This window comes from Argiope bruennichi, chromosome X2, assembly GCF_947563725.1.
Source record: "Argiope bruennichi chromosome X2, qqArgBrue1.1, whole genome shotgun sequence".
Taxonomy (NCBI): domain Eukaryota; kingdom Metazoa; phylum Arthropoda; class Arachnida; order Araneae; family Araneidae; genus Argiope; species Argiope bruennichi.
The window spans coordinates 45,735,260-45,807,348 of record NC_079163.1 but is presented as its reverse complement, the minus strand read 5'-3'; the positions used below and the strand labels follow the sequence as shown (position 1 = coordinate 45,807,348).

The 72,089-nt window shown below is 28.3% G+C and overlaps 1 protein-coding gene across 1 annotated transcript; it reads left to right on the top strand.

The window, feature by feature from the left end:
- Positions 1–11,654: 11,654 nt before the first annotated feature.
- On the top strand, positions 11,655–60,980 carry LOC129960841 (uncharacterized). Its single transcript, XM_056074516.1, has 4 exons — positions 11,655–11,753; positions 28,357–28,499; positions 52,798–52,939; positions 60,554–60,980. The coding sequence occupies exons 1-4, from the start codon at positions 11,686–11,688 to the stop codon at positions 60,810–60,812; spliced, it is 612 nt and encodes a 203-aa protein (XP_055930491.1). The 5' UTR covers positions 11,655–11,685; the 3' UTR covers positions 60,813–60,980.
- The last annotated feature ends 11,109 nt before the right edge of the window (positions 60,981–72,089 follow it).

Below are 72,089 nucleotides of genomic sequence, written 5' to 3'. Positions count from 1 at the left end.
AATAGAAATTGCTTAACTAAAAATGCTGGTATGAAGAGTAAAAACATTATTCACGTTTAAACATTCTTTTCTCCACATTAATTATAAATTTAAAACCGTTTTGGTAAAGAATTGCCTTGAGATCAGAGTAAAGAAAAAAAAACCGTTACAAATTTTCAGAAATTAATCTTAGTTATGAATGATGAATGAGGAAAATTGTTTCAGAAATTTACTCCAAAAAAAGGAGAAAATTCTCGCTTCAATTTGGTTATTCTCAAAGATTAAAACTCAATTTAATAAAAAGTATTAGTTCATTTTTAGAAATAGTTTTTACTGGCGCAAAAAGTTATTATTTTTTTTTTACAAATATTGTATACGCCTATCCAATTATTTATTTCGTTCCATTTATCTAAAAAAATGAAACTGTAGATGAAGAACACATTTATTCATATTAAAGAAACAAATAATGCTTCATGTATCAAGTAGAAATAACACGGCTTTTTAATGCAATGGTGAAACTTATGTATTAAAATTTTACTATGTTTTTGAAATTTTCGTAAAATGGAACACATTCCTATTTGTTTTGAAAGTATATTTAATCTTGCAACGAAAAAAAATTAATGCGAGATTCAAAAAGCAATTAACTACAATTACAACAAAAAATTAGCGCAATTAAACCTCAAAAATCTAACCCTAAACAGAATAGTTGAAGCATGAGGAAATTCATAAAAGAGCCGTTATCTGTCAATAAACCTTTAGAATTAAAAAATTAATCAGACGACTGGAGAAAAAAAAAAATTCGTTCAAGAGCAGCTGCAAATGACACTAATGATCTTGCAGTGATAAACATATCCCAGCTGTATATTAAAACAAAGGAGTACAAGTGTATTGTTTTCATTGTGCATTTGATTTCGTCAACAAAGTTATTAAATGGAAAGCAACTTATAAAAAGAAAAATTTCCTTATGAGGCAAAAAATCAATTAAAAAATTATGAAATTATTATTAAATGTGTAGATTATTAATAGTGAATTTTCTGCATAGAAGTTTTTCCCTAAATAGATTCCAATAAGGAGATATGCGAATCATTCTATGCATTCCATGTTATTATTAATAAGAAGTTATAAAAATCAAATTTTAAATTTTCATGTCAGAAATGAATAATGTCCTCATAATAATTCGATTCTAAATCTTACAAATCGAAAGGTATATAATTATGGAGAAAAAGGGAAAGATGTCAATATCTGAGGTATACAGCCTTACAATTCACTTTACCAGTGGTTGCAGACCAGTAAAAAAACTACTCGTGGATCGACGATCAATTCCCATCATTCTGTAAGGGAAAATGTTCATTTTGAGCTAATTTTAATTGATAAGTAAGCATCTAATATGTTCGGTTCTCGTATTCAAAGTATGAATTAATAAATTTGAGGCAGCTGTTAGAATTATATAGAAATTATGTGAAGGCGAAAAAAGCATCGCAAATCAAAAAATACTGCGAGTTTTTATGATAATATAAAGAAATCTCTTAAATTTATCTGTCGTTAAGTGTAATTACATCTATGCATATATATTTTGTTATAATTGACCAGACATCCCAGGTTAGGATTTTAATGGCGCAAAAGCCAGACATGGCTATGCTGTACCAAGCGTATGGTGAATACAGATATCCTAGAATAGTTCAGGATTACGAAAATATCGGAGATTTTTCTCGATTATATAAAATGTCGATTTTCACATTTTTTTAATCACATGAGTTAATAGTAATTTTTGAAATCATCAATTTTATCTCATTCAAAAATTAAATATATACAATTAAATCAACCGGTAGAGCATTATTTCTACTTTAAATTACGATCTTAGATTTTTTCTTTACGGAATTTCTCCAAACGTAATTAAATACTGTATGAAGGGACATTGTAAATTAGTCTCGACTTCACAGTCCCCCTGTTAAAGTCGAATCCTTTGAAAATCTGAATCGATTGATCAGAAATTGTAAATACTGTGCTATAATTTTACACTTGCTTCCCGGTTTTGCGAAAAAATTTATGATGTAGCGTTTTTCAAATTATCTTGCCTTGTATATTCAAATGCAAAATCTTTTGCACCCTATTCTATATTCAAACGAGAGTCTTCAAAAGTGTTTAAACTCTTAATAAGCTACAAACAGATAACTAGTTGACATAACGATAACAATTAAGAATGAGAAAAGTAAAATAAAGAATGAAATGAAAAAATAAAGCGGACAATACATATGGGTGAAAGCATATATATGAATCAGAATTATTAAATAAGTCAAGCAGGAATGAAAAATTAAATAACACACGAATTAAAGTAAAAATAAACTATCGAAATGTAGCAAAAATAAGAAAAGTTGATTTAAGTTGTTGATTGAAAGCGAATATTCATCCTTTCTAAGTATGAGCTTGTAAGATCGATGGTAATTTTTCCAAATAAGCGATTTTTCTCTTTTACATCTTTTAATTTTATATTTCGGTGAAGTAATTACTTTGGAGGAAAATTCAATTCAAAAACTAACATAGACTTGAGATAGTGGCAAGACGAATAAAACTGCGAACTGCAATAATTCACCTAACTTTCCGAAACCGCGACAGCCTATTGGCAAAATCCCAGCCTCGGGTTCGGAGGTTTCCATGTTCGAAACCCAAATCCAACAAATAACCGCTGTGTAGGCGGGCTTGGAGCACTGCAGATTTGGAATCGTAAGCCAAACGCCCTCCCGATGATAGGACGTGGAAATATGGAGAAGGAGTGCCAGCTCCGACGCCGTCCACGCCATCTGATCGGATTCTAAAATTACGAGGGTTGCCTCAAAATAGCCCTAGTATTGCTTTCAAATGGACGTTTATATTACTAAACTAAATTACTCTCAGAAAGTGTTCATCAGAATTAAAAGCAGAATTTTAGAATTGAAGTTATTACCATGTCTTGATAAAAATATTTGATATTCTTCAGACATTGCTTCATAAACAACTATGTTATATGTTAAGATTTCCCATTAAAACAGCATTTGCCTCAAATATACATTTAACCATGTATCGGATTCATCGTATAAGTTTGCCTTTTGGTTTAATATCTGCGTTTAATTTGCATATTACATATGCACTGTTACGTCAGTTAAGAAACGTGAATCTTGGTTTAATATAATTCCCTTACAAGACTAATATTACATCTTAATCCCAGATATTGGTTAAATCATGAAACTCAAGATGGTAATATATATACTGGGACAAAACAAGACCGATATTCTTAAAATATTAATCATATATCGATTGAGTAAGTGCTGACGGAAGTGGAATAGTCGCTGAAAGCATCCGGCAGAAAATTTGGATTTAATTTACAAATGGCTTATGTAGGTTTAAACGTTATTAGTTTCATTTTTACGAAAGCACGTTCATGTTACTGAATTCAGGCTAGCTCTAAAGGTATGCTTGAATTTGATACTTAGCAAATTGTTACCCACGATAATTTAAGTTTTGTACAGTGTTACCAGCGATTGGTTTTGTTACCATTTGTACACCGAGTAAGAATTATTTCTTTAAAGTTAAAGTATTTTTTGTCACGCACTACAAGAATGATATCAAAGGTTCTCTAATATTTATATACATAATTAGCCGATGTACTCGGCTTGGCTAAGGATTTAAATCTTCTCATGTACAATATTTTTAATAAAGAATCTCCTTTTGTAAAAAATATTACAATATAAAAATCCATTTTTAAGACTATATATTGAAATAGAGAAATTTATGAAGTAATGGTAGAGTAATTCAAAGTCTTAAGATTACCTACCTATAAATTTCCTTATTTCAGAATTATCTGCGTTAAATTTTCTAAGGAATTCATAAAAACGGAAAGAAAAATTACAGAAAAATGAAATAGATATTGTTCAAAAGTTACAGCTTGAATTTTATGACAATGTAAATTTTTCGGATTAATTTCCTCCGAAATTTTCTTGGCAAAATAAACCACAATATTGATTAATTTTTCACCGCCCAAAGTGACTACTATCGTCCTGCATCATTTTCATTTACTTGCAAGATGCTTACCTTTCTTACCTTTATTTCGGCAATTAAATTATGCTTACTTTAAGCATTGTTAAATTAACACATTTAAACAAGCAAAAAGTTAACGAAAAAAATATGAATTAAAATAAAACAAATCAAAAAATAATGGTAGAGTATTTCAAAATTAACATTGATTCAATAACAAATGAAAAAAATATTTAGATAAAACGGAGATATCGCTGAAATAGTAAAATTGTGAATTTTAAGAAGACAAAATTATTTCTTGTAAGACTATTTGTTCCGAAATTACTGCAGAAAAATGACAAAATTTCGATTAATTTCTAATTAGCTGCACTTTGAAAAATTGACAATATTTTTTTTATTTTGTCTTAATGAATAAGTGCGCAATGTTTGCATTAAATGTGCACACTTGTTTAGGAGGAGATGTGGAACATAAATACATATATAGCTACAATGTCTTATTTATATTAAGAATACTTGAAGAAGACCAAAGAATCATTATCATGATCTGGTGTGTATTTTCCTTTAAGAGTCACTTCTATGCTTGGAATTAATTTCCATCAATGAAATTTACATTTTAATTCTTAGATATCTTTAAAATCTTAAACTACAAGCCATAAAATTAAATCAATATTTATAAAAACTATTTTGTAAAAACTAACTAAAGTAAATATTTCTCGAGTCAAAAATTTTTTAATGGAGGATTCCTTCTATTTAGAGCGCTACATCTAATACGCAAATGAAATTAACCCTTCGCGCTCGGATGGTGTCTCGAGCCATTCAAGACGGAGCGTCATTTTGACGCTTTATTTATTTTTTCAATTTTGATTGTTAATAGCGCCTACAGAATGCTAAAAAGATGTAGATTAATCTTTCAAAGAAATTCGACTTAAAACAATTCTGTATGCTTATTTTTCAGAGCAATAAACAAATCTTTGTATTAAGTGAATAATTATGCATCGAATTACGTTTCCGAGTGCAAAGTGTTAACCAAATTATAAATATGAAGTTTAAATTGCAAAAAAGAGAATAAAAGAATTAAGAAATGAAGGAAAGGATGAATCCGGACTGTAGATTTGATCAAGTGTCACCGCCAAGCAGAGCTTCAAACTAGGGATTTTTTTTCTGTGAGGGTTAAGACTTTCGTCCAAATATTGACCCCTCGTGACCCAAAAATCTCAAGAAATTGAGGTTTTTTGAAGACCAGAATTAATATAAACAAAGAAATGACATTAAAATTAGACAAAAAACAAAATTATTAATTTATTAAACTATTTATTTCGAAATTCAAATCCAAGTGAAACCACGGGAAAATCAAATCAAAACACTATAAGATAATTAACAAACTATAAAACTAATAAATATCAAGCAGACTGAAATCGATTATAAAAGCAAAGGAAAACATACCAGTTGAATGTAAATATTCTCCATGATTTGGGAGGATAAAATTTTAACTTATTCCTACAGACCTTTGTAGCAATGCAATTTAACTTTCCCGCGCTTAAAGCTGAAAACGCCTACAACGCTCTGTTAATCTGCCACAACATCATATGAAATAAATTGAACGATCTCAGCGCCATCTATTAAATTGAAATAAAAACCAAAGAGAATAAGCTAGAAAGTATATCTTCAGCAGTGAAAATATTAAAATATAGATTAAAATATAGATATATTGTTAAATGCAACTGTTATATCGAAAAATAAATAAAAGTGTTTGAATTTTTTTTTATATTGAGAGTAAATATTAATGATATCAATAGAACTTGATGATATTCTTTGCAATGCAAAGTTTTTAAAAATATATTACATTGTATAAAAAAATCGGACCGCGCTTCTCTAATGCTGCCATCACAAGATATCAAACATAAACCATATAACTCTAATTTTTTTTTTCACTTTAAAGTCTGTTTAGTTTAGTTATATTAACGTCCCGTTGTAAAGCAACACTGGGGTTATCTGGGGACGGACCTTGTGATTTTGAACCGCGGTCAGGTGACGACGACGACGACGACACCGGAGCTGGCACCTCTCTCATCACACCGCACCACACCAGCAGGAGGATGTTTGGCATTGATGGATTTAGAGTGCAACAGACCCACTTACACTACGGTTTTTCGGTGGAATCGGGTCTCGAACCTAAAACCCTACGGCTCACGAACCATGACCTTACCACCAGGCCACCGCGGCCTTATTTTCGTTTTAAAGATAAAATTAATATAAAAATTGATTTAATTTCTTCTAAAGAAGAATATAAATTTTAAATAACAGAACATGTAATAATTATCAAATGATGAAGAAACTGCAAGTTTCTATTTACAGTGTAATGAAATTTCTGGAAAAATCCCGGACGAAAAATTTAGTGTTCACAAATGAATTGCGGATACTTCAATATGCAATAAATCATCTTTTATTTTTATTCAAATGTTATCTGTTTTTCCTAAAAACTTTTAGTAATTTGGAGAACGCCAAATAATTACGTCAAAGTATTGAGCCAAAATATATCGTACCTTATGTATAAAAATTGATTTAATTTCTTCTAAAGAAGAATATAAATTTTAAATAACAGAACATGTAATAAGTATCAAATGATGAAGAAACTGCAAGTTTCTATTTACAGTGTAATGAAATTTCTGGAAAAATCCCGGACGAAAAATTTAGTGTTCACAAATGAATTGCGGATACTTCAATATGCAATAAATCATCTTTTATTTTTATTCAAATGTTATCTGTTTTTCCTAAAAACTTTTAGTAATTTGGAGAACGCCAAATAATTACGTCAAAGTATTGAGCCAAAATATATCGTACCTTATGTATAAAAATTGATTTAATTTCTTCTAAAGAAGAATATAAATTTTAAATAACAGAACATGTAATAAGTATCAAATGATGAAGAAACTGCAAGTTTCTATTTTACAGTGTAATGAAATTTCTGGAAAAATCCCGGACGAAAAATTTAGTGTTCACAAATGAATTGCGGATACTTCAATATGCAATAAATCATCTTTTATTTTTATTCAAATGTTATCTGTTTTTCCTAAAAACTTTTAGTAATTTGGAGAACGCCAAATAATTACGTCAAAGTATTGAGCCAAAATATATCGTACCTTATGTATAAAAATTGATTTAATTTCTTCTAAAGAAGAATATAAATTTTAAATAACAGAACATGTAATAAGTATCAAATGATGAAGAAACTGCAAGTTTCTATTTACAGTGTAATGAAATTTCTGGAAAAATCCCAGACGAAAAATTTAGTGTTCACAAATGAATTGCGGATACTTCAATATGCAATAAATCATCTTTTATTTTTATTCAAATGTTATCTGTTTTTCCTAAAAACTTTTAGTAATTTGGAGAACGCTACATAATTACATCAAAGTATTGAGCCAAAATATATCGTATCTTATGTATAAAAAATTTATTCACAAATATTCTGGAAAAATCAAGGACGAAAAATTTAGTGTTCACAAATGAATTGCGGATACTTCAATATGCAATAAATCATCTTTTATTTTTATTCAAATGTTATCTGTTTTTCCTAAAAACTTTTAGTAATTTGGAGAACGCTACATAATTACATCAAAGTATTGAGCCAAAATATATCGTATCTTATGTATAAAAAATTTATTCACAAATATTCTGGAAAAATCCCGGACGAAAAATTTTGTGTTCACAAATGAATTGCGGATACTTCAATATGCAATAAATCATCTTTTATTTTTATTAAAATGTTATCTGTTTTTCCTAAAACCTTTTAGTAATTTGGACAACGCTACATAATTACATCAAAGTATTGAGCCAAAATATATAGTATCTTATGTATAAAAAATTTATTCACAAAATTTAGAGAGACAATTTCTTTATTCAGCATAAAAAGAAACCCAAAAAGAAAGCAAACTGAAGATTCAGAAATACTTGTTTTTCTTTTGTTTTAACGCTTGATGATCTACATTCAGCTTCGCCAGATTCTATTGATTCTTTTTTATTGTCGGGAACTAATTTGTTCTGGAATTGTGTGTGCTCTTCAATAGGAAAGTCGAACGATTTGGTATAGCACGTTTTTTCTTCTTTGTGTATTCTTGTGCCTACTTTCCTTCTGATTTATTGAAGACTCAATTATGTTTTATTCTTGTTTATAGCTGACTGTATTTGCTTTAAGAACAACTATCTTCTTAACCAATCTTCCACCTGGGGCTACTTCACAAGACATGGTTTATTGACTTTTTTTCCTTGTACTTGGAATCGTTTTAGCAATCATTCTATCTTGATTTCAATCCTTCTTTCCTCATTTCTTTTGCTTCTTTCAAAAAAAAATCCTCTAAAAATAGAGTGTTTACGTCATTTTTAAATAATATATAACTGTTTTATTATTATTATTATTATTGAAACAACATCTGTTTTGAACTTTTTACGTCTTACATAATCTTTTGTTTAAAATGTTTATTTCATATGATTATCTGAGCAATTGTTAAATTTGTTTTAAAGTAATGAGTGGTTAAACAATTATGTGTTATCTTTAAAGAAATTTCTTCAAATTATTTAATAATTTAAATAAAAATTTCTCGCATTTTGGCATTTTTGAACAGAGAAAGAATTTTCTACCAACAGTGTTTGCAAAACTTTGCTTTCATGGAAGACGATTTTAGTTTAGAACAATTATAATTTGCGTTATTTACTGTTTCGTAGATTCTTTTTAACTGAAATTTATACTAGATATCCATTACAGATATCACGCATCTAAAATACTGATGGGTTCTCATTTATTACTTTACAGCAAATTATTACATCAACACTATTAAAAATAAACTTATACACTTATTATAGACGTTATGCCCCCATTCATAACATCCAACTACGTAATCGATAGATAAGAGTCTAAATTTTTGTTTGAATTATGCTTCTGTGATCTTGACTTGATAAATGAGTTTTGACTTTTGACTGAATGTGATGCATTTAATGCATATTGCTGTTGCGGAAACTTGCTCATGCGTAGTTAAATTGGAATGATTGTTTAATTATCTTTCTTAAATCATGTAATTTCATGCATAATTTAGTATTTTGTTATAGAAATGTTAATATGCATTAAATATTATCATTGATCATTTTTATGCTCAATGATAATATTGATATTGCAAGCCTCGTCATAAAAGTATGCTACTGTAAATACGCTTATTCATTACCATCAACATCTTTCCAGGCCTGTCTAGCTGTGGAGATCATTAATAGCATGATTAATACGACTCGGAATCCATCTAAGATGGATTAGTGAATAATGATTCATTATCCTCAGGTGCATATCAATCAGCTGAGACACATGCAGAACCCGCTTGGAACAAGATTATTTCGGAAATAACTTTAATTATCTTTAATATGGATATTTCAGAAAAAACTTCATATCCCTGGCTGTGCCAGGACATTAAGTCATTTGTAGTTCGATCTATTAAGAATTCTATCAAATTTTGTAAAGAAATTAATGACGAAATTCGAACTGGGTAGATAACGAATAGAACAGAGAAAAGAAAATAAATTACTCCAAAGGTGAGTCGTGAAGAATGTGGAGTTGGGAGCATAAAAACGAAGCAAAGTTAAAAATGTAAATTCACGACTTTCTATTCTTTAGCAGCATCAGAATTCGAACTATAAAGGTGAAAAGAAATCTTCGAAGTTATTCAAAGTATTAAAAAATAGAGCAGCACTCCTATCTCTGATGCTCCATCATTTTTATTGAAGAAAATGATATTAGTCTCGTTTTACAATTATAAGTTTCTTTAATTCCCAGTCCTCTTCACTGTCCTTTGACATAACATAATCCATAAAATATTTTTCATTCCCATAATCCATTAAATATTCTTCTATTGGGTTGTGTGAAGTACAAGATTTATCTGGCCTTGACGTTAAAGGGCAGATAAATACTGCGTTCCATGTTGCATTTGATCATAGAGAATATCATGCGTGGGAGTCATATGTGTTCTTTGAGAACGGTGACCAGACTGAAAGTAGTTCATGTTCTCTAATTAATTTGTTTAAAAAAATACTCTATTGCATCGAAATTTCATTTTTGGTATCTATTTGTCTATTTATTGTAACTTTCTGGTATTGAATTGTCATTTTGAAGCTTTATCTGTGTTTTATGTCACAGCTAAGTAGTTTCCCCAACCGGTAATGCGAGTTAAACCGTCCGGATCAAACGTCCCCCCGTTGGTGTGGTGTGGAGAGGGAAGTGCTAGCTCAGGTGTCGTCCTCGTCATCTACCGAGGTTCAAAATTACGAGGTCCGTCCCAAAATAGTCTTGTGTTGCTTTAAAACAGGGCGTTAATATAACTAAACTAAACTAAACTAAACCAAACCAAACCTAAACTGGTAACTTCTGTAACTAATGTTTTTTCGGAGAATCTTTTTTCCTACACTGCATTAGTTCCTCAGGAAATTTGGTGACTGCGGTTGTTAGATCGAACAGCAGATGGTTCGGAACTCTTCATATTAGAGGACTAGAAAGAATTAAGAAATTCTATCCAATTTTACAGTAGTAACATAATCATAAAATTTTGTAAAAATGCAGAATGAAAGCTTTTAAATTCGTCAATAGTATGCTACTCGTTAAATAATTAATTTTATACGATGCCATCTACTGTCAAAAATTCTCCTGATCATGTAAAAACAATCAAAGAAAGATGAAAAGTTTCTATTGTTTGCAACGTTCATTAGCAGCCGTGTGGTTTTATTTTCTTAGATCTTTCATCAATAGTCATAATGTATCAGTTTTTTATGCTATTGATATCTTGACTAAATTGATAAAATTTTCAGTGAGTAAAAATATTATTCATTGCCTGTAACCGCCTTTCTCAGCTCAGGAAAAACATATCTAATGCCGGGTTTACACTCGGCCAGTTATAAGACGGCCAGTAGTCAGCGCATGCATAGAAAGGGACTGATTTATGTTTGACACAATTTCATAAGATAGATTCAGGCATTCCATTCTTGACAATAAATTGCTATTTTGGCGTCTCCTGAAATTTTCTTTTTTACTGCGTATCATATTAAAATGATGAATATTTACACAAAGAAACATGGGGAAATGAAAAAAAAAAAAGTCAGCATACCTAAATCTGGCAAACTATAGAAAAAATATTGCAAAGTAAATGAAAAAAAAAAAAAAAAATGCAGCCTCACACCAGAAAGAAAAGAGCGAAAAAATGTCTGAATAATTCTATGAAAAGTGATCAATTTTTTTACGCCAAAAAAGAAATCCCGCCAAATTTTATAAACATATGCGCAGTAAGAAAATAATACAATAAAGTGGCATGTTGCTGTTCCGTCGGGACTATTACTTGCCATGGACCGAACACTATTTTTCAGCTTTTCTACACATGCGCCGCCCACTGGCCGTCTTATAGGTGGCCGAGTGTAAACCCAGCATAAATATCTGTATAAACCATTCTAGTTCGGATAAATGCAGATTTAATCAGCATTACCGTATCTATTGATATAATTGATCTCAATAAAATCATACAGATAGTTCAAATTTATGGATATGAATTCTTGAGATACTTTTTTTATGATTCTTTAACTGTATATCTGATTTTGTCTTTCTTTTCAGTTACGGCGTTCACTACGGCGCCAGAATGCACATTAGAAGAGCTTAACGGATGTCTTCAGTCTTTGATGTCAGTTACAAAAGGCAATGATTTTACTTTTGCAGCTACTCGATTGCAGTTGTTGGCAGTTTGCAGGTATGTGCAAAGCAATTTCTTGACTTGCTATTTCACAATAATCTATAAAAATATAAGTGAAAATTATAAATAGTTTTATGCTATGAAAATTCAAAATACTCGATGGATTTTCTTCAAATTTGCCCCTTAAAAACTAGGAAGAATGATTTTAGTAATGCATTAATTCGTTAAATAGTTAATTTTTAATAATTAAGAACTATTTTTTCATGTAAAAAAATACAATTTTCATCAATATTTTCATTCTTATTGAATGGAAATATTGTAGGTATTTTAAATATTTTTATTTTATTTGCCTTCAAATTGCCATTCGCATTTATTAACTAAACGTTGTATCTTAATCAAGAAATTATTCACAAATTATGTAAAACATTAGTTTACGGTAACTTAAAAAATTCGTTTATATAGTCTTTCGAGAAACTACGATATTTAATTTTTTTTTCAATTAATACTCTTTTAATTTTTTTAAAGTTGTAATTATTACGATGATATTGTATATTGTAATACTTCTAGTAAAAGTTTATTTTACATTAAGAATGCTATAGATACATTTAAAAATTTCGTTCATTTGAGTTTAAATTGGCATTTAGTCGATTGCTAATGTTAAATTTATGCGAATTTTCTTGTATATCAAGCTAATATAAAGCCGTCAACCACTGATTTCTTTGTGATAGTGCAGCTACTTTAATATTTACTCGCCAAATGTTGAAATATACAGAAGGTGTTATTTCAGGCTTCATTACAATTAATTAATGAATTAATTTTTATTAATAAAAATCTATGTTTCCATAAGAAAAGCAATTAGAGGAGCGCTAGACTACTTCCCCATACTTCTCATTTTTACCTAAATAATTAAAATTTTGACAATACTTTCAAGTAAAAGAAGTTTTTCAGGATACTAAATTCTATACTTGATATATTAGGTAGAGTGGTTGTTACCTAGAATAAAACGATATACAATCGTCCATGCAATCATTTCATTGAAAATAAGAGCTCATAAACATGTATGATCAGATATGTAAATTGATATGACGAAACTTTAGAGTTTAGTTATATTAAAGCCCCGTTTTAAAGCAACACTTGGTCTATTTTGGGACGGACCTTGTAATTTAAACCGCTGTCAGATGACAAGGACTACACCTGAAATGCCACCCTCTCTCCAAACTTTCTCACCACACCAGTGGGAGAATTATTTAGCCCCGACGGATTAGCGTGCACTAGATTCGCTTACACGACGGCTCTTCGGTGGAATCGGGTCTCGAATCTGAACCCCTCCTGTTCCGAAGCCGAGACCTTACCACCAGGCCATCGCGATCTGCGAAACTTTAGAGAAAAATGAAAATATAATTTATTGAATTTTGAAATGCTTCTGTTTTTAGATAGTGAGCGACTTTTTCCATCATAGAAAAGTCTGTAAAATGAAAATCTTTACGGCGTTCTTCGGTAAATTTAAATATTTTCAGCACAAGCAACATCGATTACATCAACTAATTATAAATGAAATTATTAATCCAAATATCTCACAAAAACTAAAGTAAGAAAAGGACTAGAGATTTGGAAGAGATTGAACTATTTAAGAGAGATTTAAAGATAAGTCTAAAAATAGAATGCATGATAAATTCTTTCATCATAAAAATCTTATATACGAAAAATGTAGTCCATTATACGATAAAGAGATGAATGTACCTTTTTTCGAATGCATTGATGAAAGAGATTTTCCAATGCATTTTTAATTCTAAAAAATCAGTGTAAATAATTCTATTGATAAACCTGTCCAAAATCAATCTTGATCAATGTTGCCATGAATCAACGGAAACGTTGAACAAGTTCTTGTCATATAATTAAAATATCTCCTTTTATTCAAACAAACCATGTGAGAATTTAAAATATGCAAATTGTGAATTGAAGGAACGCTTTCAAGAAATGTTGTTGAATTTAATACTTAATGTTTAATTGTTGACAATAATCCAAAATTGTCTTCAAAACTGATTGATGTTAAGTGGATGTTATATTAAAAACTCAAAGATATATAAACTTTTCTTTCAAATAATATTCAAGAAGTAATTTCATGAAATGTGTGTTTCATTATATATGCTTTAGTGTTTTTATACATAGCATGAAAGAAATTGAAATGTTCAATTAATACAGAAAAAAATCAGCATAAGTATACAGAAAAAGCATTTCTTTGTTAAAGAAAAGATATAAATTGAAATTAAAATCCTATGAAAATATATAAATTTCTCTTTTCAAAAAATTCAGTAATGCATGAAAATAAAAAATATTGATTTCAGGAATTCATTCATGTGTCTGACATAAAAAAGCAAGAAAGGAGGTTTCTTAGTAAAAAGATATATAACCATAGTCACTATCTGTCAGTTTTGAAATGGAATCATACAGTATTTTTCCTCCTTATAATATTAAAAATAAATATTTGCTTACAATTCTATCTGCATAAAATAAACAGCGAAATATTTAGTTAAAAAATACTTTTCTTATAATGCTATGAAGATCATATCAAAAGAGAAAATTATTACCATTCCTTCAAAATATCATTCTTACAATTTAATCAATCTTATCTTAATTAATCCAAGGTACATTAAGATACCTACATTCATTTCAGCAATATATCCTTAAGTCCAGTTTATAATGAATAAATATTTAAATTGCTAGTTAAAATATGAATCTTTATTTTTACGAGTAAAATACATTCGACTTATCTTATGTTTTTATAATTAACTACCCAGAACAACAATACATTTTTACTTTCAAATAAAATGCTTCAATTCTTTAGAATTTCAAAACACATCTGTTTTTGAAAGTTGAATACACAAATATCCTGGACGGTAGATTTCTTAATCAAGTTAACAATAAATTGAACTTTAAGGAATATTACTTTTGTTTTATAGCATCTTATGTTACATTTTCGACATGCTAAATTATAAGGAAATTACAAAAAATAGCATATTTAAAAGAAATATTGCAAGAACCAGGATTTTTAATTAAGATAAAACTGCTTTCGCTCCAAAAAACATTATTAACCATAGTAAGATAGTTTATTAATTTGTCCGCCATATTTGCGCTATTCAATTTATTTATTTATGTTATTTATATTTTACTTTACAAGCGTACTCTTCATTAATTGGATTTGGCAAACTTCTGGAGAGAGAAGAAAGTGCTCAAGATAATATTACTTAAGAAGAAATTTCCTTTTCAAAGCTTCGCCGTTCTCCTGAAACAATTGAATTAATTTTGGGAACTCTTTTTCGATTTGTTGATTAAATCCTTCGAGTTTTGATTTGATAGTTTAATTCAAATATAATTTAATTACATTAATTAGCAGAATTTGAATCTGAAGTTAAATCAATTAATTTGAATAAATTCGCAAGGACTTCCGTTTGGTTATTCATTTTTATAGCAATATAAAAATAAGTTAAGTGTAAAGCATTGATTTTGAAATAAAAGTTGAAGATCTGATTCTGTATGTAAGAAAATATATTATGTTATATAATAGGATAATAGTATAAATAATGAATTGTTATATTCCCATATATTCATTAAATGTAACAATTTTTTTTTTCATTTCCAATAATTTTATGAGAAATTACTGACTAAATTAATTCGGTCAATAAAACCAATATATATAAAGAAGACTTGAAGACTTTTTTCTGATGAATTTCATGCTGTGAAAGAGAGTCACTAATATCTACAGGCAGCATGTCGGCCTATGGGTAATAGGGATTCAAGCCTATTCCCCCAATCATATCATTCGTATGCGCCTGTTGCATGTTAAATCTGTTAGAAGGAAACGCTTCGAGTGAGTCTGGTATGAAAGATTAAAGAGAAGAAATGCCAGTGGAAGTGGCATCCTAGGTATTTGATCACGGTTCAAAAATGGAACTTTTATCCCAAAATAATCCTTGTGTAACTACAAAAGCTAGTAGTTAATCGAACTACAGTAAACAAAACTGAATATGCTTTCATAAGGAAAGAAAAACTTCAAAAGGTGCAAAAGATAGATAACTAAAATGCGATTACGCTTCTTTAATATAAATACGAAATTTTTCCTTGAAAAGTCCGCATGAAAACTTGCTTCTCTCCAATATTATTAAATGCAGTGTTGCTCATCTCACAAAGAATTATTTTATAAATGATCATCAGTTTATTCTCCTGTAAGATTTATTGATTATCTGTAATCTAAGGGAAGTTAACTTTGGTTAGATTAACGCCCTGTTTATTTAAACCTGAACAAAGGCTATTTTGATTGAGATCTTATAATTTTGAGTGGCCTTCAAATAACAAGAAAGCAATTCAGACGGCAGTCCACTTTAGAAAATTCCACGGCAGTTATAACGTATATCAAGACCACACACCATGAGGATCCTAGGGTTGAATTAGATTTCAATACTGTTTCTCTTTGACTCCAAAACAGAGGATCTATCAGCAGGGCATCACAGGCCCACTCAAAGAGACAATCATATAAATTAATAATAAAAGCGAATGTATGTATATTGAGTGCTTGTCTTGGCACTCTGCAAAGAAAACTATTGCACCTGAAGTTATCATATTTTGCGCAAGTTTACTTTCGAAGACGGAAATGTATTCAAAGGGGTACCTTTAAAAAAAAAAATTAGAATTTTTTTAAAATTAGAATTTAGAACTAAAAATACTTTTTAATTTTTAAATTTGTTTTATATGATTTGCAACAATACATTCATCGTTGTATTAAAATTCAAGAAAATTTCACTTCTGTATCAAATTCTTGAATCGCATTATTTTTTTCTATTGTTAAAATATATGTTTATAAAAGTTGTCATCTTAATATTAAATGCAAAGTAAATGTGTATTTTCCTACAGATGTCATTTACCCATTTTTAAAGATATCTTTTTCAACTCAAGTCAACTGAATGATTGAGATTTTTATTTCAATTGAGAAATTTTTTCACTGTGGAATATTCTTTCATATCAGATTAGTTTCAAACTGATGCTTTTTGCTATATGATGACACAGATTTGTTTTTATCAAAAAGGAATATTCAATACACTTTAAAACAAAAGATTAGTCATTTGATTTTAGTTTAGGAATTATAATAATCCATTATTTTTTTATATTGATCCATTATTATACAGGGTGTTCATTAATTATTGTCGGAGTTTCCGTACCTCATAACTTTCGAATAAAAAATATTACTCAAAAACCGATTACGTATTCGTAAATTATAACTCAAAGAATTTTATTAATGATATTAAAGTGTAAAGCTTGCACAATTTGCACTTTGTAGGCATTCAGCTGAAAGCGACTATGTATTCGTAAATTATAACTCAAAGAATTTTACGTGGCAACAATGCGAAGAGATGGACCAATCCCATAGCCTCCGAGATCCCCAGATATAACACCGCTGGACTTCTTTCTATGGGGGTTTGTCAAGAACATTGTGTACAAGACCCCTGTGCCCTCCCTTGATGAATTGAAGCGCAGAATTGTTACTGCGATCCAAAATGTTACCCCACAAATGCTGGAGAACACTTGGAGGGAAATCGAATTTCGTCTCGATGTGTTACGAGCCACGAAGGGCAGCCATGTGCAAATTCATTAATCTTTTTAATATCATTAATAAAATTTTTTGAGTTGCAATTTACGAATACATAATCGCCTTTAGCTGAATGCTTACAAAGTGCAAATTGTGCAAGCTTTACACTTTTATATCATTAATAAAATTCTTTGAGTTGTAATTTACGAATACGTAATCGGTTTCTGCCTAATATTTTTTATTCGAAAGTTATGAGGTACAGAAACCCCGACAATAATTAATGAACACCCTATATAACTAAAGAATCATTAAAATAATTTCTTTTTAAATTGAAGTTTACAAATTAATCTACTTTAAAGCTTACAAATTGATCTTAACAAAATAAATATTTGGATAATTTTGATATTTAGCTAATTTTAATAATTTTCAAGTTTTTTGTCAGGATATTTTGAAATTTTATTTCAATTTCGTATTGTTTTCTTTTTTGTTTCAAGGCATCATGTTATTCTTTCATCCAATTTCTGTTATGCAAATAATTTTTAATTTATGTATCTTGTTAAATAGACCATACATAAACATTTAATTCAATTAATTAAATGCTTTATTTAATTAATTATTAAAATGTTTTTTTGAAAGCCCTCTTTAAAATAGCGAAATAACTTTCATACTCATTTCAAATTTAATGAAATTGATAATTAATTGAAATTTCAATTTTAATAATGTTCTACGTTTCTAAGAAATTTTTAAGATACGTGTTAAATCTTAATGATTTAACAACCAGGAAAGCCAATATTCTTAGGTAAACAGATTATAGTCACAGTTATGAATTAAAAAAATTGCCATTGTATAAGGACAAAAAGTTTATGACAAGTATTAAATATATAAGCTGAATTCAAAGGCAAGAGCAAAACACTTCTCAGCCTAATTTGGTGACACTTTATCAGTGTGTGAGCAGATTTATATAATCACATAGGAACCCTTGATGTTAAAATACAACATAAAGAAATCAAAGAAAATTTAAATTTGTGGCAGAATAAATAGATCTAGTTTTTAGATTTTATTTTTGGTAATAAAAAGTGTCGGTAACATTTTTTAAAAAATTCTCGTTCATTCACAGAAAAGAAAGCAAAAGTCAATTTATGTCTGTGAAATTCTACTCTCTCCTTTTCCTATTATAATTTTGAAAAGAAAACATTTATAGCTTAATTTAGTTATATTAACGTCCCGTTTTAAAGCAACAATAGGATTATTTTGTGACGGAATCGTAATTCTGAACCACGGTCAGATGACGAGGGCGACACCTCAACTGGCACCCCCTCTCCAAACTTCCGCACCACACCAGTGGGAGGACGCTTAACCCCGACGGATTTAACGCGCACCAGACTCACTTACACAACAGTTCTTAGGTGGAAGCGGATCTCGAACCTGAAAGCCCTCTAGTTCCGAAGCCAAGGCCTTACCAACAGGCCACCACGACCTAAGAATTTATAAATATTTCCCATGTGTAGTAAAATTCGAGCATAATTTGATAAAAGTTTTAATCCAGCACTTATGCAACCAGTCTTAATGTCATATAGAAATAAGGACAAACAAATTTGAAAGAAAAACATTATTATAGATTTAAATTATTGTAGCAATCTAAACTGCACATAATATAATCAAAAAATAATCAAAAGAAGTTACTGAAAATTAACGGTGAAATTTTTACATATTCATTTCTTTCACTTCCTTAATTGCTAAAATATTCTGAAATAAAATAAAACAACATGATATTAGTTGAAAATAAACCTATAATTGCATTAGTGAAGCATTAGTTAAAGTAATAACTTTCAAAAACAATTTTTTTTGTTTTAAAATTGTTTCTGAAATAATCAATTTAAGTTCTACTCGACATCGAAAATCGTAAGACAATCCTTTAATCCTTTTTTTGTTTCTGTGAGTAATATACGGATCATTTTAAGCAGAATTCTATTTATAAGACAAATTTATATCCTTCACGCCTTTAACAAGACAACTTGTGAAATTAATATCTCAGAAACTCCCATGTAACTAAGGTAAGAAATTAAAATTGGAAGTTTTAATACCATACTATTAAGGAATGGAACTATCAGAGAAAGAGGGAGAAAAAAAAAGAGAGCCAAGTGGACATAAATAGCTTTATATTGGATTAAAAATAGAGAGTGTAACTTTTTCTCCATTTAATAAAAGAAAGAGATAAGCCCATAATAAAGGCATTTACTTGAGTATTCTAAAGAGAAATTATAATGATCCTTTACTATCATCAATCAAGTCGGGTTTTTTTATGAGTCGTAAGGATTAAAAAAGTACTGTAAAGATAAAGATACAGCCCCATTCTTCAACCTTCAAAAGCTCAGCCATAATTGACGCACTACTTTCAGTCTGTTACGTCATTTGTAAATGATTGTCCAGTAGATAGTGATATTTCATTTTGACTTGCCTTTAATGTAAAAGGTGTCAGGATTGCTAAAACATTCTTAGTTTTGTCAAAGAGGAGAGATAAAATGGAGAAGGCTGTTTAACAATGTTTTGAAAGAATGCCACTTGAAAATACGACTTGGAGAAACAAACAGTAAAAATAAACTGAAAATATTGAAAAGATAAATATTTGAACTGAACCCCACACATACTCAGAGCTGACAACACATGACAGTCAAATCAAAACACTGATTTTTCATTTGAAAGGATTTGTAACTTTAAATGAAAGGGACTGACATTCTTGCATGAAAGGAATTATATATTTGGTCTTTCAACGTTGGTTTTATTTATGCTTTAAAACTTATAAATGAAATTTTTAATCGAGAAATTAAAAAACTATACTTTAAGTGAGAAACGCAAGTTGAATTAGATATGTGATCTAGCACTCTACTATATATGTTTTGCAATATTTCAGTAGTCTTGCCATTTATATTTTATTCATTTCTATATTTCATTCATTATTAATCACAACTTTCATCAAATATATGCATGAAAAATGCCCATAAAAATAACAGTCATCAAGAAAGAACCTAGATATATAGTCACTCAAAAAAGTATTGGGACACTTGGTAATGTATAATTAACTACAAAGCAATTTATAAAGCTATTTATCATATTAAAATAAAAAGAAAATGAATCAAGAAATATTTTAACCTTTGGTGCTCAGTTTGTAAAGAAAATTTTACTGGTATTTTAAAATTATAATTTGATTTAGCTTTTCAAATAAAATTCAAAGGGAAAATAGGAGTAAAAAAAGTATTGGGATACTTTTGAAATGAGAAATTCAACAAACATATAGCAAGCACATGAATAGAATTGAATTTACTACCACTTTTTTTTAGACTATAATTTTAAACATAAAAATTTCAACAGATTCGATTTCTTATAGAAAAAATAACGAGAAACAAAGATATATCGGTTGATGTGCGGAATCTTGTAATAAGTAGTTGGAAAATGGAAAATCAGTTTATGGTATAGGACATATCTTGAAATTGAGTAAGTCTACTGTTTTTAAAACAAGAAGGTTTTTAAACAACAGGTTCAAGAAAACAAATAGTATTGAAAACAAGCAAAGATCAGGGCGTCCAAGGGCATTTAAAGAATCTGAAGAGAGGAGGATTGTGAAACAAGTTTACTTTTACTCAAAAACTAGCGCAATAAAATTGACTCTGTAATGTAAAATTAAGTTCGGAAAATATGTCAATCCTGAAACTGTTAGAAATGTTTCAAGAAAACATAAATATCATGGCAGATTACCTCAAATAAAGCCCTACATCAGCAAAGTAAATCGATAAATTAGGCTGGCATTTGCTAAAATGTATGTAAAGCAGTCAAAAGAATTTCAGAAAAATGTAATTTTTGTTGATAAAAGAAAATATATTTCCGGATCGGATGGCAAGCAAAGAGTTTGGCGGAAACCAAATACAACAATGCATGTCAAAAATGTATGGCCTACTATTAAATATGGAGGTAGCATTAAAATAGTCTGGGATAGTATGGTAAGTACTAGTGTCGGGAACTTGCATTTTATTGATGATGTAATGAATAAATATGTCTATATTGACATTTTCAAGTGAAATTTAAAGCAAAGTGTGAGCAAGCTGGGAATCTCAAGATATTTTAAACTGTACCAAAATAATGGCCCAAAACTTGCTGCTGAGATTTTCAAGTTATGGGTCCTCTACCGCTCTCCTAGTGTTATTAAGATTCCTGCACAAAGTCCAGATTTTAATCCCATTGAGCATGCGTGGGATTATTTGCAGCAAAAACTGTATGAATATCAAATTTCAAACAAGCAGGATTTAAGAAAATATTTGGTTTGGACCAAAATCGATGGATCATTTTGCAAAAAATTGGTCCAATCTATGCCAAATAGACTATGGGAGGTCATAATATGCAAAGGCGACCCAACATGATATTAATTTTTAAATTTGCATTGTTTTTCTTATTTTATTGGGAAGTGCCCCAATACGTTTTGGACACGGTTTTTTTTTTTCTGCTTGATTTCTTCTGTTTTCAATTATAACCATAATTACATTAATATGAGAGTTTTGTTTGAATTATTATGATTAGTGTATATCAAAATAATATTTTAGTTTCAATTCTACATTTAAGTAAAATATTATGATAAAAATCTGTGAACTTGTAGCGTTTCCCAATACTTTTTTGACAGTCTGTATATAAGAATTCTAAATTAAATCATTGATTTTAGACAAAGTTGGGTTAATGCGTTCTATAAACAGCACCGACTTTGAAGTTGCTCTAATATTTAACAAGACATTTTAATCAAATGACGTGAAAAACAAATAAATAGAAATTTAACAGTATCTTACTTCATGTCACAGCAAGTAAGTCCCTAATTTTATGAAAGAAAAATAGCATGGGTAAAAATTTAAATTAACTTTATTGCCTAAATTTCCTGGATAACTTAGCCATATTTGTGAAAAAATATATTAGTTTTGACCTATATTGAAATGAAAAATATTTTATTAAAGATTTTTATTTATTGGTGTCACTTTGTGTTATAGTAATAACCAAAATTTATCCATTATTACGCAAATATAACCTTACCACTAAGGAAAGAAAATTATTTACTGTATAAAATTTTCTGTATAAAACTTTCAAGATAATATATTTTTTATTCTGCTTAATATTCAAAAGATGAAATAAATCTAATCACATTGATGCTTTTCAAATTTCCTAAATCTATATTAATGAATTTTAAATGAATTTTATAAATAATTTTATGCCTTTTTAAATTTCAATGTTAAAAAGATTTTCTTCACATTTTTCTGTCAAATGCTTTGAAAAAAGTGGAAGGTTTTAATGAAGCTTTAGTAACAATTAATTAAATATTTTCACGAAACTGATCGACCGATTGATTGATTAAGTATAAGTTCCTGTTTTCATACATAGAAAATATAATTTTATTATTAGTGTTACAGTTCCTACTAAACAGAAATATTACAGATATTTTAAAAAATTTTATTTATCTACTACCATATCAAATTTTCTATCATTCTTTAAAAACTCTTGATAATTTTAAGAAAAATCAGTTCTCGTGGATTTTTTAAAAATCATTTAGCACAGGTTGTGATTTTTTTAGAATGTACAAGATTTAAAATTTTTTATGGTGCAATCGATATCACCATTTTAAACAAAATGCTAACTTTAAGGGTGGCAATATAAATGATGATAAAAATGTAAAGGGCAACCGTGAATCGCGAAATTTCGCGCTTGCCGAAAAGTCAATAGGCTTTTGTTGGTGAATTATGGAGAAATTAAAAAAAAATCACCGATATAGAGTCCCTTGGGAACATTCGTGTTCAAAGAAACGGAATTAAAGTCATTTAAAGCATGTGCCTAATAATTGCCTGAGAAACAATAATTAGTTCACTATTGCGATTATAGTGACGGAATTTCAGAAATTTTAGGAAACAGTTTCTTTTTTAATTGAAAAGTACTCTTCAAAACAAAACTTAAAAAAAAAAAATGTCCTTGTAATAGTACTCACAGCAACAAAAGTTGGCACTTGGCAGTAACTAAGAAAAGGCTGGAAACTAACCAGCGGGAGTGCTTTTCCCGAAACTTTCTCACAGATTTTTCGAATTCGAATTTTTTGACGATTACAATACTTTCTCTTTGCATATTCCATATATATATATATATATATATATATATATATATATATATATATATATATATATATATATATATATATATATATATATATATATATATATATATATATATAACACTTTTTGACTTTTCGCATAGGAGTTCCAAAATTCCGAAATAAAGTTATCGCGTCTGTTCATCCCTGCCCTACCCTTAAAATCTGGCCAATAATCTTAGAAAACCCTGTGTATATATATATATATATATATATATGCAGGGTTCTCAAAAACCTTGACCGCGTCTCTTATTTCTTAAATATTGATCATAGACATATACTGTCTATGATCAATAAAGTTGCATAAAAAATCTTATGCAATGACAGTATATGTCTTATAAAATCTTATAAATGACAGTATATGTCATTTATAAGACATATACTGTCAATTATAAAGTTGCATAAAAAAGGGTGTAAAATGTTATGAAATGGATTAACATTTTGAGGGGATTAAACTTCAAAAAATACAAAATTTAAATTTTTATACGGATCCCGTACAAAAAAAATCCCAGTGAGTAAAATGTGCCCCATCCTCTAATAAGGTCACGTACAAAATTTCAACAATTTATCGCAAAAAGTCTCAAAGATATGAAACTACATAAGAGCTGACTTAAACCACTTTTCGATGCCTGGATATCAGTTCGCAAAGAGGAAAAATCATGTCGGATGTTCGTGTTTTAGGGGTCGTACACAAATTAACAAAGAAAGTAAGGATTGAATAAATAAATAATAATTGTGCTATTTATTGGTTCAAAAGAATTAAAAATTTGTTAGAATAATAACTTAAAGGAAAGACTACATAAGGAAAGATTACTTTAATGAAAGATTACATAAGATTTTTTTTAAATTCACTGACTGTGCTATTTTTTAGTTATATTCTGTAATTCGTGATAAAAATGTTAAAGTAGTTTTCAGGAAGCATATATTTTAAATTTGTATTTAAAACTAAAGATATGAAGCATATTTAATATTTTTTATGATGCATTTCTGCGTCGCGTCATCTGCACTGAAGCTGTAAACATTTGCATTTTAATTTGTGATTGATCCTTTTCCAACCTTGTTTTAACATATATGTGAGAATTTTCATGATAAAATTCTGAAATTTTGTACAAAACCTTATTAGAAGATGAAGAGGCACTCTTTACTCACTGGGGACTTTTTTGTACGGGGTCCGTATAAAAATTTAAATTTTGTACTTTTCGAAGTTTAATCCCCTGAAAATGTTAATCGATTTCATAACATTTTGCACCTTTTTTTACGCAACTTTGTAATTTGCAGTATATGTCTACGATCAATATTTAAGGAATGAAAGTCGCTATCTAGGTTATATATATATATATATATATATATATATATATATATATATATATATATATATATATATATATATATATATATATATATATATATATATATATATATATATATATATATATATATATATATATATATATATATATATATATGTAACGTTAAAATATGTTCATCCCTGAAAAAACTGAAAGTTTTTCGTTCGTAAATAAAAATCGTACTTTATTTTAATTTAAAACAGAAAAGTTGGTATCCATATGACCACTGTCGAAAATGAAACAATAAATCTACATGACATGTTTTCAAATGATACGAGGAAAGAGAGCAGGTTTTCTATTACCATGTGAGGATTGAGATACTACAGAAATAGAGGATTCAATCTGTTTCAATATAAGCAATATAGTCAGGCAATAGGCTGACACAGAAAAGATTGCTTTCCAAGTTATTCTACTAGAGTAAATTTTCCAGGTTTGTCTAAAACAAAATAAATGTTTCTCATGCAAATGACTTCCCTAAATTTCGAATTCGGTCGGGTCTTCGTTTCGAATCACTAAAAAGTATAACATGCTAAACTTTAACTCATCGAACAATTTTCTTAGCGGGTAAATTTTAATCATTTGTTACTGATATGTAGCAATTCTTGCCATGAATTATTAGCATTTTTGAGAATTACAGTGCAGTTCTTGGGTTTGTATTTTATAATTTTCGCTTATGACTTAGAAGATGAAATATTTTTCGATATTGTCTACTGAATTATTATTAAAAAGGTCTAAATGCTTGTATAAGGGTTTATCTTAAGCAAAATAACCTCATTCCTGATTATCTCTGATATTTATGAAACATCTTCTTTAGACTCCTATTTCAGGTAGTCAGCTCTATATTATACCGAATCTTCCGTTTGTTCTTAACATTTTTGTCAAAACATAATTAAGAAAACTAAAAACTGAAAGGTTCAAGAAACACTTATTGACGAATGCACAAATAATTTCTGGCTGTGAATCAAATTGAAATCGGTACGGGGAACTAGTTATACACTTATGAGACACCAGCTGACTTTATCTTTGTCTATGTTATTCTACAAGTTATGATTCATCCCCCCTTCCTGACGAATCTAGACAAAACATACCTAAAAAAGTAAGCAAGCTCTTAAATACATATATCTCCTATTGAGTTACGTATCTCTTTGTGAATCAAAATTAAATTAGAATTATAATTCTTTAACTTTTAATCACATCAGACCACAATGATTGCTAAATTAAATATTATTGATATTTTATATTTATTGTGGATTATTAATAATATTTATTACTAAGAAGCCTAAATTACTCAGATTTAGATATCATAATTCTCTCTGGTATGATCTTGAAAACAGGATAGTGTTCAACCCAGTTCTCATCCAATATCTGTAAAAAATGCCACAAAACATGACAAACATTCTTAACCAACAATAACCTAATCACAGCTTGCCTCTGTTGTTGATAAAGCAATATCTTTATATATTTCTAAGCTTGTCCTGGCACTCAGTATTATGCTGCAAGCAAGGTTCATCCATCCACCCTTTACGAGATAAGATGAAATGTATCTAAAGGAGGCAAACGAGCTATACGATCACCTACTGCGTAATAAATTATTTTTTCTTGGTGCGAGTCAAAATGAAATCTGCACATGAATCCAATTACAAGAAAGCAAAAGGGATCAATCGCAGGTGGCGACGTGTCTTGTAGGTGAAAGCAAATGATCAATATATCGAGGTAAAGAGATTGAGAGTGCAGTGGGTAAAAGAAGGAGTGAAAAGGAAAGGTGGTTTGGACGTCGCCTCATCTGCAAAAAGATAAGGATGACTAGATGTAATCTATGCAGGAAAACCAGGAAGGATCTGGAATACCGCCAATTCGGCTCTAATCTGGCCATGTTTGTTTCTTGACAGGAAAAATAAGGAATTGCATCAAATTACACTCTTTCCATCAGTTCAGAAGGAAACGAGTGTAGTGAAAGTAATGAAGCGACCCAACCGAGATTCATTCATTTTTATTTTCCCGTTCACTGACTTTTTTTTACTTCTGAAGAATACGAAGTCTTTGACGTCTACATTTCTTTTTTTGAATTGATGAAAATGAGAAATCTCAGTATGGGTGCCATCAGAATGGGCTGTTTGCAAATTAGATTCTGGATCCCTTCTTTGAAATGGAATGAAAAAAATTCAAGGTTATATATTTTTCTTCAGATCTATCTTAGAAAAAGGAGAATATCTCTTAGGATAATTTATTTAATAACAATAAATTATTTTAATGACATTGGTGCTGTTTCTAAGGATGAAGCTTGAAAGGAATTTTGGTTATTAAATGAACTCATTTTGGAAGTGATAAAATATTTTACGTGTTAATTCTTCTATAATTAAAACTAATGCTGACATTAAATATAATTTAAATGTATTTTTAGGAGATAAAAAGGGTGTATTTGAAAAACGTTTTAAGAATAAAAAATTTTAAAAAGAAGGAGTTGATCTTTTTTTTTATATATTCCTATATTCGAAGTATTTTCCGAACGTTATTTTAATTTCGAAAATTTAAGACAGATTTTCTTTATTCTAATCAACAGTGAATTGATAAAGTTTTGTAAATTTCACATTTTGGTATGCTCTTAAAGATGACTCGAAAGTTCGCAGAGTTAATATTTTGGTGTTCTTATCTACTAGTAGCCTCAAGATATGAATTTTAATACATGAATTTTGCGTTCATTAACGCTCTTTAACCGGAAACTTCTTAATATTTTTCTAATAAATTCGTATGTTGACAAAATTATAAAAATAGGCCACTTTCTTGGCGTGCTAGAAATATTGGTAGGAAACTTTAAAATATAATGTCTGCTTAATTGTCAACAGAAAAATGAAAGAAGTATCTTTTAAAATTTAAAAGATTATGTATCAGACTTTAACTAAACTAAAAATTCTGTCTGAAGCAGAGATGACAAGATTTCGCATTATTTCCAACGCAAAAATATTAAAAATATACTTTTTATAATGTGTATGGAATATATTTCTACATATTATTCTATTGTCTGCATAATCCCTCTTTGGTAAATCAATTATTTTCAAAACATATAAACACGCCAAGTAGTCAATAAAGCCTTAGTTTACATATTTATTTTTACTCTTAAAAATATTTATATAAGACTCTGTTTGAAAGAATAAGGTTTAAGAATATCTTTTTCCAGTAAAAATTCATACCTTAGAAGATTTGGATTCGTTTACTATAAACAGTTCAAATATTAATGCATAAAATGCCCTTTGTATAGAATCTGAAGAATTCAATTCGCCAATTGGAAAAGGTTTTGCTTCAAAGTTGCGATTTAAATTAAACAAGGTTTATATGTTTTTTTACAACGCTTAAATATTTAATAGTTTATTATTAATTCAAACACGCTGTTTCTCGTTGCATTCTTAAAAAGTGATTTTAAAGTTGTTCTAGTACTTTTTTCTTTTAAAGCATTTTAGATAGGTAGAATTTTTTGGTCACAGATTTTCAGTAAAACTGATTATATAAGACATTAATCATTTTTAAAGTGTATTCGATGTTCATCAAGCTTTTTTCTTCTTCCAGCACTCTCAAAGATAGTGTTTTCTGTGTCGACGAACACATGAAACTGTGCTTTAATCCAACACAAAGAAAGGTATTCAATCATGTAGTATCTGGAGCTAGACAAGTCCTGGCAGAGCTTTGTGTACCAGGACCTATTCAGGAAGGTAATTAACATTTTAAATTTTTATGTCTGTTTTTATTTATCAACATTGATTGAGCCGTATCAACTCAGAATAAATGTTAGATATCATCAAAAACATTAAAAAAAGGTGCAATCTCCTCACAATATACTTAACTTACGAATGCCGAAAGGTTATTTCATTTCACTAGTGCCCAGGCGTTCTGTTTGTTGGATCTTCAATTTCTTGGTAGGAAAATTCCACGATCAATTTTGAATACATGCCTAATTGGTTTTAAGTACTATGTATTGATCCTTTTCTTCCACTTTGATGCAGTGTATGAGCTTCGAGAATGGGATTCCTCTCATATGTAGCCAACGTTTCAGTCTAGAATTCAAAATTACGATATTTCGTATAGAATTTTCCACGAATATTATTCAGAGGAATATAATTAATAAAAATATGAATATAATTCATAAGAAAAACAGGCAAATATAATAAAAGTACATATAATTTTTTTGCAATTGAATTATTGATAATGACTTTTATTCAATAAATCAACACTAAAAAGTTTGAAAATGTTTAAAGTCGTAAAATTTCATACAGCAACATTTTTTAATACTTGTTGATTCAGTGATCTTAACTGTAAGCGTTTTCTTTCATTTTTTTAAAAAAAATTTAATTAAGTTGACTTGTTTCATCTTCGTGAAGATGGAATTATTAATACATTTTTCATTCATTTTCTGATGTAATAGACTTCTGAAATATTGTATACTTGTGTAACCTCGATGAAAAAACATCATTTTAGCATTTTAGGAATTTAATTATCAATCAATAATTTATTAAATAAAACTTTGATACTTTACTAAAAGCTTCATCTGTAGCGAGTTTAAGAAATAATTGATTTCTAGATTAAAAATTAAAAGTGATTAAAATAAAATAAAAATTGTTTTGTACCCTGATAAAAATGTCTTTTAAGAGACTGTTTTTAATTAAATTTATTATTTTTAAGAACTATTATTGCCATGAATAAAAAATAATAAAATAAATATTATTAGTGATTATTTTGGAAGGAACCAAAATAATCTGATGATGGAAATTATTATAGAAAACGTATGGAGATGCATTGCCAATAAGTTATCATTTTAATAAAAAGCAAAAAAAAAAATCTTGATACTTCTTTAGTATAAGAGTAATTTTTTTAATAAATCGTCTTAATTTATTCACATTTATTCCGGAAATTTACTAAAATGTGAAGATATTTTTTATAATATAAAATTTTCAAAAGGTTTGTTCCGAAGATTTTCGCCCTTTACAGAAATCATTTTCCTAGTGCCAATACACTTGCATATTTTAGAAATATTTTAGAGACACTCAGAAGGAAATAAGGTTTGATCATAAATAAAAAATGTTATCGTGCAACTTAACAAGATTAAATATTAAATTATTCTGCAGAATAATGTTGACAAAATTGCATTGTCTGTGCATATATTAAGTGGTATCGAAAATATATCACAAGAATATATTCGAAAGTATTTCCTTTCCTAATTTGAGACAGCCTTTTAATGCGAAGCAGACATCTTTAAGGGATTTTTATTTGAAAGAGATTTTTCAAATATCTCAGAGTCTTTTATTTTTCTTCTTATAGTAGTGTTTTTTTTTTCTTCTAAATATGTACAAAGATAGTCTTAAACCTAATCATATTAGAATTAAAATAAAGTATTTCAACTGAATATTGAAATACTTTATTTCAACCATTTCTTAAACTTTATTTAAATTTCTTAAACTAGTCATTTTTAATTACATTTAAAATGACTAGCAATTTTTTCATGACTAATGTCATTTTTCTCATATCATTTTCATTAAGAAAAATAAGTATTTTTGTACATAAAAAGTATTTTCAGAAAATCATTCATATGTAATTAACAAGCTGAATCCCTTTCTTAATGACGATGTTTTATGTGAGATGGAATTTATTCTTCCAGTGAAATTGTACAGCAATAATCACGAATCCCTGGATACATCATTAATTAAGAAATGATGGCGGAGAATAATTATTGATGAGTTTCTTGCTGCATTCCAAACTTCCCGTAGATCACTAACGTAACTTAACTGTAAAACATAATTTAGAACGGTTTAGAATGTTTCCTTTTAGTGAAGTATCGTTAATTTAAACAACAGTTAATTTTTCTTTTCTTATCGTTAGCGGATATGATTTATAACAGCTTCTTTAAAGTCCCAAACAATTCCTTTCTTCCTTGGTAGAAACAAAGTGTGAGTAAATCTTCATTGCTATTTGTTAATATAACAAAGGATTTTGAATTAATTGTGCAATAATAAATGATTATGCAAGATAGAATCATTTTCTATACACGCTTAAAGATTTAACGCAAATCCTTTCGTAAATGCATTTAATATGATTTCCTACTTTACAAAAATGAGATAGCGTTATATAGCGCTTGAATTCAATGTTCAATTATCTGTTTTAAATTTTATAATGCATATTATACACGGTATGTTTTATGCAGCGCTATAGACCGTTGGCTCTACTAGCATTTCGAAAGTATTTTTTTTTTTTTTTGGTTTCATCATTTCAAATGAAATTGCTATATATTTCTAAAGAATCTTTTCAATATATTTTACACATGAAAACGTGCACAGAATTCAAAAGCTCTCACAAATTTTTATGAATTCAATTATTATTCTAGGAAATAAAACATTTTGTTTTGAAATTTGTAATGGAAATGACAAGCAGAATGATTATTACGAATTGAGACGGAATTGAGTATTAAGACTTAACTGCCTATAAATAAAAATTTTATTTCGAATTAGCTGAAATTACAATTCTCGTCTATTTGTCATAGTCATGATTAAAATACCAGATAACTGCCAGAACTGAACATATAAACAGATAGTTGAAAGTTATCAAGACAAAATTTGAGGATAAGAAATAAAAAGCATTCTGGTTCTCAAAATCTTTACCCATATATTGTACACACAAAAATTATGGAATACCCATAACTTACTTTAAAATCAATTTGTGGAAGTGTCCGAAATTTTACTTTTTAAATATATTTATGAATATTTTCAGTTTAATTTGCAGCAGACATATTGAATCATTGAGTTAATATTATGACAAACCCTTTTTGTAGAAATAAATAAAGCAATAGATTTTTTGAAATTTCCAAGAGATGATGTTCGCCTCGTTTTTCTATTTATTACGATTAAAATATGACTCGCATTTTTAATATATAACGAATCAACAGAAAAAAAACACATAAAAAATTTGCAATTGACGTTGAGACATGCATTTATCTCCAGATTATTTATATCGGCTTTCTCTATGTTTCACTAGCTTGTTATTTATTTAGAGCGAAAGAAACGCAACGAAGGTAATTTATGAAATGCTTTCCTTTTCGTAGATGAATCCTTCCTCTTGGCGATTAAATTCACTTAGTATCAACGTTACGTTAAATCATTATTACCCCAATCAGATCTTGAATATGTGTACGTTGTTGATAGAAGAAAGATATCATTTTATTATTGACATACTATCTTATTAGCTTCTTGAACTTTTTTGAAGAAAGTGGATCTTTTTTTCCAATTTTTGAACAAATTCTTAGTGATTAAAGGAAGAGTATTCAAAGGATATATCTAAGGGCTGGATTTCTTCATAACAAACTAAACAACTTCTTTTTTTAACGTTTTAACGTAGTTTAAATAAGGAAAGATTCGGAATAATAACTTTGGAAATCATTTTTAAGACACAAATCAAGCTTAATACTTTTCTTATTTGAAATTGATTGAAGTTTGAAAAAAATCTTTTTATAAAGGTTTTCATTTATCTTATCGTTTTATTAACTATCTAAATCTAAAAGCTTATTTTGCATTCCAACCGAAAAAAGTAAAGAATTTATCTTTCAAACTTAATAACAAGTTGTCCACATTTTATTTTCCATTGTAATTCTGCAGAAAGTCAAAGGATTATGAGAACTATTGCCAGATATTAATGTGCCGAGAACTGATGAAATTAACTCATGAGTGCTCTTTATTAGCCTCGAAGCATAAAATTAATTTCTAAAAGATTATCAGCAAATATGAGAAGGTCTTAGAAGTTCTGAAGATGTGCCCAACAAGATTCTCAATGTCCACAGAAGTCTAATTCACCAAACTTTCAGCTGATTTCAGAATAAGTTATCAAACCAGAAATCCGAAGATTAAGTTTACCAAAATATACCACCAAAATGTTCAAAGTCGCATTTAAGTTTTGACAAGCCTCTATTGCTAGAACCTCATTTTTCTGACAGAGACTGTTGAACGTGTTATCAATCCAAAAGTTTTGGTGAAGCTTCCTTCAGAAATTTTCAATAATTTTAGCTTAAGACATAAGGCTTTGTAAATACTAATATTACATGCCAAATATTCTCTATAGGTTTTCGCTATTCATTGCTATCTAACCCATGAAAAAGATGTTTCTGGCTCTTTACAACAATTCAATTCCAATTTTTTTGTAGAAATTTACTCTTTCTAGAAGTTTATAAAAAACTAGCTAAAATATTCAGATGCAAGATTAGTATATATTTTAAATTCAGATACACTTCACGTAGTGTTACAGTAACGTTTTCTTCAAATACATAACCTCCTAAAGAAATAAAGACGCGATTCCTCCTACATTTTTACATTTTTCAAAATTCTTGTAATCAAGATTTCCAAGTAAAAATATATTGTAAAGGATCATGCCGAAGGGAATGAAATACCATCATTATTTAATAAAAATTTTAAACTGAGAGAAATATATTATTTCTTCGAGATTTTGTACAAGATGGAATATTCATTTGTACATTGACTTCTAAATTCATGTTTTGAATAATACAACCAAAGTTAGCATACAACATTCGGTTCGATGAATTTTATTAGATATTCAAGGACAGAATAAAGGGAAAATATTATTCACGAAGTGCATCAATCTTTTTCAAAAATCTCCTCTTTTGAGTTATATTCAGTTAATCCAGCTTGTCTTTTATACTTTGACATGTTGGAACGCCTCTCTGACGGCGTTATCATAACTGTCACCGGATTCTTCACGGATGTTCAACCTTAAATGCAAGAATGTCACGTAGATCCGAATTAAGATAAAAAGAAGAAAATAGAACCAAGGGATGAGAAAATTTTGCACGAAATAAAGTAAAGATAAATACAACGGGCATTCAAAATATTATATCATCCTTGCATAGCAATTGGAGATATCAATGCACTAAAATAAATGAGCAAATATAATATCCAAACAGAAATTTTTTTGTCACAAGATAAATATTAAAGTTATTTACTGTTGTTTAAAGTTGAGCAGGTGATATTTGAAAAATAAATATCACCTGCTCAACAGTATCTAAAGTCTTTGTTTCATTAACATTACTCTCCGTTAATATCCTTTGGCAGATAATTTTGAAGTGGAACCATGGATATAGACATTTTGTTTCCAAAAAAATTTCACATTTTAACGTTAAAAAAATTCTGGAAATATTTTTCAAGTGTTTATTTAATTTAAACACTACGATTGATAACACTAGGAATATCTTGATAGTATATTTTGTAAATAAAATAAAATAATATTAATTTAAGATCTCTGCAAAAGTAAAGATCGTGGTTTTAGGCTTTATTACCAATTTTAAAAAATGGTTTAAAATTTAATTTATTAGTTATAGAGTGCTGAATTCACAGATGATGACTGATTTTGAAGGGAATAAATTTGATTATCTTAAAACATTTGGTATTTGCTACAATAAATGAAATAAATATAAAAAAGATCGTAATTATAAGCAAAAATTAAATGCAGAATTTTATAAGAAAACTTACTGGGCATAAAGTAAATATTGTTTAGTTTATATGCATTTTCCTTTCAATAATTTTTATTACGGAATTAAAGTCTTTGTTATTTTTTAAAAAAATATAATCGACATAGTAAAGAATTAACTGAAAAAGGAAACTCAGTAAAAAGAATAAAAAATATATCAAAATATTTGAAAATATTGTTGACTAACTAATTCTATTGATGCAATCAGACATCAAGCTCACTCAGCAAATTTTAACAGTAAACTTAAAACGTTGTTGTTGTTGTTTATAATGGCACTTGCCATGCACAAGTTCGCTGACGAAGTCAGCAATTTTAAGCCGAGGGAGCGTCTCTTGTTTTTAGTAGCGCCAACTAGGGCCAAGAGTACGTCTTAGCTACTCATACATCTCATTCGCTTGCACAACCCCTTTTTACAGGGGGGCACATTCACACATCTCACAGATAGAATAGAGGAAGAACAACCATGCCCGTACCGGGACTCGAACCCAGGACGCCCAGAACACGGGGAAGACGCGCTACCCCTATGCCAGGACGCCGGCACTTAAAACGTTAATTAACTTAATGAATTTTGTCTTGAAAAATTGAACATTTTATTTAATTTATAAGATCTTCTTAATGCAAAATAAAACTCCAGTGTTAAATAAATTGATACCTTTTAAAAGATGCTCTATTTATTAAAATGAAATCCAGTAAGCATTTCTTACTTTTCAGTTTCTTTGCAGAGCGAGATATTCCGTTTGTTCTCAAATCATAGAAGTTATTTAAATTCAGAAACTGCTTTAGTTGAAGACAGAACTTCTTAAAAAGTATTTAATAAAAAAGCATTTTGGTGAATGAAATGATATTTTAGTAGAGTTTCTAAAGGCTGCCTCCTACAACAAATCACTGTTTTAAAAAGGTTTCTACGCTTAGTTCCAGTATTCATTTTATTTAATTAGATTCCCGGTATTAATATTTAAGAAAATTTATCTCTTATGAAAACTGAAAGCTACCTGATTCTAATGGAAAAAAATGTTAGCTTGTATTCCAAAAATAAGTTTAAAAACCACGCAATCCGATATTTTCCATCACACAATCATTGACGAGTAGCACTTTTGATAATTCTGTAGAATCTGGATTTATATATTTGACAAATATGCCTATATTTATTCCTTATTAGAATGAACTTGAATTGTGACAATATATCTGAATCTATTTACAATTTTCATACATATATGGTCCAATAAAGGGACAATGTTATTTATATTGCACCTTGTATTTGATGCAGCATTATTACAATCATCTTGCTTGGCTAGACAAACCCTCGAATTACAATAAAACCCTAACGTTGTTTACATCGTTATATTACACCTTTTCCTTCACTGCATATAATATAGCTTTTTGGATTAAAAGAAATATTTCCTTTGTGTAAAATCGGAAGATATTTTCTACTTTTTTCCTGTCTTTATTGATTGTTTACAACCTTTTTTACTGCTACAAGGGAGACAATGGCTATTTGTAAAGAAGAATACAATAGAGAAGCCAACATTCTCATTAATAGCAAGAGGGAAAAAACGTCTTTCGATGTATATAAAAAGTTTATACAATTAATCAGTTCTTTTCATTTATATGATTCCATGCACCTGGTTTGGAATAAATCCGAATGTTATAATAATATTAAAGAAAAAAATATTTCCTTATCCTAATAAACATGAGAATATAATTTTTATAGGTTATTTAAAAATATTTTCTTTGATTTGTATAATTATTAATTCCATTACAGCTAATTTATTGATATTATTAAATAGCCCTATTCTTTCCACGTTTCCCCCGCCTTTTAATTGCACTTATTAACATAAAAATATCTCCATTTCACAGTTGATCATAAACTCAAAAGTATCCCTCGATTTGCTTTGAATTAGTTTAGTTATATTAATGTCTCGTTATAAAGCAACTCTAGGGCTATTTTGAAACATACCTCGTAATTTTCAACCAGGGTCAGATGACGAGAATGACAACAGAGCTGGCACCTCCTCCCCAAACTTCCACACTAGGGGGAGAACGTTTGGCTCCGACGGATTTAACATGCACCAGACCCGCTTACACGACAGTTCTTCTGTGGAATCGGGTCTCGCAAGTGAAATCCTCCGGTTCCGAGGCCGTGACCTTACCACCAGGTCACAGTGGTCTTCTGATTTATAAAAGAATATATTGTCATTTGTAATATATAGGAATAAAAAATTACAAAATTTTTATCCGTCTGAAAGTCAATAAAAATTCCATTACAAAATTCCATCTTTCCCACTACGAAACAAATCAAGATAAATGCAAGTTTTATACAGCGGAATTAATTTAGATGTAAGTGCATGGAATGATATATTGTGTATTGTAATACTATTATTAAACATATCAAAACCCCAGCCTTACCTAAGCATCTGGGGTAGTCTAATGGCTACAGTAGTGATAGGAACAATAGGAAGCATGAATTAAGGTTGATTCTTCATGACCGTTATTCCACACCAGATAGTTTTCGTCATTAATGTGGAGGTAATTTGACCCCACAGCATTGCTTTACTCACCTGAGAAGCGAGAATTTATTCGTGGTTTATTATTTTCATCAACATATCTGGGGTATCTCCCGATGGGGGTAATACAATTATGAAGTAAGTGGTGTAACGTATTGTCTATAAATTTCATCAACATAAGTTCTCAAATCAAATATTAGCTGAAGTAAAGTATTTATTTACAGTAAAATATTTCGGTATTATAATGTTTTCAACAATAATAATTATAAGATCCTAGATGGAGCTGTCAATTTGGGAAAAATCCGTACCATTACGACGAGTTTCCCCATATAAGTCCAGTTCCAACTACAGTTCTGGCAGAACAAAACATCATGTTCCTATGATTTACATTTTGCACCCTTTTGGGATATACATACCTTTTAGAACTCTACCTGTTTATCGCGTTTTTTATAGAACATACACAGATGTTCCCGGTATATATAACAATGATGTTAATCAGTTACGATACATAAACTTCATATTGACAGTAATAACAGTCTTAACAACCTCGCATTTCAATTGCCTAAAATAAATTTCTGTTTTAAAAAAAAACTTTTTTGTTAGTCTCCTGTGATATTATACACGTATATTGCATTACTTACTTCTAATTATATAGAATATCTTATAATAAAATAAGTAAATTATGCTGATATAAAAAGAACTGAATACCATTCTTTAACTCTTTAATCCCTCTACAAGTAAACGTGAACTTAATCAAAATGAATGCTCCAATTTTTGCAGCGCAATTAATACATGCAACTTTTTTAAAATATTGCACAATAAATACTTAAAACTGAGCGTAAGATTTTGCCATTTAAAAAAAGGATTTTTATGCTTATCCTATTTCGAAGCACAACATTTATATTTAACTAGTAAAATAATTAGCAGACAAATTTATCTGTTTCAAAAAGGCAATTACAATAAAAAAGATCTTCAAAAATAATGCAATAAAAGTTACTAGAGTTTACAAATTTACGTAACGTTGTTTCGCAACTTATATATCGAGATAAAAAGTGTTCGTTTTTTTAAAGTAATGCGAGAACTAAATCTAAAAATTAAATCATTCTCATTTTAAATGGAAAATGTCTCATCATAATAACTATGAAAAATAATGAACACATCAATAAGTTTTCATGTATTTATTGTTTAACTCATAATATCAACAAACGAGGAAGACAGCTGCTTTAATATGGAGAGACAGCAGAGGAGGCATTCATATCGTTTTTTCATTCTTATGAGGGCATTCGTTTTATAATATCTTGCTGAGAAACAAAGCCTTAATTATAAAAATAGGGTGCGAAAAATTTCCAGCGAAAATAAAGCATATTTTGAGGTTTAATGAGCTTTTGTCACGCTGGTTCAACGTACATTTTTTTTTCTTCTCCTCTTCGTTCTAAAATTCCATCCAAATGAGCTTATTTAATTATGAATATTAGGAGAACTCGCATAAAATGGTCTTCTTTTAAATTGCATAAATTTTATTCAGAGTGGCAAAAAATGCAATTATTCTTTCTTTTAAATCACGAAAATGTCGTGATTTAGTCAGATAAAGAAATGTTGAATATTGCAAAAGTATATTTCCTTTATTCATGCTTGTATACTGCAACGTAAAATTTTTGTTTTTGGTTGTCGTTAATGGTGAGAAGGAATTAAACAAAATCCAAGTAATAATGACCTCGTTAAGTTCATAGTGCTAAAAAAAAATTACCGTTTCGTTTTTGATCTAGATACCGATACGTAATCTGCGTATGAGATTTTTAATACTCTCATAAACAATGTGAGTTGTTATTGAAATATGCATAAGTCATTCTTCATGTTATTTTGTTCCGTAGCAAATCAGAAAAAAGTTCTTATGCATCACAAAAAATTAAAATCGTACTATGAAATTAAAAGCGTTAACAAATTACTAGTTACTGAATACAGCCGATTATTTTAAAAGTGAGAATAATTTCTAATTTTTTTCTTAAACATTTCACGTATAAAGAAATACCTCAGACGACTGTATAAAACTAGCGGAAATTAGAGGGGGTTGTATTCCCCAAACATTCTCGCATACTCTGTAATAAAGGTATTATCCTTGCATTACAATAGCGTTCAATAGTTACGAAACATAAACCTTTTGGCGTGAATATAGCATTTCCAGTTGTGTAATCTCTGGAGAGTTTTTTGACGATTAATCCGTTGCATGTGGTTAATAGTATCCCAAAACCAAATTTGTGTTTTAGATAAATTTTTCTCAACCGAATGAAATCAAAATGTGACAAAAAACTGCACTTGTAGTCACAAATTCTCATACTAAATTTGATATATTTAAGTCATTACGTTTTTGAGTTATCGCGCTTACGTGTTTCTGAAAGTACAAACCGACAGACGGTCAATTCCTTGAAGGATTTGGCTCAAAATTTGATAGGTGTCTACAATATAGATGTTAAATTTGTGCACCGAATTTTATATTTCTAGCTTTCTTCGTTTTGTCATTATCGTGTTAACTTATATTCAAACAGACTGACATACGGAATTCCTCTAATCATATTTTACACAAAATTTGATAGAAATCTACAAATATGGTGTATAGACAGTATACCGAATTTGAACCGTATAGCTCAGAGCATTTTTGAGTTATTTTTGTCATAGACAGAATTGGAACCGTGTAGCTCAGAGCGTTTTTGTGCTATTTTTGTCATAGACAGAATTGGAACCGTGTAGCTCAGAGCGTTTTTGTGTTATTTTTGTCATAGACAGAATTGGAACCGCGTAGCTCAGAGCATTTTTGAGTTATTTTTGTCATAGACAGACAGGCAGAAGACATTTCCTAAAAATGTGTTTCTCGAATTCAGGGAAGTCTAAAATGTAGAGATTCGTCAAAATCTCGAGTTAGAATTTTTTGATGATTACTATACTTTCTCTATACTATGCATACGAGAAAGTAAAAATAGATTTAACTCTAATAGAAAATGAAACAATTTCAATAGAATTATAGGCCTAGTAATTATAATATATGATAAATTATATGCATATATTATAAACATATACATATGTATATACATATACATATATACACATTTTTATAAAACTACATAAATATTTTTTTAAATTGTGGTGCTGAGTTCCTTTTGCTATGAAAATCCAACGGAGAATGGAAGGCAAAAACATTTATTATAACACAAGAAATATCACAAAACCCACAGCAACGCTGAGATTATTAATTATAATTAAAGTGGTCAGATTTTCTAGACTTCAATCATGGACGTTCCAGGTACTGTCTTGGAAGCGGAAGGGGGGGGGCACAGTTGAGTTCCTTGACTACCCGTATAAGGGAATAGAGACATCACGGTTATTCAGAAAGTTTCGCCTTTTATACCCTATGAAAAGAAATGTACCCTATGAAAAGAAATTAAAATAATGGACCAGTATCATTCATAACTATATTCTATGTATAGTAAAAGTTCGATAAGGAAATTTTTGTAAAGCTTCGTTTTAATTCTAAGTGTTTCTTTATTTCGTTTAAATTATTTATTTATGAATTAAAAGCGGGAAAATCTGTGACGTTTTATTCAAATTTGATACGTTAAAAAATGTTAAAAATTGGGATTTTCCCAATTTATCCGGTCATTTTGTTACTGTTTTAACGCAAATGTCATGCTTACAAACAAGAATCAATGAGTTTATTATTTACAAAAATAAGCAATAATACAATGCAATAATAAACAATAATACAATATAATAATAAATATGATCAGAAAAGAAATAAAAGTCCAAGTGTTTAATATGAATTATTTATTTAATTATAATAAATAATAGCACTTAAAATAATAAATGAGACAATTCCCAAATCTAATTCAAATTCGAATACAGGGGCAAAAATTTCAACTATCAAGGTTACCCAGGATATGTTCATTTTATAGCAAAATAAGTCTCGATTATTACGCTAATCTCTTTGAATTTTAGCCTACTATAATACAAAAAAAGTCAAAATAGGAAAATAATTCTTATTTCAAATTCAATACAATAAATGATTTATTTCTGATTAAATTTATCGAGGCATTTGAACTGTAATCATATAATTTGAAATGTATTGAAAGCTTCATAATAAATTGATAAATTATATGTATGCATTGATTTAGAACTTATGAATTCCAGGTTCACATTCTAAAACAGCAAATCTTTCCCTAAATAACGTACACAAATTTAAAGATTTTTGGAAGCTTCAGTCACGGAAATCCAATCCATATGGATTAGAAAGAAAAGTCATAAAATAATGTTGAAACTTCATGCACTGTCAAACATTGTAAAAATGTTCAACTTTCTGTTATAATTTTGAAAAAGAACTTTTAAGCTGTCAGTTGTAAAAAGTTTCAATTTAATTGCATTTTTCGAGTAATATTTTTGCATTCTATCGTTTCAGTAAAAATCATGTTTTAATTACACATGCTTCTAAAGCGAATAATTCCTGTAACATTTAATTACTATTCTTGTATATAAATTTCTAATAAATAAAATCATCTTCTTTAATTTTCATCGCTATGAAAATTTTAATTTAAAAAAAATGTTACTATTAAGGAAAGCATTTATGAAGAAGCATTCTAAATCATCTTCTTTAATTTTTATCACTACGAAATTTTTTAATTTAAAAAATGTTGCCATTAAAATGTAACCATTTATGAAGAAACATTCTAAATCATCTACAATGAATTCTTTGGAATTCTGATTTCTAAACCACACACACACACACAAAAAAAAAAAAAATTACCGAAACAAAACATCAAACGTCAAACATTACGAATTCAATTAACTATATATTACTTAGACTTAATGCAGAAATATTCCATCGCATTTGAAGCGAATGAAATTCATTAGAACCCTGCTTTTAAACCTAAAAACTTATTAAAATAAAGAATCCCGCATGAAAAACAACAAAAACATTTTCAATTAGCTTCTTACTTTGTTACTTAATACGAAATGAAAATAAATACATCCTGTAGAAATGAATTTTGATAAAGTCAGCCAGCTCAGATCGAAAAGTATTTCAATACAATCCAAAGTTATATTCTTGACATCTTCACTAATGCAGTAATGAAAAAGTTAACGAACTATGTGGTCCAATCAAATGTTAATTAAAATTGAAAAGGATGACAAAAATGAATCATCGATTTACATCCGCTAGAACTTCAACCCATTCATGGGAGCAGGATTCATTATTTCCTGTTCCTTTATTTACTTCCAGCTGAGTTTTAATTACTTGCGCAACGATTTCTTATTAAAGAATTTCTCTTTACTTTTTGTCAAACTTCATAATGGTGCGTTCCGTAATATATCAAACTCAACTGACCAAAGATAATAAAAGGAAAATAAACAAAAAATTATTTGCTTTCTGAGAATGTTTTTTGCTGTCATTGCAAAAAATTTCCTGATTATACTAATTTATTGGACTAATCTTAATCCAATAAATTAACTGTTTCCTTCTTCTAGTTAAGTTACAAAACGTCTTATCACTTTTGATTCCATTTATTGTGTGTTCACTTGAGCAATTATCCTTTGAATTATTTCTTTCATTTTCATTTTTTTGTATTGGTTTTGAATCCAATTGTAAAAAAAAAAAAAAAAAATACTCAAGGCTAATAAAGATAAAATCAATTAAATAATTAAAATAAATTTCAAAATGTATAAAAAATAACTTAAATTAAAAATATATTTATTAAAAATATTTACTCGAAATAGAGTTTTACATGTAACATCATAAATCAAAACTGATTGGAATTTTTTTTTAAATTTCATTTAAAAAACCATTTTGTGAATATGAATATATTTCTTGCGTAAAACATTGCGTTTTGAATCCAATAGTAAAACAATAATTATCAAGACTAATAAAGATAAATATAATTAAATAAAACGAAAATAAACTTCAAAATGCCTAAAAAGTAACTTAAATTAAAAATAAATTTATTTAATTAAAGATATTTAATCGCAATGGAATTTTACTTGTTACTTCATAAATCAAAACGTATTGCAATTTTTTTTTTACATTTCATTACACACCATTTTGTGAATATATTTCTTGCATAAAACATCAAAGCGACTGAAAGTTAAATCATTATATTTCGCCGTCTTGAAGTGAATTAAAAAATTTTTGCTATATTATTTCCTATTTATTTTACACTTTCTTTTGAATAAACATTTTAAGAATTTTAGTTTAATCATATTAAAAGTACTCAAATCGCATGACGTCATAGAAAAACATTAATGCCCATTTTATCCAGCATCTAATTTCCCATTGTATTTCAACTTTGTTCTTACTTGTTCTGCCTGATATGTGCCAAATTTAAATCGGTACGAATTTTACCAAAATACCAAATTTTAATCGGTCACTTAAGGACGATTTGACTTTATTTCGTATCCTGCTAGACTTATAATGCACATTTTGTTAAATTAAAATATTTTATTTTACATTTTATCATGATCAATCATTTATCAGAACTTTAGTAATATTTTTACCATGCATTTTATAATTATGAGAAATAGTTCCTATTTATGCATAGCACAAGCATAAAAAGCTAAATTTTTCATTTTTTTGCTTTGAATTAGATTTCAAGTTTTAACTTAAATGCTATTACGTTATTTAAAAGTTTCATATCGAAAACAATTAATCTGACACTTATTAATTATCATTGTATTTTAAAACATTAAACATACTAGTTATGGCTTGAAAATTTTTCTGAATTAATATCTTTTTTTATTGACTTCGAAAAAAAGGGAATTTGATAAAATAATATCTTGTTCTTAACTTCTGCTTAAGTCTCTAAATAAAACACAAAAAATAGTGTTTCTGTAAAAAATAACTTATTCTAAGGGTTTTATAATAGAAAGTTGTTGGATGCTTTGATTATTTTAAAAGATTTGGAAAAACGAAATTCAATCTGTGGCAAAATAGCATTCTCATAACTAGAATTATAACATTAAAGATATTTAAAAAATATTTTATACAAATATTATCACGCTTTTAACAAATAAATATAGTATACATATAGCAATTTTATCTAAATATCAGCATCTAACATTTTTTTTAATTAAATTTATTTATGTGAATATTCAGTTTTTAAAATTAAATTAATTTATGTGAATATTCAATTTTTAAAATTAAATTAATTTATGTGAATATTCAGTTTTTAAAATTAAATTAATTTATGTGAATATTCAGTTTTTAAAATTAAATTAATTTATGTGAATATTCAGTTTTTAAAATTAAATTAATTTATGTGAATATTCAATTTTTAAAATTAAATTAATTTATGTGAATATTCAGTTTTTAAAATTAAATTAATTTATGTGAATATTCAGTTTTTAAAATTAAATTAATTTATGTGAATATTCAGTTTTTAAAATTAAATTAATTTATGTGAATATTCAGTTTTTAAAATTAAATTAATTTATGTGAATATTCAGTTTTCAGTTCATTCTAATGTACTAATTTAATAAGTATTTTAATTGCACAAAGGCAGTTAATTACTAAAGGCAGCATAAATTCTAAAAGAGGCTGTTTTCTTTCATAAAATATGAACCTTAGTGCTATATCCTTTTTATATTGTCATCTTTATGGTGAACTGATAATTGATAAGTGGCTTCAAAAATATTGCCTACTTATTTCAAATTATAGAAGAAAAATAATATTCTGCTAAACTATGCAGAAAATAAAACTTTCTAGATTTCTTTGGACAGATTGAAAAAGATTTATCCATTTAAAAATACTATAATATTTTATATTTACGATTTCATTTTAAAGAGTAATTTGACGATTATAAGAGAGAAATGAAATGCAATTTGTCATTTCGATTAAGTTATTTCTGAACTTTAATGCAATACGACTTTTTATCATTGTTTTTTAGAAGTGCAAAATAATATGCACAGGTATCCGATCGATTCTGCATTGTGTTCGATCACTTTTTTGAAACTATATTAGAACTAATTAAGAGGGAACCACATATTTTTGCACTGTGATCTGATGACAACAATACCTGAACTGAATGCTTCTTTTACATATTTCTACACATCTCCAACTGGCGGACGCTATCTCTGAATTTTAATGTAATAGTGACTTTTTGTCGTTGTTGTTTAGAAGCAAAATAATGTGTTAAAATAATCCTATACTGTGTTCGATGAAAATTTTGTAACTACAATAGAACTAATTAGGAGGGAATCACATATTTTTCATTGCAATTTGATGTCGAGAACAACGCATGAACTGAAGGCTTTTTTTACAAATTTCTACACAACTTATGTGGTGGACGTTATTTCTGAACTTCAATGTAATAGCGACTTTTTGTTGTTGTTGTTTATAAGCAAAATAATACGCCAAAGGTTTCCGATCGATCCTATATTGTGTTCAATCAATTTGAAACTACAGTAGAACTAATTAGGAGAGAACCACATATTTTTTCATCGTTGTTTAATGACAAAAACAGAACCTGAAAAGGCTTCTTTTACAAATTTTCACATAACTCCAGTTGGAGGGCGTTTAACCCTGAGAAATTTAACTAAACTTGAAACCACGGCGGATTATTTACGAAATAGGATCTCGATCCCTTCTCCGTGTTGTCTAGAACTAAGAACTAAGTGTTCAAATATAATTTATGTTAATGAGAATTTCCTAATAATAAATTTTGCTAAATTAATAAATATATATAAATATATAGATAGTCCCTTAAGAAAGGTAGGAATTTTTAGGAAAACTCTATTCTCTTTCAAAAAGTTCTCCTTCGCATATACGATGTAGGAATAACAAAAGGAGATTTATATTTTATCCTCGACTATACACTTCACGATACGCTCATTAACGAACATGAGTAATAATAAGACAGTCAAGTGAAAAATAAATTTTTTCTCAATAGAAACGAGAAACCCATCAAACAGTATAATTTTGACACGTAAAATGTCACTTAGTGATTTCAGAATTACTGACACTTTTGATAAAGCGTGGGAAAATACAACATGTGTTGGTACTATTTTTTTAATCACTAAATGTTTGAAAAAGATGGTATCACGTATAAGGTGCTACTGAGATAATGAGCTGAAACTGTTGCTTTAAAAACCATTAAATGTCCCTTACGACTAAATGAAGGACATTTAGAAAAGATTCATGAACTTGCCGCTTGATGGAGTTGCGGTTTTCATTTGACTGAACAAACAAAGGAATGCTAATAAATAATGTATGGTTGAAGTTTATATATTAATTTAGAATAAATTACAAAAAAAGAATAATGCATTTGTTAAATATTTATTAGAGTTTTATTTTCATTACATATCCAGCTTACAAAGAATATTCAAACGCATTTATCGAAACAAATTAGACAAGAAAGTTATTTTAGAACTTCGTTTTTAGATTGCTGCAAAAAGAATAACGGTTTCCACAAACAGATAGGTTATTTAACTTTTTGGATCATTTTTGGTAGTATATACCGTTTAACTCCTTTTATTTTAGTCATCTAATAATTTAACTTTATTTTTAATGAAAATTATGTATAAGATTGTTTATATGTATTAAAATCTAAATGTGTTTTAGTTTTAATATGGAGTGTGAAAAATATTTCTCGTCTTTCTAGTTTTAATTTTCATAAATGCAGGAAAGCTGTTGATAATTCCATAAAAATCATCAATATCTCAAAGGGGAGCGATTGATGATTAACCCCTTGAACAGAAAGGATGATTCAATTCATCATGAGTTTACTTGAGCAAACTGACAATGACGAATTGCATTCTCCAGGGTGTATTGAAAATGCATATTTTTCTATAAAAAATTTTATTTATGAAAAAATCATAAGGTTCTAACTCAATCCTTACTCTTAAAACTAAGTAAATTAAATTGCTTATCCAAACAGTTCTAACTGAATGTAAATTCCAGTTCAAGAGGTTAATATAACTCTCTTTTCAGAACTGAATTACCGAATTTCCCTCTGCTGTTATTTTTTCCCTCCTAAAAGTGAGATCGACATTTTGATCGACCAACTGAAGCTTATTATGACATATTTCAACACATAATATTAGAGAAAGCTTCCAAATTTGTATTTTAGCCATCAAAAGACTTTTGTAAAAGATCGATTCAAAATTTTAGATATTTGAGTTTCAACTCGATTAAAAGAAAATTAAATTAACACAACATATCAAATCTGCAGTTTACAACATAAACATATTGAAGGCGATTCATTTTTAAAACAATTGTATTTAAAGTAGATCATTTGTCATAATATCAGTTGAAAAGGTCGTGGGAAAAATCGCGATGAATTTCCAAAATCAGATCGAAATATGAAATTCTTTAAAAAATCATTCCATTAATTTGAGGGAACTGCAAATCTTTTTGGTTGCTTCTAATGGGCATTATTTCTAAGTAGTAAAGAAATATAAAATAAATAAAAATTTTGAGTTAACAAAATTTTTGGAATCATGTTTCTACATGACAACAGAGGACCGTGTAGCAACTCACATAAATTATAGGAGTCAATTCGAGAAGTCATATTACATTCATCATGAAGTCCAGACTTTGTGCCCTCAAATGATCAATTATGCATTTTTTCACAAAACTATAAAATGATGAAAACCACAAAAATATGATATAGTTAAGCTTCACTTGGTTCACTTTCTTATGGTTAAGGACAAGAAGCTCTGTACATCTAGGATAAAATTTTTGCAAAACAAACTGTAATCTAACAAAATTATTGATAAAAGTCAATTCGTTGCTTCAAGATTATTTATATAATGCGTTGGGAAATACGGACACAGTTATTTTTGCATCAATCTAAAATAACGAATTTAAACTTTTCTTGGCTGCATATTACATACTTAAAAAGGCAATACTAATTTTTCAATTTACAATAATTAATTTATGAAATGTACTTGCTTATGCGACTTAAGGGAACTTTATGAAACAAGAAAATAGAATTTTACCGCAAAATTATTAATTGACTATATGTCTTACTATATGTGTCATAGAATGTCTCATTTTCAAAAGCAAATATTTCAACTTTTGTAACAAATCAGTTAGGAAATGTTCAATATTTTTAAATAAATACCTGAAGCTTAATGATTATGAAAGATAATTATCTATAACCAAAAACTATATAAAAACATACTTAGTTTCGGCAGACTTTCACTTCAGATATATTGAGAAATTCAAATTCCCTGAGAATAGCATAATTTTTAGTGTGAAATGTAATTTCTTAAACGTGCTGTTTATATAATAAGATTTATGTCAAGCATCCATTGCTTACATAAAATATAAAAAAATTTATACAAATATCCATTGCTTACATAAAATATAAATTAACTTACCGGTTTACAGATTTCATTAGTGGTATTTCTGATGCCAAGTTATGATGTGTATCGTTAATTTTCTTCGAAATTTATAAAATTATAAAAAAATCTATCGACTAACTTGTGATATTTCATCAGATTTTCCCTTTTTCTTGAAGTCTGCTACTTAGTTAGAAAATATTAATTATTTTCAATTTAAATATCAAACAGTGAAAAAGTAATTTTATTCACAATTTCAAAATAAACTTTCGAACTATTTTAAATATTTCTTTATATTAATACTTCTATCGGAAAGTTTCATACAGATTTTAAGTTTCTTATAATTATCTTTTAGATTAAAGAAGTTTGTTTTTGAGTTTCTAATTACAAATCTTTAGCAGAAGTTTGATATGTAGTGTAAAGAATAACTGATAAGCTTTAAAGCTCCTTCATTATTAAATATTTTATATTTCTAATTAGTTTGTTTAATAAATGCAGCCTAGAAAAGATCAAATTTCGCAAAAATGGAAATTTTTCCAATTATGTAATATTTTTATTTGATGGAAAATTGTATAAATCTTGAAACTCTTCCCAAATTATATTCCATAAAAAATTAAATTATCTATTGTTAAACCATAGAAAAAATAAGCTTCCTAGATATGTTACAGCAAATGTCATATTAAGTTCAATTATATATCATTAAATAATATAGAATTATGCAACAAAAGTAAGTAGTAATATCAATATCATTTGTATAATAATCAAACTTTCAGTGCAATTGTATAAAAAATAATAAATTATTTAATTAACGGTATAATGATACTTTATTCGAATTCATTTCAAGCTTAGTTTAGTTTAGTTATATGAACTCTTGTTTTTGAATTACACGAGGTCAATTTTGGTGGATCTTGTAATTTGGATTCGAGGTCAGATGATGAGGATGGCACATAAGCCAACAACACCCTCGTTAAATTTCTACAGCACACTAGAGGGAAGACGTTTGACCATCATCGTATTTAAGGTACACCAGGCCCATATAAATGATGATACTTCCGTAGATTCGGTTCTCGAATCTACAGCCCTCAAGTCACGAAGTCGTAATCTATGTATTCAGAATAATAACTACGATATCTTTAGAAGAAAAATCCAATTTAGAGTATAGCTACATTCAAAATGATAATCTATTTCAGTAACAATGAAAGTGAATTTTAATTAAAAAAAAAATCTTTGTAAAACCATAAAAATTTAATTTTAAAAAGGAATTTAACTAAAAAAATAATAATAAAAGTAATTATGCAAGTTGTTTGTTTCATTCTTGACAACATTAAATTGATTAAATTTTGTGTGTCAGCCATTGGTACTTTCTACCACTCCTCCAGAACGAATACGTTGAGATCAATTTTAATTAATCAGTTAATCCTACAAACTAGTTAATCTTACGACTGGAATAAAGTTTTGGATCATTTTCATGTTTCATACAGCTGACATTCCTATAAAATTCAACTCGGATACTAGAGGTCATTTTTTGCACAATCTCTGAAATCTTAATATGCAGCAATTTTGACGAATATTACCAGTCAAAATATCCAAATTACTATACCTATTCATTGTTCTCTCGATTGTAACTAATTGACATCTCAAGAAGCTGTTGTGCAGCCCCGTTAATCATATCACTCCTGTTCAACAATTCCTCTCATATTCATTGATTTGATCTCTACCTTCGCTCGTTTCATTCAGAATTTTTTTTATTATTATTATTCATCTGAGTTGTAGTGGTTCATCCAAAATCTGTCTATCAAAATGATTATCCTTTCCATCAAAAAAAAAAAAAAATCGGAAAATCCCAAAACTGCAAAGTCCTTGAGATTAACTTTCCTTACAAACTATTTTCTTCTCATATTTTTAGCTATGCATATCCTATCTTTTTTTAACACACAATGAATTGTCTCAAAATTGTATAATTTCCTAAATTGGTTTTTTATACCAGATACCAATTTTGTTGTGTTGTTGTGTTGATGTGTGGATTTTCTTTTACTTTTCATACAATTATCCGATTTTTCGAATCCTGAATTTGGCCAGTTTCTCCATTCTTGAATTTTTTTCCCTTCTATTCCCTTCAGTTTGAAACTTTTCAATGGTTTTTATGTTGTTACAACACCTCTTTCAGCTATTTTTGGCAATTCGATATTTCGATTTGATCTCTCATGGAGTGTTACATTTATATCCTTCTGTTCTTTGAATAGTTTATGTCCAAACAGTACCATCAATAAATCAATGAAACTCCCAATACTAAATATGCGAAATTTAGCACAAAAAATGCAAAAAAAAAAAAAAAAATACTTGTTCAATCATTTCAAAAATTTATGGCGTGGCAAAATCTAGAATGCATGCATACTTCTGTGATATAAATTTTACTGATGAAAGAAAAATAAATTTAAAAAATTAAGGATTGCATTAATTGCAAATCATTTTTAATCCTGTAATTCAAAACAATAAGATAACATCTTCCAGAATAATTTTTCTATTGAATTTATTTGTAAAATGTAGAATTTATGACTTGAAATATAAGAAGCATGCTTATTTTTGTGACTGAGCGAATATGCATTAACTGTTCTGACTTTCTAATAAGTTTCAAACAAAACTGGCAAAATCAGAAACTTTTCTGTTTATGTACCATTTATTATCCATATACATACTTTTTGAAACGAAATCCTTCAGTTCTTAATCTCTAAGCAAATGAAAAGATTAAGTGCATCGAATAGCGGGATTAAGTTTTCTTCATTTGAACGAAAACTTTGAACCCAGGAAACGGCAGATGCTCGCAGCTTGACTCGATTCTATGAGTCTGTAAGCAAACAAGCTTTGTTTTTCTCCCAGCTCAGTTTGCAGCTTTGGTGGGTCATCAATTGTGATTTTCTATACCTCTCGTGGCTTTCCTTTGTGGCCCAGAGTTTTCATTTATTTTAGTTTCTAGAGTTCTCCTCTTTCCGTTGGTAATCCGTGGCAAATAAATTGAACGAACGTGACGCCTATTCTACCTTTATTTTCCTTTAGGTTTCTTCGGTCCAAGGTAGCCACCATAACAAATGTTTCAGTAACAGGTCTAGAACTTGTTACTTGTAAAATCTTGGTTATAGGAATAGTTAGATATAAAAGGAGAAGGTTTTTTTCCGTCAAGTAATTCATTCCTATTTTGGCTGCATCGTTACTGTAAGTTATTTTAAATGTAACGATTGTCGCGCAGATGAATTTTTCATCGTATTGTTTAAAAGGTTTTTTATAAGAGTCTCTACAGAATAATTTCACATCTTTATTGCGTAATTTAAACAAATGAATTAAATGCTTTTTGTTCTTCAATTTAAAAAAAGCGATAAATTCTATAAACAAGAAACTATTTCTTGGTTTTACTATGTGTAACAAAACTTTGGTGTTTTATTTCTTTCAGTGGGAAATTTTACTAATGTTGATATCTTCTTTGGCTTCATTGCTGTAATTTAATGGGGACTATATAAACGGTGGTACATTAAATACGTAATCAGTAATAAAATATATTGAGTAAATAGGAAATACCTAATAATGAGCTAACTTGAAGAATGAGCCCTAACGTTCACTCAATCTTTCCCATTTCGTATGAAAGGTAAGAAACCTTATGTACGGTTTCGATGTTTCAGTTGTTCTCAAACTATTCACATTGCTTTTAAATACATGTATCAATATCAAAATGAAGCGCATTCGACCCAGGTCTGGAAATGAATTCGAACCACCCTCTCGTAAGGGCGAATATTCAAACGTTGAACTACTAATGCAACAATACGTTGCCCTAAGTAAAATTTCCAAGTTTAAGCTGACTTTTTTTAGTTCAAACATATAACGCGAATGAGAAGAATACCTTTCAAACCTTTTTATTTGTTGTTAAATGTTATTATTTATAATTAATGTCGATTCAACTCAGAAAGAAAAGGCTCAACCTACGATGAAAAGGAATCACAGTCTGAAACAGTTGAATAAGTTGTTCAATCAACGGATAAGGGATTCAATCCAGTCGACGTTTTCCTCTTTCCCAATAATAAACAATCTAATCTCATAACAATACTCGCTGGGTAATAACAGTTTTATGCATGGCTATGAATAGATTACGAGACGAATGAATCAATGGTTACAATTTTATTCATCTGTCTTTTTCCAGTACTCTTTTTCTTTTGTAGAGAACGTTTAAATGTTACAGCAATATTTCTGTTGTTAAACATTAGTTATTTAGTAACATTTAGAGACTGCTTTAAGTTCGATTGAATTAATTGAGATAGGGCATAGTATCTCACAAGGTTAAAAAAAACTAATTTTTGAAATAGTTGTGATCAAGTTGAAATTAAAAAATAAAGCCGTTTTTTCTTCGCTGAAATATGATAAAAAAAATTTTTAATCAGCTTAATGTGGCTTTTAATTGTCTTTTAATATTTCAAACACCTGCTTGAATTAATATGAAACTATATAATTTTCAAAATCACCTGGAAAAAAATTACGGATCGTTAATTTTCAAATAGGGAAATTAGTAAAAATATGAATTGTTTAATTTTGAATATGAATTAATATCATGTGTATATTTATAGAATTATAATTTTATCTTTTCATTATATTTTTTCATAAAATATTGTCTTTTTTTTTCAATTTTTAGCATATCTTACCCATGCACCGTGTTTTAAGAATATCACCTTAGCTGAAGAAAAGTGTGCACCAAAATATCGTCACCTCATTGAAATTTCAGAAAATGTGAACGAAGAACATAACGTAGATGAAGGACTAAAAGATTCCTGTTGGTAAGTTCATTCAATTACTGTGACTGTATACTGAATATTGACTCACTTCCCTTTTCCTCTAAAGCTTAATATTTTTCTTGATACAAGGAAATTTTAATAAATTATTATTATTGTTGTTCTTAGAGTTTCAATAAAATAAATGGAAATACAAAGTGTTTGTTTATTAATAAATTAATAAATAATTATAAGTTATTAATATAAAATATTATTAAATTAATTAATAAATTATTATAATGATATTTATAATAATAATTATAATAATTATTATAATTAATAAATTATTTGCTTATTAATAAATTATAGAATTTCAAAATATTCCTTTTATTTTTCATCACAAATATTTTTTTTTCTAGAAGATATTTATCATCTATAATTAATAGCATTTATATAAGGTAACTTCCCGGAAATATTGAGAAATTTCAGTTTCAGGGATTCATTTGAAATTTCACATCATGGAACTTAAGATATTTTAAAGCTTTTCAATAATTCGAATTCCTGATATAAATAAAGAATATTTGAATATCAAACTTAAAAAAATAAATAGCTGTTTTAATATAGCTTTCAATTTTTTATGCTTTTCAGTTTTTGTTTTGTTTGAATTTATGTAGCGTATTTTAATGGATTCTTACAGAATTTTGGTAAGAATAAGGAGGAAAGAATACAAAGAAAATAATACTCACTTTAGAATTATGAATTTAAATACAATTAAATTTCGTTTCGTTTAATATCTAGAATAATTTTCTTCATTTTATCAGTTTTAATCTCCTAAAGAGTCATCAGGATGAGATAAATGGTTAAGAATAGTTACATAATGATACTTAAAGCTTGTTTCCTTTTTTCAAATACCATTTAAGGCAAACACTTTTATAAGCCCGTAAGTTCTCAGAATAAACAGATGTTTAAAAGCATCCTTTTCGGAACATGTAGACTTTCTCCATTAATGTCATTAGCAACTTTTCCTTAAAAGTTCCAGAAGTTTCGGAACAAGTGCAGTTGATAAATCATTCATTAGACCTATTTGAGCATTAGATACATTTATCATTCACACATAAGTCTGCTTCAATTAAATTCTGTACCTTATTGAGAGGGGACTAAAGCTATTCTGGTAAATGTTATAAAAAATTTCAACGGGGGTTAAGAAAGATGTAACAATTTCCATGAAATATTATTCTGTGATGATTTATTATTTTTGGCAGCCAATCACGACGAAATAGAAGAAACTTTGTTAGCACTAAAAGAATGAACGGATGACTAATCCTATTATGCTTAGTTTTTTATACTCATTAAGCTGTTAATTGCTAATGTCAAAATTTATTAATTCCCTGCATAACTCAGTTGGACAAGGAAACACTTAAAAAGTTTTTTCAGGTCCATAGAATTTGTCTTTCAAAGCAAGAATAACAAATCAATTTGGTATCGATTTTTTCAGTAACATGGTTTGAATTATTTATATAGTATAATATTTAGTCACCAATTTAAAACAACATAAATTAAATACAGAAGTGAAATACAAAAAACCCGCTTTAGTAGGAATTAAATATCAATTATCACAAATTTATAGGGCACAATTAATGTTCCTTTATGCGAATAAAAATCGTTTAATTTTATGGCTGTTTTTTCACATAGAATTGATATCCTAATTAAACATTTGCATGCATTCAGAATCGAAAAGTTGGTTTTATATCAGTTTTTCGAAACTCTGTACTTTTAATTTGACAAACTAAATGAAGAAGTAAACACAGATATCTTTAACAAATTTTTGTTCATGGTTTTGCAATAAAATAACAAAATGATGAAAGGTTTTCGACAGTGGATCAAATATTTTACGACAGCTGGTTACGATTGCTCATACACATCGAATGATTGATGTGTATGAAAATACTAATCTCTAACTTATTATAGGTTTTCATACAGACACTATGACTCTGATTTACAGATGCTAATCTTTAACTTATTATAGGTTTTCATACAGACACTATGACTCTGATTTAAAAATAATTTATTTTATGAGTCATTGTTACATATATAAATACACAAAGAATTTATCTAGCACTTCTGCAGCACATTAATTTAAGGTTATTATCTAAAATGCTACTTGCCCTATTTATTTAAACGTCAGACAACTACAGCATAATATTGATTACAAATCTTTTCCAGTTTCCTTAAACGTATAAAAACACAAAAAAAGTATGGTTGAATGCACAAATCTAAAATTCTACATTATAAAATAGGGATTCTTTCTTATGTGAAATATCGAAGAATACAGTAAGATTTTCCCCATAAGAGTGTGAAACAAAACTTCTGACAAGCCATCAGTTTCTTTCTTTCTTTTAACAGATTTCAAATTCTTATTCCAAAGTTTCTTTCTTTTTTCTTGCCTTTATTGGCGCAGAGTCTTCCTTCAGTTATCACAAAACGTATTCGGTTTGAAGAAGAAAGTGGTAACACATTTCAGATCGAAAAAACGGAATTATCTCTAAGTATTAAATTTCCTTGCCCATGGGTTTGAGACAGTAGATATTACTCTCGATCATCTACCCTCTCATTTAGTCCTATATCGATATCTTTCATTTGATGGAAGCATAAGAGTATCTTCTGTGGAGCTCCCATTAAAAACCTTGCATACATCTTGGCAAAATCAATTTAGCTGCTGTCTGTGTGATCAAATGATATATTCCAAAATATGCTAAATTTTTTCATTTAATCATCTACGCCATACGTTACAATTTGGTATTATTTTGTTTGAACATTTTATATAACAGGGCTTAGTAAAAATCTTTCTTCACCTTGCTGTGTTTCATCACTATGATTGAGTTTTTAAAGTTTTCTTGTTAAAATGATTTAAAAAATTAGTGTTTGGGTTTTAAAATATGCCCAAGTTTTTCATTTGACCATCCAAGTCATACATTTCAAATTGGTATTATCTTCTTTGAACAATTTTTGTAACAACATTTAATTTTTTAAAAATTTTTTTGTAATATTTGCGCTTTCAAAATATGCTTGAGTTTTTCTTTTGACCATCCAAGCCATACATTGCAATTTGGTATTATTTTTTAAACATTTTTTTAACAAAGCTTAGTAAAAAGCATTCTTTACCTTGCAGAGTTTCATCACTGTGATTGAGTTTTAACTCTTAATTTTTCTTGTTAAAACTATTTAAAAAATTATTGTTTGCCATTTTCTCGAGCACAGTTAAATTTTCAAGGAAGCTCGTATAAAAATTAAAACATTGGCAAAAAATTATTTTAAAGATTAAAAAAGAGACATTTTATTCTAAGAAAGCTACAAATTACCGACTTTATTCAAACACAAATTGTGTCATTCATTCTTTATCACTACGACTCAACGAAGATAGTCAGTGAGCAATTTTCTCTAGGCTATTTAATTAATTATTGTCCAACTCTTCACAAATTTCAAATTTTTATACTCATAAATCATTCACCCACTCTTCAAGAAAGATAATTCCAAACCAAAAAGCTTAAAAGCTACAAACTGCCGACCTTATTCAAACACGAATTTTGTCATTCACTATTTTGTCACTCACGACTAAGTAAAGATAGTAAGTGAGCAATTTTCTCTATGCTATTTAATTAATTGTTGTCCAACTCTGCAGAAAGATATCAATTTTTACTATTCTTGAATCATCCACCCACTCTTTAAGCAAGAGAATTCCAAAGCAAAAAGAAGAAATCCAGGTCCTTGTCAAAAACCTCTGTCACCAACATGATATCTGCAATTTTATGAATAAAATACTCCCCCGATCCACGCTCTTGTTCAAACTCTTCCTAAAAGTCGAATGAAAATGAAAAATAAAAATTTTTCAAAAAAGGTAAAAATATCTCTTCTCGTTCGGAGAAGACACCGTGAAATAGGGGAATGGTGGGGGGTTGGTCGGTCGACTTAGGAAAAGAATCGTCTGCCTTTTATCTGGAATGTCAGTGTTTCATCGTGACAGTTCGAACTGCGTTTCATATTATTAAACACAACGGGCGACGGAGTATGTTAACTGTTGGCCACGGTTCAAGGTTTTATCGACCGTATCTGAATGAAGGTACGAAGTGGAAAGAGGACCCTCAGCTGCAAAGAGAACAATGCGGTAAGGGATTAATGCCCTTCTGTAATTCTTTATGAATATTTATACTCGGAGGAAGGAAAGTTATCTTCAACTTTTCTAGCACTCAAGAAAAATGTTTTTACTAGAGGGAGTATCAATATTAATCTCTGTTTCCTGAAAACTATGAGCGGGTCATGTATTTTCCAAGAGGACACTTCTGTGCTAGAAGTTGGCAAAGAATAGAGGACGTCGTCTGAATGAGATGTTTAATTTTTATGTAACTTTTGAAGAGAAATGTAACTGGCTATTATACTTTTGTGGGGAAAGAATTTTGTGCGCGCTTTAATTTATTCATATATAGCTATTATGCCTGCGGTTTTGCTCAATGGTTTGAGGAAGATGTTGTCAGCAGCAAGACGCTCATGTATTGGAGGGCCATCTATCACTCTTTTCGACGAAGGTTTGCGGTGATTTATTCGACGCTAGTAAATTTTCGATGTTGAAAGTTCCTACTTGTTGGCTTTGGTGATATTTCATTTAACAACTTTTTTAAAGTTTCACTTGTTGTACATAGGAAATATATTGCATTTAGATTGAACAAAAATTATATTTCAGAATAACTTTTAAGCGGAAATTTTATTTGTAATTCCAATATATTTTCTTTCGGCATTCACTTTATTGCTATTTAATAATGCTTTTTTTTTCACTTGATTGTAAATAATGTTCTATTTTTAGAAATGCACTTCCGGAAAATAAAAATCTTGGTCATTTTACAAACCATTTATATTTTTTTTACATAATATAAACAAGTAATTTGTTTTCTAAATATTTTTAAGTTTAGACATTAGTTAATAAATCAACGATTAGATTATAAGTAAAGGAAAATCAACGATTAGATTATGCATAAATGAAATCTTTAAGTAAATTTTATAACAAGGATTCTATAGGAAAAATAGAAAATTACTTTTCATAGTTTAAAATTCATTGAAAGGCAAAATCGGTTGTATTTGCTGACTGCTACAAATTTTGTCTATTCCTGTATTCTTTTAGAGGTGATAAAGCTATCCACCTCACATAAATAAAGTAAAGCCATCTACTGGGTGATTAGAGGACAGATTGATAAATGCTACAGGGAAATATTATAGCGTAGTGCTTGGGATCCCAAACAGTTAGATCTTGAATATATATATATCTTTAAACAATTTGCAAAAATGAGATGTGAATTTAAACTCTTCATCAAGCCATAGGTTAGATATATTTTTTTATAAAATTATATTTAATATTAAATGTATTTCTTCCTTCTTAAAATTTTCTTTTGGGCCATTATAATTTTCTTTTAGAAAGAAAGTATGCTGTTCATTTCTGTAAAAACGCTACGTATTGAGAATGAAGTGAGTCACTACACATTCGATTTTTAAAAAGTGGATCGCATATTTAAAAGTTTGAGAATTTTTAGTTCAATGGCAAAGCATCTGTAGCAACTTCATGCTTCAAGGGAAAGGAATTTTCCTGATATAGCATCTGTACTGTCCATTAGGAAAGGACTGGTATTGAATCCTTTAATTAAATCTTCTTCATCAAAATGCAGGAGTAAATAAATACTTTCCTTGCATTCTTTTACCCGTTTCAATTAAATGTAATCTTATAAGTGGTTTACGCGGCGTCATGACGGCAGATATTCAGCTTCAGGATAGAGAGTTCTCAAAACTGACATTGTTATTTCTGAGAAACTCGTCGCTTCTGGCATCGAACTAATGCATGTTAAATTAAGAAAGCTGTATCATCCTCAATTTGCGGAGATATGGAACTTCTAAAAGTGGAATATAATCTCGTTTAGGGATTTTATCCCATTTTCATTATTCACAGATATCATCTGGGAAAGTGGCTTCATTCTAAATCCTTTATTAATAAATAAAGCGAAAATTAAAACTGTGATTTTTAATATTCGTGTATTTAAGATAAGTCTACAAATAAGAATTGAAATACAGCCACGTTTTAAAGAGAATCATAAATTAGCCTGTTAATTTTCTGTCAAAATAGAATTATTTTTCTTAATTGGATTTTTTTCATTAATTGAAACATTCAAAAGTAATTCAGCTTGGATTTTTTTTAAATTTAAAATAAATGCATTTGTTTCCCTATCATATTCAAGAGACTTAAAAAAAACTGCATTCCTCATTTTTTTGTTTGTTTGAAAAGAATTTAATAAAATATTTCTTACTCAAAATTTTTAGGAAAAAAATTTATTTGTCAAAAGTTATTACAGAAGGATCTTCCTATTAGCTTAGAGTTTATCATTTAAAAATATTTTGACACTGATCTTATCCAGGCTATTTAAGCTTATCAGCATTTTTAACGTTTTTTACTATTGGATTAATATGTAAAAACATTCTCTTATAATAATAATAATAAGCAGTAATCACGTAATTCCAAATGTATTTTTACTTTCTAAACTATTTCAGTGAAATAATAAATAACAAGAATAAAAATGAATGAAATTTGGTTTTAAAAATAATTATTTCTTAATACTCTACGAAAAAAAACCCAGAAATATATAAAAGCTGCATGCTCCATTTATAAGATAATTATTTAATATATGTAATAGTTTATTGACTAATTTACAATTCAGATAGCGAAGCAGAAAAATATAGATCTCAAATGATGACTTTAAAAGCGATAAAATTGCTTTCTTCTCTATCTCGTCAAAAATATTAAGAAAAATACTTTCTTATATCAAAAATGACAATGAATCGGAAAATACACCGTCATGTTGAGATCTAATATAAACTCTTCAAAAACATACATTAAGATATTTAATAAAATATACAAAACAATTCAAACTTCAGTGTCACGTGCATTAACCAATTAATATTCAAAACAATTCAAACTAAAATTTGATTATCCGCATAAAATTGATAATTAAATGATGTCGCTTTTACAGCTTGGATGAAAATGAAGTCAGATTTTTTTGTCATAATAATACAATTTATTAACTACATAAATTACTATTCAACAAACCACATGCATCTGATATTGTTGGACTGATGCATTTAAAAGGACAAAGTTTTGCTCTTAGTAACTGCCTAAAAAGGTTTTTTATTTCTTCCTTCATCCAAAAGCTCAGTTATTAGATTAGATATCCCATTTTTCGCAACATGAAGCACCGTTTCTGATAGTAAAATAAAACATAAGCTAAAAGCAGTATTGTTTACTGCAGTGAAAAATAATGATTCCTCATTTGGCATATGTGTTTCTAGAAAGTAGGCATCATACTAAGCATTTGCAAACTGTTATTCCATCCAGTGTCTTAATTGCCAGTAGAAGAACTATCAGGTGAATTAAACTTCAGATTATGCAACAAATCAATTCTTATTTCATGACAAAAAAAAACGATTCCATTTCCATCCTTTCTACTTGAAGAGAATCTTTCCATCCTCATTCGTTTGCGAAATATTGTTTAAGAGTTTCTCTAAATTTTTGAGTCACCCTGTATTTATAAAGCATTAAATTTTGAATATTGTTAATGGATAAAAATTTTACAAAATATTTTTCATTTTCAGCGCATTCCGAGAATTCGTTCTCTGTAAATACATTCACGTAGCTCAAGATTGTGGACACGACGCTGATGCATTTCTACAGCAACATCTCGATCGCATCACCAGTCCTTTGTTGCACGAGCACTGCGCACACTATACTTACGGAGCCGGAACCTGCACTTCAATCTCCAATCATCTGAGAGCAGCACTCAGCCTTTCAATGATTCTTACATTATCTTTGTCGATCGAAAGAATGCTCCGTCGTTTTCTACTCCAGACTTAGTTGATGGAGAGCATTCATCAACAAGGAATCTTTTGAGTAATTTTAGGAGAAAAGAGAAAAACTGGTTGATCATTTCCATTAAATGTTCTCGGGAATCTGTACGATTAAAGGTTTCTTTATGGAGGAGACCAAATCGCTATTGCTTTTTCATTGATAGTTTCTTTTTCTCCCGTTTTTCTTTTTGTTTTGTTTTGTTTTTACCAAGACTTCTTAAGTTTTTTCCTCGTATAGCAGCCCATTTTTATTTGGAATTTCAAATGCGAAATTATTGTAAGATAATATAATGTTAAATAATAAAATATGAAATAAATGTTTAAAAAAGGAATTAGATAATAAAATGTTAAAAGATGAGAATGAAATATGTTGAATAATGAATTAGATAATAAAATGTTAAAAGATGAGAATGAAATATGTTGAATAATGAATCAGATAATAAAATGCAAAATAACAATAATTACATAAAAGTTAAATAAGGAATGAGATAATAAAATATTAAATAACAATAATGGTATAAAAATTAAATAATGAATTAAATAATAAAATGTTAAATAACAATAATGGTATAAAAATTAAATAATAAATTAAATAATAAAATGTTAAATAACAATAATGGTATGAAAATTAAATAATGAATAATATGCTAAATAACAATTATGGTATGAAAGTTAAATAAAGGATAAGATACTAAAAGGTTAAATAATGAAAGATTCGATTTAGTCATACTTCTCACTTGTTCATGTTTTTCTAAATGCAGTTTTACTTTACTTCAATTAAATTTGAATAAATTAATAATTTTTCATTAAAACAAATTAGTGGTAACATTATTGACCTGAAGTAGAACGGCATTTCAGTAAAGAAAATTTAATTAAATAAAAAAAAATTATTAATTTAATTCAATAAGTTAACTGTCGTATCAAACTTGCATCTCATTATCATATTTTAGAAATAATAATCTAATATTAAGTAATTCACATACATTATGATTTGCTGCAGAAATTTCACAGAATCCATATGCAAATAACGTATCCTATTGACACAAAACTAAATTAGACAATCCATTCTCAAACCAGAAGGTGTAATCTAACTGGATAATTAAGGCGTCTTTAAAAATTGGGATTAAATTTAAATTTAAATATTATTTTCCTGCATTTCATACACACATTTATAAATGTAATCCCTCCAGTTTTTGGTGAAAAATTAAAAATCATGCAGTGTCTACTTATTGCATTTATTTTAATTATTTCAATTAAATATTTTAGATCCGTACGATTTCCGAATTATCTTAATATATAATCTTAATTAAATATACCATCAAAAGTTAAAGTAACTCCCTGTTCTGTTTAGGGCTGCAATGTTAACCTAGGAAACCCTGGTATTAATAAAATTTTGAATTCTCTTCTGCACATATTGAATCACAAATATAATTTCTTGCTGTAAATTTCTTGATTGGGATGAGTGTGGAGTTCTTCTGAAAGCAAAATAATTTTTCCTCAAAATATAAATTGTTTTCATTTTTAGGTACTTAGAAAAAAATAAGTTACTAATTGGAAAAACATTGAAAGTGTTTCTGATGAAATAAGAATGCGAATTTATATTTTGAAAATGCTAAATAACAATTGCAATGAAAATGCTAAATTTAATTGCAATGGAATTAGCTATCAAACTTGTATAGTAAAATAATTTGTTTCTAAATCTATCGTAATTATTGAATTTCTTGAGTTCGAAATTCGTCCGAAAGTTCTGTAAGTAATAGGATAAATATAACTTGGTATTAGTTTGATTTTTTTAATGGAAGAATGTTTTATAATCCTAGCAATATTTTACATTCCTGAGATTTCTGTGTTTTCATTTTTACTTTAATATTAAAAAAGATCTTTAAAATTTTGGAATTTCATACTGCACAATAAACTATGAAGACATAATAATGCTAAAAATGCTGAATAACTATTTCAGAAAAATCTTGAAAATGAATGAGTTCATTTTCTTCTGCAGAACAAAATTTATCTACATTCAAAGGCAACTCAAGAAATTGTGTAGAAATATGCATATTACTATATCATCTATGAATGATTTAATTAATATTTCAACACTATGAAGTGTTACAGCAGAAACACCATAACATTGGGAGGCTTTCGTTTTAATAAATTTGATAAATCAGTTTTTAAAAATACACTTCATTCAATACTCTAGAAAATTGAATTTTTTTTATTTATTTTCCTTCCTTTAATTTTTATCTTAAATTTCATTGTTTTAAGTATTATGGAATCTATGTATTTCTCAAATCCGCTACCAGGTAGGGCTATTTGTATAAAATCAAATTGTAATTGCAAAAATAAATAAACAGATAACTAATTTTTGAAAATATCAAAATAATATTTTTTCCTTGATAGCACGTAACAGTACCAAATTTCAGAATTAAAGCACATTAGAGAGGGAATCAAAAATATTTTACAATGTTCCATCTTAACAGACACAGAAAAATGTATATAAAAGCAGAGTTTTTTAACTCAGAACAGCAATTATTGGTGTTTAAAACTAAATTCTGTTCAAAGAAATAAATACCTTTTAAAATCCATTAAGATCCATTCGAAACTGTTTAACTTATCTCATACGGTAAACTTGAATTGTCATTAATTATAAAAATATTTATATGCTATTACTATTTTCAAGAAAAATCTATTTTCTGACTATATCTTTTTAAACGCAAATTATTTATTACCAAAACAATTTGTATAAATTAAACCATGAATAATATTAAAAAATATAAAATACTTTTATTTCATTAACAAATATTCTTTTGATGCTATAGTTAATGGTTCGTGATATCCAAGTTGTACGCTGTATTGCAGAACACCATTCAACCCACATGAGTTGATAGTTTGAATTGATGGGTTATATCTGTTCAAATGATTAAATGAACCTGATCAAGAGAGTCATTAGCACAGCTATTAGTCAGTGTTGCTATTAATAACCTATGTCATTCAGTTTATTCTAGGTTCACTTCATTCTACTGTACTTAAATGTGCGAAACAGCTGTAAACAAACATTATCATTATCACTTGAACAGAAGGTTTTCACCACTCTCTTAATCGAAAGGAATGTTCAGCACGATTTCAATGAAAGCGTATAAGTAATTTACAGCAGTTTTTATTTAATTAAAAATGTGTAAGTGTAATGCATGTTGATGTTATACGTAAGCTTTTTTTCCCCAAACATTTATATTAACAGTAGCTATCTTAATCATTTTTATTGTTTTGAACAATTCTTTACTTCTCTGAGTTTACTCACGTGTATGAATCTTATGTGTGTATTAATATGTGTTATATGTGTTAATCTTGAAACCAGATGTTTGGCAGTAAATCCAAATACACTCTTCGATCAGGAAACTGAGTGTTTTTTTTCTCGATTGAAGCTCTTGAAAATAAATAGAATTCATGAATCTGTTGGCAAGAGAAAAGGAATGGGTTTTCAGAGGCAGATGGAATATTTTAAGCATTCACAATAGCAAAATTTATGTGTAAATAAAAGAATTGTTGTGTTTCAAAGCTGTGTCAGTCTTATGCTTTTATAAACATTCTATTTTAATATATTTATAAATACCTAGATATTTTAGATTATATGAAATGAAAGAACAAATACGTAAAGTGAATCTATTTTCTTCCAAACAAATATTCGTTATCAATAGAAGGTAAAAGGTTATTTTCGTGAAAAATAAGCATCATTTTTAACATTCAAATTATACAAAAAAAAATTCAATAAATTGGAAATATCAGTTATTAAATTGAAAAAAAAATGTTTCAAAATACCACAGATGGTGTTGTTGAATTAAATCTTATGCCAAATTTTTTAAATATAATTTTAAATAATAAAATATTTACATTTTAATGTGTTGTAGCTAATGATAAATACAAATATAAACTTATGTCTACTTCTTCTGCATTCTTAAAAATTAAAAAATTAAAATAAAAAAAAGGAATTATTAAAATAAGAAATTGAAAATTACTTTTGAAAGCTCAAAGAAAAGAAACAAGCGGGGTTTTTTTGCTCCCCGTCTGTGAGAGAAAATTAAAATTTGACTTTTATATCAAATTTAGTAAACATGTTATTTTCCAGAATGCTTTCTAAAAAAATACAACATTTTGGTCTGCAAACAAAAAATTAACTCGAGCGGAAAAAACATTTTCTAAATATGGCAGGCTGGCAGATAATGGCAGGCTGGTTGATTTGGATTTCATGAAGAAAATTGCTATTAATAATACTGGACCATATATGCTGGATAAATTTAAAATGTACAAAGAAAAACTAAACTTCCATGCAAACAGTAAATTATTATAAAGGTATAATTTCACAGTTAGATTTAGAAATCTTAAAACTTTTAGATCTGTTTTTGGTGAAACGAATTTAGTTTTCTGAAGCAAGTCCTATTTTGGAACTACGTAAATAATAATGGTGAGGGCTCTCGTAATCCATCGGAATGGTGAAGGGATACGGGATGATCCCTCAGATACCGCCTTATTCTCGAAATTTTAGTATTATGCAAAAATGCAAGAATACTTAAATCTATCGCAGATTTAAAGTGGCATACAGTGATATGTATAATGAAACTTTGTAAAAAATCAGACAGGTAACGTATGATCTTTTGATCTACAATACTAACGCGCTAAATCAATCCACTGGCATTAACTAAAATATAATGAAGGTTCAATCCATACTTCCCAGCCGACACAACATAATGCGTGCTATTGTGCAATATTATTCAAAATTATACAATATTATATTGCATTGTGCGAAATTCTATAATACCGTGCAGTGTTGTTCAGTAGTTGTGTGCTAGGGGCATTTGCTTCTAATAATCAAATAAATTTGTAACAAACCCTTCTTATTTAAATGAAATGAAAACTACTTATTTCGCTGAGAAATTTTCCATAAATTCGCAAAAGTGGTATTATGAAGTGATTTAATTTTTAAGTACATAAATAGGGGAGATAATAATTACGAAACTTTAATTCCTTACCCGTAATCTTCTTATTAAAATCTTTGGAACAGAACTTCCTTTCGAATCAGGAAGTAAAAAGAAGTCTGCGTTGTTTTTAGGCATGAAAAACCGTACGGATTCAAGTTTGATTGCTTTAAAATGTTAAATTGGTTTAAATGTAATCCTTCAAGGTCTTTCCTTCTACGAAGAAAGCCATTCCACGTCTTTTTCTTTGAATATTGAAAGGCCTAAAAGAAAAGTTGCATTATAATATTAATATATTTAAATATGTGTAGAAAGTAAACTACTGATCAGACAGCTCCTGTTTATACACTGGTATTTTTTGGTTTACTTTAAACGAAAAGGACTTTTGAGTCATCCAAGTAAAGAGCCTAATTCTAAATTTACGAACTGAAAAAGTTTGGAGTTTCTATAATTCCACAATGCCTATACACTAGACTCCTGATTTTAACAGTTCTTTTTAGCTTATATTATTCTTTAAAGCAACTCCATTTAACATCCTCATAGCCGTGGATATTTTCCTAATTTGTCAAATATACAAGTTAATTTGAAATTATAATAAGTTTAAAACAAATATTAGAGAAAATATGCCATTAAATGGTATACTCTCAATAAATAATCCTAAAATAAATCGTTTTCTTCCAATATTCTTTCTTTTGAAAGCAAATAATTAAATACTGATTAGCAGGGTACGTTGGTGCTAGATGATGGTGTGGATATTTCACCTCAAAAAGTAATAACATCAAACATATTTTTCTTAAAAAACAAGTATAAAAAAATAACACAGAGCTCGTCCGCCCCTTTCTAATGTTTAACACTATCCAACAACGATATGTTGATCATTGTATTGATGCCAGTCTCAGAGTACACGACCAGAACCAACTCTATGTGGCAGTTTCCAGTCTTAATAATAGGTACCTAAATGTAACCCAGTTAAGTTTTTGAAATATGACTAATTCCTTAAGATGAATGATGTGAGGTATATCCAACGTTCATCAAGAAAGACCAAATTGGATCCATTCAAAAAAATTTACTTTTAAAGCCTATCAGTGAAATCCGTCTTCAATATCCAAAAAATCTTCTTATTTTGTTTTTTTTTAAAAATCTTTGAACAAAGTGATAGTTCATCTCTTTGAATGGTTCTCGAAACAAGCAAAATGATGATAACTTCTTAAGGAGAACCTTCGATAAACATTATGAGAACAGAAGGACCAACAGCAGAATATCTTCTAACAGAAAGATTAGAATATATTCTAAAAGAAAGATTAAAATGGTAAGCAGACCAGATTGCAAGATTACCTCAAAAAGCATAAACCCTGTTAAACTTGAGAGGTTTCCCTGAGAGGGAAACATCAAAGATTACAAGTTTGTTGGAGTAAATACCAGAAAAATAATTTCATACCTTTGACATATAAATTTATTTAAACACCTTTTTGGATACCACATTATTGTTATTTCAACTCATAAGAAATGAAAAGATACCAGAGATATTTAAGTCAGAATAAATTATTTTTCTCTTTAAATAAATTGCTCCTTTTATTTATACTCCTCTGTAAAAAGGTTCATTGTCTTTTTTTTTTGTCCTGTGACTATAACACTAAAATAACTGAAAAGAAAATTAGCTTTGAGGACAACAGTCATTTTTTTATTGCTATTAATTCATTTAACCGATGCTTTTCTTCGAAATTGAGATCACGATAAAATTTAGTAATTTACAGAAAGAAATTGATTGGCTCTCATTTATTTGGCACAAAAAATAATGGTCCCATTTTATTTATTTATTGAATAGGAAAATGAAATATAATGAAAGATGTTGTCGTATTATGTATACAAACTATTTCTCTTTAAAATTACTAGTTTTAATGTTTATAAATGTAGCTGTTTTTTTTCAATCTTTTGCTTTTTTTTTTAATTTGATTTATGATGCACATAAAAACGCTTGTATATGATATGCTTCAAAGACTTTGATACAAAACTTAAGGGGTGATGGAACGTAGAATATTTGCAAGTATAAATATTAGAAGAATAGAAAGTATATTTAAAGAGGTGAAAAGTTAAGGGTCGTAGTTAACTTATAATTTAAATAAATTTAATAAAAAAATTTAAATTTGCGTTTATTAGTGAACTAATAGACAGGAATAAATCTTAATAACTATCCATCTTTTAGTCTTTATTTTATTCATTCTTTTAAATATTTAGGAATCGTTAATATATAAAGCCAATTGAAAGGAATCAAAATTGCATTAAAGTAATTGATTAATGATTGGGCTGTGAAAATATCAAAATAGTATATTGTCATCCAAAATATACAAATGTACAAAATTTGAAATCAATAAAATACAAAATTTCTTTCTTTACAATCATGAAACAAATTAAGTTCAGCAAAAGTGAATAAAAAAATGCAATAATAGCGGAGAAAGAATGAAATAAAACAGACTGCCCAAAAATGAGATAGCTGTTTATGATCGTAAAAATCATTGACGTAATGATCAGTAAAACACCGGCATTTTTCATATCTCAGCTGCAGCTATTCAAATCTGGTCACAAAGTCCTCAATAAAAATCGAAAAAATTGCCATCGTATATGAAAATTTTCATTTAACTCTAAAGAAAAAATGAACATAGTCAGTCAATGTGCCCGTTCCAACTGGAAAATGCCTTCCAATGTTTTCCAACTTGAATTTCTACTATTGCAGCTTTTTAAATATGCCACAAAGTCCTCAATAAAATCGACAAAATTGCCCTCGTATATGAAAATCTTCATTTTAATTCTAAAAAAAATATGTCCATGGCCAGTCAGTGTTCCCGTTCCAACTGGAAAAGACTTTCCAATGTTTTCCTGCTTGAATTACTGTATACTGATCTGTGTTTATCTAGATGTGTTTCTCGAAAATTTGTATCAAGAATTTTATATCTATCTGAACATCTTCTAGCAGTGTTTAATAAATAGTAAATCGAGATTTACTTCAAAAATTTAAAACTGATCTCAAATGACTCTCTGAGTTCTCACATAAATACTTCAATCGTTTCCAAAATATTTTTTTAGAAAATTCAAAATTACCTTCACATTGCAAATACTTGACTTTTTTATTTACCTTTCGATTAATGAAAAATGTTATCGCAACTAGAAGAAGCATGTAAGAGAATACTTTACATGCTTTATACACAAGACAATGTATAGTAAAAAACTGAAGATTTGACTTATGTAAAATCTTCTACATGCATTAAAGCATGAAGATAAGCTCTACTCGATGTTTACGTTTTGAAATTTCTCTAGAACTATTGAGTTTTTATGGTAACTTAATGCAAACATAGAAAAAAAAAGGAATAATAAAAAAAATCATTTCAGACTCTCCATCAAAGTCTACTTTAAAGTCCAATATTCCACTTCACTAGGGTACTGTCGACATGTTTCAGAAAAGGACAAATGCAGAAACTTTACAGACAATTCAAAATCAATATTTTCCTGGCGCATAAGAAATGCATGAAAAAATAAAGTCCTTTGTATTATTTATTGATAATACTTCAAAGAGAAGTCTCCTTCACATACAAATAAAAATGTCTACAGGAGAATTTCTTCGAAGGAATTCATTAATGATGGGCTTTTTAATGTCTTTTAAACTTTATCATGAGTTCAATAATCGTGTCGTAGATTTAAAATAACGATGTTAAAAAGTAATAAAATGTAATATTTATATATATATCCATATAGATGTGGGTGCTTATACACAAGATAAGTTAAATTATTCATATATACAATAAAAAGAGAATGAATTCAAAAATAGGATGCATGTTTCATCCGATTCATACAAGTTTTTTGGAATAGTCATTAGTTTTATTTTATTTCGAACTGAATAAAATCTCGCTCAGAAACAAAATATTCTCTTCATGAAATAATATAGTTGTTGCCCAATGCTGCGCATAATGTTGATTTTTTTCCCCTCTTAAAATGGGTATGTTTGTTTAAAAATATTATGACGCATCACAAAGTCATTTTAAGTCTGAATCTTACAGAAATGAAACAAACAAGAATAATTTAGAGAACTAACAATTTTCAAAATATGAAATATATATATACTCATACAGGAATAAAGAATATATAGGCTAGATTTCAAAAACAATCAAAATATCAATAATTCAATTTTTTTTTACGTTGGATATTATTTTATTTTTCAGCAAGTTTTGTATGAAATATGCAAATAAATGTTAGAAAAAAAAAAGAAAAAGCCTCGTTAATTAATTTTTAACTTATTAATGTTAAAACTTTTTTTTAAATTATTTTTCATTGTTTTGAAGGCTATTATTCTATTTTTCATTTTGTTAGGATTATTAAACATGATTAAAGAATTCTAGTTTTCAATCTCAGCTTAAGTATGCAGACTAAAATCAAGACAAACAATTATTGTCCTCAAAGCAACAAACATCTGCCCAAAATGAATTAAGAATTAAAAAGGATGAGAATATTATTTATTTGAAGCCTTGAATCATGAATTATATACAACGGTAACGAAAAATCTATTAATTCAAGAAAAATTGTAGAAAATGCTATACTAAGAAGAAAATGTAGAGAAAAGGTGACAAATTTGGAGTATCATTTACATTTAACCAAAAATTATAACTAGAAATGTTGATCCTTGAAAAAATTTCAATACCAACTTTTTCAATGAACTACTTACTAACTATACATAAAATATTTTCTCAATAACTTGAAAAAATCAAAAAAATATTTAATATTTAAAATTACATTTTTAAGGGAAAATTCTTAAATATTTAAATGGGTGAAAAGTATGGAACACTTAAAAATCGTTAACAAAAAGAAACAAAACAAAAATAAATAAATAAAAAGATATAGTAAGTTGTTTTATTAATAAAAATATAATGAATTATAACATGATATGTTTAGTTGAAGATACATTTATTTTGAAAAATGAGATTTATATGGTAGCTAATAGAATATAAAAATAGAGTGATGTCCAATTTTTACAAAATTTGTGCATGCAATTTCCACTACAATATCTATCTACCACATTCTGTATAAGCCCTACTAAAACATTGTCCACTACCTACCTATCTATAATTGTCTACTATTATATCTAAGCATTGTCAACTATTATATCTATATACAATTTCAATTATTATATCTATCTCCCACATTTTGAATAAGCCCGACATTAAGCATTGTCCCTACTCTTCTCCCCTGATTTCTTCAATAAAGCTTCCATTACAAAATGTTTCATCGAAAATCTCGAGTAAATATCACAAATCCAAAATTAAAATTTATATGTGAAAATAATAAGGTGAGGATACCTTACAGAAAAATATACTTACCCAAAAACACACAAAAAAAATTTCGTTATGAAAACGGTGGCGACAGCTTTAACAACACTAGGATAATGGCAGATGAAAAGGAAACTTTTTACCTTGTACTCAATAACCATAAATATCTATTCCGACTCCCCACCCCCCACCCTCCCGAAGGCACATGGAAATATTGAATGAACGGAACGTTATGATAGCCAGGATACACAGGAACTATGGTTCAGTATCAAGGACATCACCGGTCACGGTACAACCCCAGCCGTAAGAGGCACGTCCTGTCATGGGTAGAGAGGCAGCTGACCCCATACCATTTTGGTACCCCCATCTAATCCTCGTATCTGAGGTTTTTCTCTAGGGTAACCTAGTATCCAAAAAGTCGCAAGTCTTAACAAAGGATAAACAGACTTCTTTCATAATTGTGCTCCTTCGTCTATTTACAATTGCTTATGCATCTGTACACGCAAAATATACTGTGAATGTAGTAGAAAACATTATATTTCAGTTTATCTTTTATTGCCGCTTTGACTTACTAGTTAATTATTTAAGTGGAACTTATTAAATCATTTATTTGAAGTGGATATATATCGAAATGAAATAACATAGTAAGTGGAATTTTTAAACATCTCACTAATTTTGGATTCAAAATAATTTTTAGTGATAACTCCATTTGCTAATATGCCTTTAGCTCTGATCAGTCAGGTCTGAAATACAGGATATTTTCTTGAATTAACTTTTAATTCAGGAAATATTTTAAAGTAATTATTTTTAAAGAAATTTTAAAATTTTATGTTGAATACACTGAAATTTAATATACACTTAAATATTTCTCTTAATTTGACGTGAATAGAAATTCGGCTTCATTAATTATTACTGAATACATATTTCGAATTCTTTCATTTCATTGGAAAGCTATAATGAGCGCAGTATAAATATTCTTAAAAAGATTTCGCAGCGGAAGCAATT

Excerpts from the sequence above, each read along its gene's own strand:
- LOC129960841 (XM_056074516.1), top strand. The coding sequence starts at position 11,686 with ATGTCAGTTACAAAAGGCAATGATTTTACTTTTGCAGCTACTCGATTG. Across the intron at positions 11,754-28,356 it reads CAGTTGTTGGCAGTTTGCAG|CACTCTCAAAGATAGTGTTT; the intron begins GTATGTGCAAAG and ends TTCTTCTTCCAG. Across the intron at positions 28,500-52,797 it reads ACCAGGACCTATTCAGGAAG|CATATCTTACCCATGCACCG; the intron begins GTAATTAACATT and ends TTCAATTTTTAG.